Consider the following 72089-nt stretch of genomic DNA (forward strand, 5'->3'; position numbering starts at 1 on the left):
TCCTGTGCAGACAGGTCGAGAGAGTTGGGGTTTTTCAGGCTGGTGAAAAGAAGGTTCTGTCAAGACCCTGTAGCATCTTCCAGTGTCTAAAGGGGGTATAAAGAGAGATGGAGAGGAATTTTTAGCAAGGTCGTGCAGTGCTAGGACAAGGGGGAAAGGCTTCAAACTGAAAGAGAGTTGGTTTATATTGGATATTAGGAAGAAATTCTTTACTCTAAGCATGGTTAGACACTGGAACAGGTTTCCTAGAGAAGCTGTCTCTACGCACCATCCCTGAAAGTGTTCAAGGCCAAGTTGGCTGGGACTTTAAGCAACCTGGTCCAGAGGGTGGCATCCTTACCCTCAGCAGAGGGGTTGGAACAAGTTGATCTTTAAGGTCTCTTCCTACCATTCTACGATTCTCATTCTGTGACTATGATTTTAAAGTCATTGAAAGAAATTTCCCTGACAGCATTAGGTATCCATTGTCCTGCTCTGCTGACCCACTGCAGGAGGGTGTGAGACTCTCTCCCAGAAGAAAAGGGGACATGCTGCCTGCAACCTCCACCCCAGCAGCCACTGCCAGGTTTTGAGATGCTCATTTTAGGTGTGTGGAACAGAGCTAGTCTCCTAACCTCCAAGAAACACTGTACATGTGGTGTGAATATGGCCACGTTACAGTGGGAAAATGTCTCTCCTTAGGATAGTTTGCCAAGATGCTAAAAGGTGTACAAAATTGCCAGAGAGAAATCCATGAGAAATCTCACTTAGAGGTATGCCATGAAAACCTGCACTGAGCAGCCAGCCTATATGCATACCAGAGAATATGCAATTAGGGTGCATTTTGGTTTGATTTGTCTTTTTCTGGATATTCTGTTTGGGGTTTCTTTACATAATCAGAACACCTAAAAAAGGGATTTTATGCTGACAGTCAGGGAAGCCATCATTTACATGATTACTGAAATTACTTATTCAATAGTTACTTATCTCACCAATTCATCACTGTTTAAATTTTAATTCAGTGACAATGTAACCTCTGGAAAACAGTGCTTGCATCTATAATTAATAGATTGTTATGCTCTGTAGTTTAAAATTTGATATACTTCCCTCAAACTCCATGAAGAAATGTTTCATGTGATCTCTTTCTGAATTTACAACAGATGAAAATGGCCTGCTAGGTATCATACAAGGAGGTTCATTTGTAGGGAGATGCAGATCCAGTTTGCTGTTTGCTGTCTAACACAATTTAGTCAGAGCAGCACAGCCCTCCCCTTTTCTCCTGACAGCAATTCTCCCTCCAAAATGAGGTTCTGGCAGTCTGCTTTTGTACAGAGTAGACTCAAATGTAATTATGCTGCTATGACAACTTAGTCTTAGAGCACTCACAGTCCTTTTTCTTCTCATCTTCGTAGTGCTGCTAGAGGTAGAAAGTGATTCTGTTTTTTCTTCTTCCAGTATAAATAGAAATATATGTCAGTGAAGTCCAAGTTGTACTGGCATAAGGTCAGGGTCAGTCCCAGTATATTAACTTGTCTCTTAAAAATAATCCAATGAAAAGAGGGAGAAAATGTAAAGTGCTCAGTCCCCTAGCCCTTTCTTAATGAAGGCCATGTTAACCACCCTGTCCACACATCTGCACGGGGAAGGAAACTTTCTCTATTTGAATATCCATATGGAAAGAGAGCAGCCATGGCCACATCTCTCCCTGCCTCACCTTTCCTCAGGAATAAGCCACATGAATTCTTCAGAGCCCTTGGTTGCAGTGTTCCATCCTTGCAAAAGAGTCTTGTCTCAAAAGCAGTCAAAAGTGCTCCCATGCGGGTCTGGGGCTGGGATGGCTTACAGCCCAAGTCACTGCCATGTGGGGATGTGAGCAAGGAAAGAAAACAAAACCCAAATAACCTCTCTGGACATTGCACAGTGACTCTGAAAGAAGGCAGATGAAGGACCTGGGCTCTTCATGGCAAGAGCCAGTGAGGAGAAACTGGGTGGAAGGACCACACTGGTCACCCAGCTTACCAGAGGGGTTGGCTGTTTTGGTGGGAGAATATCAGAGGAAATTCTTGATAGCTGAGGAGTGTTTTTTAGAGAGTGGGAAAATGCTTTCTGTTCCCTCCTATCTGTCCTTGCAGGGCTCTGAATCTGACATCTCCTGCACTGAAACAGAATCTCTGCTATAACAGGTTCCAGATTTCTCTTAGATCTTCTCGTCCAGCCTTTGAGGTGGGCAGTAGACAGTGTCTTTTGAGAGTCACCTCAAAATTTGGAGCATGGTGCAGGCACACTAAGGCAGAATGCCTCGGGCCTGGCCTGAGGGAAGAACATGTGGTTTCACCATCAAGATGTCTCCCTTAATTACTACCAAAGCCAGAGGTTTTCCAGGTGTTTACCTCAAATGAGTTATGTCCTGCAAGAAATTGTAAGTGTAGCCAACATAACTTAATTCACAGTGACACCCAGGGAGCTGTGGAGAAGTGCCAGAGGTGTGATGGAGAGCATTTTAGTTTCATGTGGCTTCCTGAAGCTCCCTAGAGCATACTGAAAACAGCCCAGACATTTTTTTTCTTTTTATTTAAGGTAAAAAAATATTCCCTTTCCAGCTGTGAAAGCAACTGCTTAGGCCAGAACAGAAGGTGTTTGCGGTAAAAAGACACACAGGCTTAGCCAGACTATTTTGATCTTTTCTTCCCTCCCTGAATTCTCCAGGGAGGAGAGGTGCCAGCATAAGAGGACAGGAGAGAGACCCAGGGATTCTAATTTTTTTACCTTCTGAACCAAGCTCTGGAAGAAGTAGGAACTTCTATCACTTGATGTCCCCTCTGTGACCCATGCTGAGACCTGAGGTCAGAAAAAGACTGTTCCCAGCTGGTGTGGCTGAGAGAGTGACCAGACCCAGTGAAGGGCAGGAGGGAGGTCATGTCACTGCTTCTGAAACAGGCTCTTTTCTAGAAGCAGTGACTCAAACAAGTGTCAGAGTCCCTGAAGTCCCCTTGGCCCTCACTCTCGTGCTTTCTCTCCACCAAGCAGTCACCTTGCAGTAGAAATGGAATTCCCCAGCTTCTCCCTCCCCACAGCACCCACCCAGCAGCTGCCACGTCAGAACTGGGGGTAAACAGTGTGAGCACCTGGGCCTTAGAGGAAGTCACCCCTCCAGCCACTTAGGGTGCCAAATAAAGCCTCAAAAACAAGCTAAGGAATAGCAAGTGTTATTTGGACCTGTGTAAACTGTGTGGATTGTCCCTTTGCACGTGGAAGGCTGTTTCTAACTGTAACCCTCCATAGCTCTGGAGCAGACGTGGGACCTAATTCCATAGATAAGGGAACTTTGACAGCCTCAGTAAGTCTGGACTTCTGTTATGCCCTCCCACCCTGAGTGTTTGGTTCTGGGCGATCCTGGGTGCTGCAGAACCTGGTCCTCCTCCTCTGGCTTCACCCTTCAGCAGTGTCTGTCAGCATGGGCATCACCTACATCCATGGGTGGCCTGGCAACTCAGACATAGAAAAGCTGCTTTCAAAAGGGCATCTGTCAGCCCTTCCTCCTCCTCCCTCCACTGCCTCAGAAACTGAGAGCAGTCACCACTGCAGGTGTTTTCCCTGTCTCATTTTGACATCTTTGTGAAGTGACACTATCAGAGAGATGTCTTTCCTATGAAGGAACATCTTTTCCACTTGCTCCTTGACACTTCAGAGGATGAACTAAGAAGATTCTGGACTCTGTTTTAATCTACTAAGATTTCATTTACAGGCTGGTCACCCTAGAGCTCACTACAGCATATGAGAGATATCTTGTCTGAAACACAGACCTAAATCCATTTGCATTTACAGCACAAACACTGTTTCTGTCTCAAGCCCCATGTTTGCTTTTGCATGTTTTCTGGCCTGTCATAATGTTCCCTGCTAAACACCTTCTGGCCCAGACCTCATGTTTGCTTGGTGGGTGGCTCTTTCTCTGTCTTGCTGTCTAGACTTTGTGTGTTTTTCAGACTAAGAGTTTGTCTGAGACACTCGTGAAAGCCGAGACTGATCCTTGACAAAGTAATGTTGCTTGTGGGAATCATCCATGGCTGAGTGAGGTGAATCTGGGAGGGGAACTTTCTGTGTTTTCATTGACCTACTGGTCAGATGGTTGATTGCTGCAGCCTGTCTGTTGTGGAGGTTCCTGGGGAACGTTTCCTAGGGAAAGTCTTAATGCATCTCCATATGCACAGCAGCTGCTCTTCTCTGGGCAATCAGTGTTCCCAGGCTGATTTTATATCATGTCCATTTTACTCCCAATGTCCCTTCGCTCTGGCACATACTGCTCCCTACACCTCCTTATTGCCAAAGGGACACCACCCCCCCCCCCCCCCACCCCCCCACTTTACCTCTCATCCATTTTGTTCTCAGCTTTGAGGGTAGTTTCCACACAATCCCTGTGCACCTGCACTCTCTGTGGCAGGTCCCTGTCTGTTGTGCTGCAGCTGCAGGCAGAGCTGCACCTCAGCCCCACACACTGGCTGCTTCATCCTGTTCACATGAATGATTCCTCAGAAGTAAAACTCCTGGTTTTGTCTGACATTAGAATACCTGAGCATGTTCGTTACTAAAGTGCACCACATTCACAAGAGAAAGGGGCATATGAAAGCTTTATGTTCTCAGAGTCTTGATTCTTCCACAGTCTTGTACCATCAATCATATCCCTGCAGAGTACAAAACAATGCCCAGTGCTGTCTCTTGTATTTACTTTGTGAAGATGTTAATGACTGTGAGAGCAAAATGAAGTGGTCCTTCCCTGAGGAGATAATACCATTTTGTTCTGAGAGGCAGGTCGTAACAGATGGGATGTACGTGCACTTACTTTCTTGTGCACATTTCTCATTTCTCCTTTCCTGTTTTTTTTCAGAAGCAAAGTTAGAAGTGACTCATACCAATTCATGGTTGACAGCAAGACAAATATTCTCTGTTTTGAGGGGTTCGTAAGAGAAGAAATGGGAATCACACTCTTCCCTCCTTCTCTGCAAAATGAAGTCTCTCACGAAATGGTGACTTTCGTCCAGATGATTCTTATATTTAATCTTAACAATAGAAATTTGTGATCAATGAAGTAAAAGTCAACTGATCCAGCATCATAAAAAGAGCTCAGAGCTCATTGGAATTCTAGTTTAATTTCCTTTGTTGGCTTATATAGTAGTTGGACAAACAATGTTTCCTGGTTCTGATTCCATATTAGATTCTATGGCTCTGTATTTCACAGCTACCATAAAAGCAGGTGCTGCAGTGATGGGAGCCATATAAGAACCTGGATAGATGATAAAAATATTGCTGCTGAGAGCTTCAGGGTGTACTTTGTGTGAGGCGACACTTAATCTAAAGAATAAGGGATTGTTAAATTTTACTATATAGCATATGCAATTCTAGAATTTATTAGACTATTGTTCAATACAGTAACTGATGTGCTGTTTTAAGTATTTTTTTAACCCATGACATAAAAGAAGTTCCCAAACTTCCTGACTCAGTTTTCCTGTTTTCAATATGTGAATACTGTTCATACTAAGTGAAAGTGCAGTAAATTAATCAGCAGAATGGATATAGAGCACACAGGTGGAACATGATTCATGTGTGTCCTTGAAAAGATTTGGGCTTTCCCCAGACTTATAAAGCACTGATTTCTAATAAGGTAAGGGCAGAGAGCAGACACTGCTTGCTCCTCACGTGTTTGAGAGTGTGCAGGAGAGCTGGTCAGGGTTATCTGTACTGTGGCACTATTCAAGCTGCCTGTAAACAATAGTTAACAACACGCTGTTGTGTGGATGTCCAAAGCTGAGACAATTCAGAAACTCAGTCTCAGAGGGCTGAGCACTCATTACTTTCCAATTACAATAATAATTAGTAGAAATTATTGACAACCTTTTTTATATATGTATGTCATCCAACACATTTTTGGATTTTTGCATTTACATTTGATTTCTGTTTTAAACTGACAGGTTTAGCCCATAGCTGCTTTCAGCACACTAGGAGAGGAGAGTGCCATCTCTTTACCTCCCTGCTGTTTGATGGAAAAGCAGTTGTTCTTTACACAAAATCTCTATCAGTGGCAGCTTTTAAAGACTTCCTTGTGTGATGTCTGAATTTTTAAAAGTTTTGAAGCGCCAGGTTTTTCTGCATAAAAGCTGCTTATCCCTCAATAGCAAGAACTTCAAACAGTTTGCTGACAGCACGTAGACAGTCCAACTTAAACAACTTGAGTTGGCTGTAGCTTCTCTTGGCAAGTGGGGGAGATTAAGGGCAAAATCCTACAATGATGAAGATCGTTATGCTGAAGTCCCTCTCTGCACTCGATCTCTCCATGTCTCCAGCCCAACCAGCATTTTGCTGCCTTGCAGTGATTGTGCATCTCTGTTGTGCAGATCCAACTGCAGCAGCAGCAGCCACTGTCTCTCTGTGCCCTCTGCATGCTAGAATTTGCCTGGTGCTTACACCTGGCCGGTGGTCGTCTCACACCACTTTCTGCTAGCTTGCAGAGCTGAAGTGGCTACTTCACCCATTTTGGTGTCTGACACTAATTCATCCCTCCTCCATGCCTCCACAGTGGTATAAGAGCACAGTCCATTTATGCTTTGTTAAATTTGCACAGGAGGCAGAGAGATGCATTTTAATTATTTTAATCTGGGTATGTGCAGCATAGAGGGCCAGTGTGTTGATTTTTCTGTTTATTTTTTCCATCTCTGAATGAATGAAGCTTTTTTACTCAGCAGACGTATGCTCATAAACTCAGGCTCCCAAATATTTGTCTTTTCAGTTGACTCTTCCCTCCAACTTTCACCTACCTGTTTCGTATCTTGAGGATCTACCTTTACTTTAAAGGACACTCATAGAGATAAAAAGTAAAATATGCATTGATACATTAATATCAACCCCTGGTTTTTGGGATCTGAAAGGAGAAAGCCATTATGGGAATAGGGAAGCCAACCCCTGTGACTGCAGTGTGTACAAGATGCCTGAGTATCTTTGAGAATATAGACCTTGATGTCTGTGTGAACTGTGTGCTGTAAAACCGTACCAGGGTCTGCAGCATCTCTGTCTGTCTGTCCATACCCAGTTTCTACTGGAATAAGCAGAGACAACATAGGTGAGTAGTTATGAGAGAGGAATTTTTTACTGGGGGCTTTTTGGATGCTGTTCTAACACAATTCCCAGGAACAGGTGCAGGTAAGACACAGGTGATCCTCCTGTGCCTGACCATTCTGTCAGCATTCCAGCCTGGATGCACACAGAGGCAGTGGGTGTCAAACAAGCATTGCAGCTTCACAGCAAGCTCTTTGTCTCTTTTTTTACATGGTGCAAACATTGGATGTCCAAGGAAACGGAAACTCCTCTCAAAAAAATGGCTTAGTCTCAAAATACTGTTTGTATGGATCCCCATTTTAGAAACCATATTTTCACCTGACTCACAGGGAAGTCTGCTGCATTTTCACTGTAGATGGAATCAAGATAGGCATCTTCACAAACCTCATGAAAGTTTTACCTAGTAGGCAGACCAAGGCTGTCACTGGCCACAGAAAATACTTTTGGAAAGGAGTAAAAACACTGTGAAGTGAGGCATTGGAACAGGTTGTCCGGGGAAGCTGTAGATGCCTCCTCTCTGGAAATGTTCAAGGCCAGGCTGATGAAGCCCTGAACAACCTGATCTAGTGGAAGGTGTTTCTGCCCAAGGTTAGGGAGTTGGAACTAGATGATATTTAAGATCCTTTCCAACCCAAACCATTCTATGATATCTTCTGGTTTTTGTGTTTGTGCTGACACTCCACACTGAAAATAGCTGATGCACTCTGCCTGGCTCTTTGGCCCCTTGCAAAACTCCTGCAGCCTTCCTGCAAGCTGTTGCTTTAAACCTAGAGAAACATGAGCAACTGCAGCCTTTTGGGCTTATTTGGTAACAGCTGTTGCTTGCCACTGTGCTCTCTCTCATCTTGCAAGTATTTCTGTCCTTTTTGCTGCTTTGGGCTCCTTTCCTCTTTCATTTTAATGCCCTGTGTGATTTAAGAGAATTGGTCATGAGAAAAGTTTGGTGGAGGATGCAGAAACTTTCTTTCCAGCACCCATATGTGGCAGTGTGCAGGGAAACCTTCGTGAAGCCCTTCAGCCCTGTCTAAAGGTAAGGATTTGTAAAGCACCAAGTACCACTGTGCTTCTGTGCTTTATCTTCCTTCACCCTGTGTGTGCATTGGGATCACTGGTACAAAGGTGGGCCCATGAGCAAAACTTTCTTCCCTCTGAGCAACCTGCTCTAGTGCAACGTGTCTCTGCCCATGGCAGGGGGATGGAACTAGATAATCTTAAGAGTCCTTTTCTTCCATGATTTCTCCCCTCTTTCCTGGCAGCCCCGTGTGTAGACAACCCCCAGCACAGCCATGCCAATGCCAGCTCAGGGGACATCTCTGTACTGGCAGAAGGTTGTTCAGTAGTTCCTTTCCTTGCCAAGCCCCACAGTGTGCCAGTCACTGGTGGAAGCTAAGATTTGAAATGCTTTTCCTCTCTTTCTGCCAACACAACATATGAGATGGTTGTACTCTTTGTAATATTTTAGTAGTTAACAAACATGTGCGTGCTGTAAGAAAAATCCTACGTGGAACTGAGATGGAGTGTAATGTATGCCTTCCTTTAGAACAACTTTTAAATGATTTTTTTTTTTAATTTTTAAGAAGTCTGTGGAACTGGAGCATAACAGAGGAAGACAGGACAAGCTGAGAAGAACCAACTGAAAGGAAAATCTTCACGTTTGGGGCTATCAGAGCAAAAGGCAAAAAGGTAGGATTGTATCCATGTGGTTGTTCATCTTTCATTCACTTGCATTGATTGTAATGGGACTGCTGGCTCTGTGTCCCTGCCTGTTGGACCCTCACTTTCTAAAGGTGGAAGGGGATATTAAAAGACTCCAGAAGTTCAGGGAGATGGAGACTAAGGCAGACTTTAGCAGGCTTATACTCCAAATGGTTTGGTTCCAGGAAAGCAAGCAAGGGCTTGTAGTAGTCTGCATAGGAGTTGGCCCTCTCCAACCCCGTGTCACTGTCTCTTTGAGACCAGCCCAACTGCACCACCAACTCACATGCAAATACATGAAAAAGAGCAAACCCTGCATTTTTATTCTTTTTTTTCTGAAACAGCTACCTGCTTAGTGTTCAAAACAGTGGCTTTATTTCCATAATGTTAGATGGCAGCATCATAACCTTTAACAGCACATGAATCAAAAGTTGTCAGCTTCTCCTCTTCTGCCATAAGCCTTGTGATTCTTGCCGTGTGCTTTATTTTCTTGTGGTTAGCCCAAGCTTGCTTGCAAATTTTTCCGGTTTAGAAATGTCCATAATTTCCTGTGGTCTTTAACAAGAGAGGAATGCCAGCCAAGGCAGGCAGCCTCTCCACACAGCTCTTTGCTCGTACACACTGAGGTTGCTCTTGGTAAACAAGGTCACTGCCTCTCCCTCTCTTGAAGCAAACTGCAACAAGACTCAGCTTTGTGCCCTTGTCCTGGCAGGAGGGGAGAACTGGGAGGCTGAAGGGGAAAACTGACTTGAAAATGTCAAAAAACAAACCAATCCCAAACAACCAAACAACCAAAAAGAACTCCACAACTTTTTTAGTAGTTGTGGAAAAGTTTCACATACTTATGTGGAAATTTTCCTATTACTATTATTATTTCAGCTTGTAGTTGGCTATGGGAACATTTCCAAAGAAACCGGTACTCTGGGAAACCTTTTGTTTTCCAGAAAGGCTGTTATTCAAAAGCAATTAACATAAAACCATTAAAATTGTCCAACTTCAGAGACAGAAAAATGGAGGAAGGAAATGTGAGTCTGTGTGTGCATGCAGGAGGGAATACCGCAGTCTGGGGTAATGTAAGAGGCAGAAAGAGACAAGACCACTTGGGTCAGCATGGGATGACTGCAATTGCCAAGGAGGGTTGGGTTGGTGAGACCCCACAAGGGTGGGAGGGTGGGATGAAGGAGCTGTGAGGTCAGCGGGAGCCTGCTGTGACCTTGGAGGGCAGCACCAGGCAAGGAGAGCTGTGGGACCTGCGGCAGCAGGACTCCCAGGAGCGAGGGTAGAGGTACCCAAGTGTCTCTTCATTCCTCAGGCCTCATATGAAATGTGCATTCTGTGTTTTGGCAGCTTTGAGTGCCTGTTGTCATGAGGTGCAGCTCTGGTTTTGAGACCAGGCTTGTGCTCCCAAATCCCCTTGCTTCCCACTGATGATGCTTGGTGAAGGCACTGACAGCAGCAGTGCTGAGGGTTTTATTTTACATTTGTACTATGCAAGTTTTCTCCACCATTTCTCCAGTGGGTTTTGAACCAGCTGGCTAATTTCAGCCTCACTTGAGAGGGCAGAGGGTCACTAGATATTAAAATACTGTCTGCTTGTGTGGAAATGGAGTTCAATCAGAGGGAGTTTCTACATGCCCCAAGGCAGATCTCCCTGCCTTTTTCAAAAGAGCACAACTATTTGAAAGTGTGAACTGCACCATATGCAGCCTGAAGTAAGGTGTTTTCTCTTGCAAAGGGGGTGCCATAGCTGTAAATGTACAGATTATCTTTTTAGGCCTTTTGATGTTACTGTCAATTTTTCCTCCTCCTATGTTACCTCATCCCTGACTCTGCTCACATCCACATGTGTCAGTCTCAGCCAGACAGAAATGTGAAAATCTCAGTCCTCCTCACGGGGCACCCAGGGGATTTGGGAGTCAGCCAGAGGTACCATATCAGAGAGGAGACCCGTGGAAATAAGTGGCAGTATTATTGGGAAGATTGAGTTCACTGTGACTGGGAGATAGGAACTGGAGTTGCTGGGGTAGAATGGAGGGATGCAGGAGTAGGTGAAATACCCCAAACTAGCTAGATTCCTGAGACCAATGACATTCAGAAGAGCCTACCTCTGTTCCAGAAGCACATTCAAAACAGAAATCCACAAAGACCTTTGAAAAATAAAAGTCTAAAATGCAAAAGCGTGTTCTAAACTAGACAGTGGTCTCACACTTTGAAAAACCCAGAGAAGTGGGGCAAAAAGCACTGTATAAAAAGGCAAAAAGGCATGTGAAGGACAGGACCTGCAGAGCAAAAACCCACTTCAAAAAAGGCTCAAGGTAGCATGTGGTGCCAGTGGAAGAGGAGGAGGTGTCTGGGACTGTCCTTCTCCTGCCACAGAGGGAGGCTTTGCAGGATTTCAGGGCAGTGCTTCTGTGCTGGTGTTTTCCTGTAAGCTTTGCCCTGCCATTCACATGGCAGAAAAACTTTTAATAGATCATCAGTAGCTGGTACAACAGTGTCCGCCCACTTCCATCCTTCTGTCCGTTTCAAGATCAAATTTTAATTGAAACAAGATGTTGAAGACAGGATAAGTGTCTATAAATAGGTTCTAAACTGTCACCTTAAGAGAAATGTATGTGACTCAGTTCAAACATCAACATGAAGAAAGAAAAATTGTTAAATACATAGTCCCATTAAACACAGGAAGGTCCCCTTGTAGATTGTTTTAATCTTTGGAAGATACTTATTTATGCTGGTTCCACCAAATGATAACGTATTTTCTGCTTTGGTGCTCAGGAAATGGATTTTGATAATAGAATCCATTCATACCACACACTATATTTTTACTGAATTTATGGCACAGATAATATGCATGCTTACTAGTTTCTCCTTCTTTCACAATTTTCAAAGAGTTTAATTTATGTATTCTATTACCTGATATACAGAAGAGATTTTGTTAGAGGTTTTTAACCGAATCCTCATTTGAAATATGTAATTTTTGATGATATAACATTCTAGGTTGACCAAATGATTTATCTGAGAAAGCATTTAGAATATTGTAGAGGTTGTGAAACCCACGTAGGGTGTTTAAACTTCCAATTTCATTTATATAACACAGTATTTAAGTCATCTGAGCCCCCAGAAGATTACCTGTATAAGTAGCAAAGGCAGACAGGATTCAGCTTTTGTTATTCAATCTCTTTTCAACATATGAAATGCTTTTCCAACAGCTGGTTATGTAAAGCAAGGTTTATTGAGGTTATATTTTTCGGTACTTGACTCTCGGCACTGCATATTTCTCATTTGTTATTTGCCTCACTTTTTGAGGGCTTGTATGCATCATCCTTACAGCTGAAGTTCTGTAGCAGCCTGTGTATTTTGAGGAAAATATTTATTCAGGCATAAATATATTTTCACAATTAAAAATACAAAGCTAAGGGTGGCTTATATCTTAGGTACATTTATGCAAGTTTAAATAAATGAAAAACAGACTTTTAAACTTTATCCATGGTCACTGATCTTGATGTAGTGTTACTATAGATAGTCAGCACTCAGAACCAGCTACCATTTAAAGACCAATAACAGCAATACTGTGTTTCTAGAGGTTTTATCAAAATGAACCGCTCCTTAGTTGTTCTGTGAAGCTATGGAAAACTATCCTATACAGCAATGCTGGCTGCTTGGATACATGCTGCAGAAATTTTCAAACCTTTTAATACCAGGCAGTGTTCCAGTTGGAAAAGATATCCTCACTGAAAGAGTGGTTAAGTATTGGAACAGCCTGCCCAGGGAAACGGCAGAGTCCCTGGAGGTATTCAATAAACAAGGAGATGTGGCACTTTGTGATATAGTTTAGGGGGCATGTGGTGTTCAGCTGAAGGTTGGACTTTATGATCCTGGAAATCTTTTCCAACATTAATGATTCTATGATTCTTGAAATTGCTTGAAAGCGAAGTAGTTACTGCTTCGAGGTTAATAAACAATATATTCATCAGTCATAAATGCAGGCTACAGGCCTTAACAATCAAATATAGGTGTCTTTTTGTTTTGTTTTGGGGTTTTTTATGTTTTTTTCCTTGTTTTTTGTTTGCTTTTGCTTTTGCTTTTATTAAGTTGACTAGTAGATTTAGAAATAACACCCAAATGGAAGCTGTGAGTTTTAGTATCCTAGGCAGTCTCTAGAAAAGGTCATAGAGTTTGCATTATAAGGTGAAATATAAAGTTGCCTCCAACCACGGACTGCAGTTTGTTTTGATAAGGTTTTTGGGACAGGCTGACAATTTAGTTCATTGACTTTGCTCTTGCTTGAATTTGGGTGTTAATCTTGTTATCTAATTGGTACATCTTAGGACGTGTTTTAAAACTCACTAGCCTGAATACCAGAGTGCACAAAAGCAGGATAAACAGATGGGTGGTAGAGGAGAAAGAGAGGTCCTCTGCCTACAAGCACATGGTATGTCTCCTCTCCTTCAAGCATTGAACACACATTCTTTAGCAGAAAAACACAGAATGCAGAAATCTCAGGAGATTATAGTCTGCCCGTTTGACTTTCTCACCAGCTTGGAGACTTCACTCTGGACACCACATCAAAGGGCCTCAAATGCTTCCAGCTCATTGCTGTTCTTTGTAGTGGCAAAAAGTCAATGAGAGAACTTTGAGCTAGGTGAGATCTGAAGTTCCCAGTAAGCAAGAAGGCCCTTGGGCTCCTGGACCCTCTTATGCCCTTTACACACCTGAAGTGGTGTACTGAGCCAGCCACACCATGATATAAAGCAGACAACCCCAATCAGAGAACCAGTAAATATATAAAGCAGTTTGAAGTATGTGCCATATGAAAGTAAGTCTCTCTGTGAACCTTCAAGTTGGCATTTATATTTCAAAGCAGTAAATTCACATTTTGCAATAAAAGAATCGAGGTACACATGTACAAGGAAGGACATGGAGTAGATGTCTCAAGTAAAATATCATAGTGGAAGGTGTATCTGCAAGCACAGAAAGAACGTGGGTATTTTCAAGTCTGAACTGCACATGTCCAGCGTTATATTAGGTAATTTCTTTTGCTGAATTTTCTAAAATTTTTCAGAGCCTTTTTAATTTTTCCAGGTAGTTCTGGCTTCTATAACAATTTAGGTAGGGAATAGAAACCATATTGTTTAACACCAGCGACCAGTCACACAGCATGTTTGAATCCTGAACAAAAATGCTGAGAGGTATTGGTACAATTCAGCAACACATAGGCAAAAAAAAAAAAAAAAAAAAAAAAAAAAAAAAAAAAAAGATTTTATTGAACCTCTTTACCACATGGTTATAAAAAAAAGACTGTAAAAAATGTTATCCATTTGTGGTCAGAAGTATCAAGAACAACAAATTACACTTATGGAATACTTCAGTTACTGTCCTTGGCAGTGAATTTGCTTTAACTCCAGGAGAGCATTACAAATAAAATCTTTAGAAGAGATGTGAACCAATTGTGCAATACTGGACTTTTTTGTTCCTCAGGCCATAGTCCTGCTCCCAGCTCCATATTCACTGTGCCTAAAAGAGATGCATTCTATTAAGAAAACAGAAAATTTTAGCAGTTCCTAACTACAGAAAGCAGCATAGCAGCTAAGACATTTGGGATGAAACCACCATGAGACAACTGCAGTTCCAGCAGGATTTGGCTCAAGGATCATGTGAGAAGCCTTTCCCCTGCCAGACCAGTGATGAAAAAGAGACAGGGGGTAAGGGGGACACAAGTTCCAAGTTGTGAATCGCCCCTCATGTTGGCCAAAGATTGCAGACAGAAATAGGAGGGAAGCAACCACTGAGCCTGAGCTCTGCAACCTTACTTCACCCAGTCCCCACTTGGAAGAACTGTGCTTTGTTTCCATTTCTGAAATATGCCTTTTCATACAGCATTTGCCATCATTAATTGGAGCATCTCCCTCCTGCATCCTAATCAAACAGTGCTGGCAAAGAAGAATCAGTATTGCAAGCAATGTCTGACAAGTGCTGGCCAACTCAAGCCATCAATTGCTTGCCTCAGGCCTGGTAGGTAGGGGTTTCCATTTAATTTTATTCAGAATAAAATTATTAACAGCAATGAAGCATGTGCAGACCATCCAGAAAAGGAAAGAGCCCCTGTTGCTGAGAGTGAGCTTAACTCTCAGTTTCTGTTTTTCCCTCAAATATGTTTAAAACACTGACACTTTCTCCCACAGGAAGAAAATACCACCAGGTAAAACATAGCAGCAAACACATTAAAATCAGTGCTACACCAAAAATCAAGAAGCTGTGAAAAACAGCTGAGAAACAGTTCAAAGTCAGAACTGCACACATTCAGATGTGCCCCACTTCTTAGCAAGTATCTCTTTCAGTCAGGGAGTTCCTACTTCAGGGCACAGGGACCCTGTGCCAGACCCTGGCAACAGAAGTCAGGAAGACTTCAGAAGACACAAGTCAACAGAAATGTCCTGCAACAGAAGTCAGCAGGGAGTGGGATTTTTGACCTGCACTGGAAATGCATGTCAGCCACAAAGCAGCTTCCAAGTCTGGGTTGTAATGTCCCCCAGTAGTACAGAAATGAGATTTTGCTAGTGGGGGCAAATAAAGTATGTTACTGGGGGCCTGGGCTGATTTATCAGGAAATGCCAGGGAGCTGCACTTACAGCGTGAACTACACTAGAATTTAATTCCAACAAGAGGTCTGCTTTTCACGGTGTTTTCCTGATCCGAAACAACTGCGGAAAGCAGGAACCTTTCCAAGCAAGCCTGACCCTGTGTCGCAAGAGATGGAGCCACCTGTGTTGTGTGCGTGTCACTGTGCCCGTGTCCAAGCCAAACAGCTGGCTTCCTGGAGTGCCCGCCCGGCGGGGAATGTCGCGGTGTGTCACCGCCCGGAGCCGCGGAGGAGACCGTCCGCTGTTCCCGGCCGCGGGCGCTGCTCCCGGAGCTGCCGAGGGCTCCGTCCTGAGCTCTGCGGTGGGAGAGAGGCACGGAAGCGGGGGAAGGGACGGGTTTTCCCCGGAAACTTATCTGTCCGACAGATACCAAGCCCAGCCACCCGCGTGTTCTGGGAGGTTCAGATAGACGCGTTACAGCACTGAATCAGCGCCTGGGCTCCCCAGCTGCTTGGCTTGGAGTGTGTTTGGCGGACAGTCCTGCGTGAGTCTACTGAAAAGTTCAAAGGGTATTTGCTCAGTTCTTCCCCCTTCCACTGCCCCTGCCAAGGCAGCAAACCTGTGGTTCCTTTCTCAGAAACTAACTCAAGCTTTGCTCCACTAAAATTTGGCCACCATGGGAGGAAAAAAAAGAAAAAAAAAGAAAAAAGAAAAAAGAAAGAAGAAAAAAGAAAAAAAGAAAAAAGAAAAAAGAAAAAAGAAAAAAGAAAAAAAAGAAAAAAAGAAAAAAAAAGAAAAATTAAAAAAAAGAGAAAAGTAAAATATAATGATTAATATATAACAAAATGGCTTTTCTGTAGAAAAAGATATGTTGCAGATTGGATGACAATCATGTTTCTTTCCTTTTTCTGCTTTTCTTCCTCTTAGCCATGCACATACATTTCATTTGTGGTAGGGTTCCCGTCACTGCAGTTTTAGGCAACCTCCGTGACACAGTGCTGTGCTGGGGCTGGGCTAGGACAGCAGGCAGCAGGCTGGCTTTCTGATAGAAGCATTCCCTCTGTATGGAGAGGGAGGAGAGAGGGACAACATGCCTCTCTGCTTTTCTTGTCAGCAGATGGTTTAGATAGTGATAAGGCCCACTGAAGAAGTGTGTGTGTCTTTTAATCTAAGCTCATCAGTGTATCATGTGGAATACTGACTTTAGTGAGCTATGCTGGCTCCGGATGGAAGCGAAAAGATTTTGCAGTGCTTCTTGGCTAGCCTCAGTTCACCCAGGCTGGCTCCCTGCAGAGTAACTTGTTTTAAGGTGGATTTATGACCCAAGATGCCACCCCCTCCTTGCAAAGCTCAGTAGCTGCTTGATTGCTTTTTAACGTGAGAGTTCAGAAAAATGTACTCAAACCATGATGTCTCCAGAGGTTTGTGGTAAGAAAACAATGTTAATTTGCCCAATCTAGAAGCAGAAAGATGAAAAAATAGTAAAGTACACTGTTCTTTGTTCCAAATACCTGAAATTAGTGTCTTTGTTGGAGATAAGTGCCATAAATGGCTTTAACATTTTCATGTTTTTCTCTCATTTTGGAGCAGTGCTGTATTGCTGCCACAGCACTGCTGTACCACACAGCACAATCCACCTATTTTCACTTTTTAATGAGCAGTGCCTCTACTGTAGCTATTGCATTAGCTGTGCATCCATGATTTATTGTAGTTTCCAAACGAGAGTGTGTCATATCAGCTTCTAGAAAAGCTCAAGACAGCTGTCTGTGTCATGGAAAAATAAGACTTGATTAACAGAGGATGTAGGAAGCCAAAGTAAATACTAGAAATGTGTAAAGCAGTTGTGGTGGTGTAGATTAGTACATATGAAGGGAGGTGTAAATCTGAGTGCTTGACATGATTGATTCTTACGTCAAAAGGGAAGTCATTGTGTTATTATGTTTTTAGTTGAAAGTCTCTGCAGACAGTGTTGGAGTTGTTTCAATGTCCCACTCAATTAAAAATCTCAAGTATTGTGAAGAGTTGGGCCTACTTTCCCGTTTTTCCTGAACTTCAAATATGAAAGGACAAGTAACAAGAGAGGAAATGCTAAACTTTGAAAACTGCGTCTGTCAGCAGAAAGCACTGGTGTGTACATGCAGCACTTCTTCGTTGAAACACATAACTCGTGTTTAAAAATATCCCACCATGAGATGTGATGGTAGCTGGGTGACAGGACCATCGAGAAGGCAGGAGGAGAGCTTTGTGAGCCTACGAGTCTTGCAAACCTTTTGAAATACTCTTACTCCCTCACACATTGCAGACAAGCAGGCAAAAACCTGCAAATTAGTTAAATCAGCCACTGAGACACTTCCAATTAGCTTAGTTATAAAAAGAGCATGAATTATAATATTCTACTCTCTCATTTAAAGATAAATGTTTTACAGCACATATCCCATTTTTATGTGTACATATTAAAAATAAAGATTGTGTTTTGTTTGGGGTTTTTAGTTTGCTTGGTTGGGGTTATTTGGTGGGGTTTTTTGTTGTTGTTTTTACAGCAATTTTAAGACTTTTAGACTTGCTAAGAGGTAGGTCCAAGTTGTGGTTGAATCTGCAGACGATAGTCTTGCTGATCTCAGGATTTTCCAAATATTAAAATACATGTCTGGATTTCTCAAAACCCCATAAAACTTAAAAAAAATTAGACCCATTTTACCTTTCCCCAGATAACTGAGATGGCCATAAACTGCTTGAGTGTCCTAGTCCTGGCAAGATTTCTTGTAATAGACAGTCTCTTGATTAGCTCTTAGTGGCTTTTTAGCATCTTCAGGTATTATATTTTAGAAAACAAAACCAAAGTTTATCCCCTAGCTTTTGCTTGACTACAATAAATTATTCATGAGGTGCAACCCTATGTCATGCAGATGCTTTTTCCAGTCGCGTTGTTTATATAACAGGTACCATTAAAAATGTCATGTGGGGGGAGTTCTGTGTGGAGATGTGTATAAAGTCAGAGCAAAGAAAAACAAATCTCTCAGTAAACCCTGTCACTCTAGTGACTGTGATCACTGTGCCATCCCCAGTACTGCTTCCTACAGGAGCCTGAGGCCAAGGTTGGAGGTTGGTACACATGGGCTGCATGGCTCTGGATGTGGGCTGGTCTAGATGAGAATTAGTTTCAGCAGAATCAAATGGAAGTTCTTATCTAGAGATAAGCCTGAAGTGCTCATGCACTGTTAAGTTCCTGGCAAAATCTTTACAATGTATATATTTACACTCAGGATTTGTACATACATTTACACTCGGGTTTGTAGATATAGTTATGGTGTGACAAAAATCCCTATTTAGGCAAGTTGGCAGGAAAAGAACAGATTAATACAAGAACAGTAAAAGAAACAGTAAGTGTCCATGTACCTTCTTGAGTGAAATCTGGAGGGTTTCAGTGTGTCCATGGGTCCTTTTTTAAATTTACTTAAGATGGTTTAAGTTTCTCAAATGGTAACTGCAAGCCTTAGACAGCAGTAATACACTTGCTGAAGTATGTTTGTCCTATATTAGGACAGCTGACTGGCCCCATGGCAAGCCATTTTTTGTTTTCAGGTGAAGCTTCTGGGTTTGGCCCACCCTGGCATTTTGTTTATCCTCTGTAGAAGTCTGTCTGGCAACGTGGGCCATTAGTTTTCCTCTTGTGGTTTCAGCTTTTCTTCTTGCTTTTCACTTGGGAGTTTTCTTCATCTAGTGGTTCTTTTCTCTTTTCAGCAAGCAGTTACTGCAGATCTACAGGTGAATTCTACTCGTTCTGTATAAACCCTTCCTTTTATTAAATTGGTCATGTATTTTTCAGTCATTCTTAAGATGAACATCACAGAGATACTATGGTTTGTGAAGGGTTTTCGTTGCTTGCTTATTGGGTTTGTTGGAACAGGGAGGGGAAATGAGAGGTGGAGGGAATTCCATCTCCCAGGGAAGGTGCTGCTGCTAATTATGCCTTGGAGATTATTACTTCCTGGCTCAGATATAATTCGTACTTGATCAAACTCATATGCACTATTTAGGACAAAAGAAAGCCTCTCTTTCTGTATAACCCAAAAAGCCAGCTGTTACTTCAGACATTCATTTGTAGGGGTTCAGGGAACGGTATCTGTAAATCTTATGAGTCCTAACAGCCCCTGAACTCCTTCCAACAGCTGCCATACCTGCAGCCCTCCTCTTACCAAAACTTTGCCACCTATAGCAATACAGAGGTGCAAAGGAGTACTTTTAAGACACCTCTTATTTCTGTATTCTGGTTGTCTTTTGAGAACACCTTAGAAATGTATGTTGCAGGACAGGATTTTTAATCTTGTCCATGTCTTATCCATGTCAAGTTGGCACAAGCTGGAGATAGAGGCTAGTGCAGCATAGATCATGAAGATTATGGGGACATGGCCTCACAGGCAGAGAAGTTCTGGGAGAATGATAAGAGGACCCCTGTCTGACCTTGATTATTTACTCCTCTAATACTCATGTTTCACCACTTCAGATCCACTGCTGGGAGCAATACCAGGTGCCTTCTGGTGACAAGAAGTGTGTGTTGTGTGAGCTGGTCAGATGATAAAGGCGTTGAGTCAAAATCCACTGAATTGGTGAGACTCATTTCCAAATCTTCAGAGAGCTACTGATCCCAAATAGAATCTGGGCTGGAGTTTAGACAGCTTGCAAACTGCATTCCTCTATCCTTACACAGCTGCTGACTGGATCCTGGGAGGTTACCAAGCTATCTGAAGCTCTCGCCTTTGAGCATGCCCAGAGGCATGTCAACCTCAGCAGAACTGGGCAGCTCAGTGCCAGGTATGTCCCCCAGCAGCAGATGCAGCTCTTCCAGATTGCATCTGCAAAAAGGCTCTTGTAGGCTACCGCCTTTGTTTGAAGTACAGCAGGGATGCTGCTGAAGCTGCTGCAGTTCCTGTTCTCCTTATCCTACCACCCAGGGTAAGGATGCTTCCCTGCACCCAGCCTGGCCCTTTCATATGGGCTGTCTCTTCTTTCAGCTGACAGATTCAAAGAAGCTCTCCCATTCTCTGGGGCATGTCTGAACTTCCAGTATTGTGTATAACTGTTTTGCAGTGGGTGCAATCCCAATTCGTAGAGTTAGAGGGATTAATCAAGAATCTGTTAAGTGTACATTGTGTGAGAAAGGTGGAAGAGCAGGATTCCACCGCTTCTGCCAGAAATCATCCCTGTGGCTTATGCCTACTTTTTAATGAAAGTTATAAACAGGCCTTGGCATGACAGTTAAAAGGCTAAAAGGTGCCTTTTAACTAAAGGCTAAAAGCTCTGGAGAGGTCTGTGTGTCCCAGTGGCATTGTATACAGGAAATGTACAGGAAGAATGGCATTTGCACACTCTGTCCCAGTGTGATGTTTCAGAAGGACATTTCAAGGTCCACAGAGAATTTGGCTTCAAATTCATAAAACCCATGTGGAGAAAGCTGTTCCATGTGTTTCAGGGCTGTGTTTCACAGTGGGGGGGTCAATGTGCTGTTTCCCAAGGGTCCAGGAGGCATGGGTCAAACCCATGGACATGGAACACCTTGTACCTCACTAAAATGGTGGTAGTAATTCTCAGTTTACATAGCTCACATAACATTGGAAGGGAGTTGCTGGTACTTATTTCTTAGCTCTCTGGTTTTGTACAGCCTGGTAGAAGAGATGAAGCATGACAAACAAATTCTTGGTTGTTAGAGGCCAGAAATGTTTGGTTGATTTTGCTTTACCAGCAGTTTCAGTAACATAAGCCACTTTATTTGGAGGAGAATATGGTTTGTGCCTATTAGCTGCTGCCACTTGTGTACATGAGACTGATGTCAGCCATTGACTTCACATCACCAGCTATGACATATATACACCTTCTTGAAAGGCACAGTTTGAAGTGGTCATTTAAGCTCTATTTATATTCCTTATTTCAAACATTAAGGCCATCATAATTCCCTATATATTACTTCAGAGGATTACAGATCACACCACAGAGTGTTTTATAAATGATTTCTCTTCAACATAGCCTTATATTGTCAGGGCAATTGCTTCTACAGTTCCATTTCCAGTCCTTCCACCTTAGGCTAGGTCCAGCTGTCAGGGCAATTGCTTCTACAGTTCCACTCCCAGTCCTTCCACCTTAGTCTAGGTCCAGCTCTTGCTGAAATTCCTGAGATTCTTCTTTATTAAGGTTATTATCAGATCCCACACTGCCTCTGTTTCAAGAACAAGATTTGGGCCCACAGATAATTTATTGAAAGATCCTTAATTCTGTCCCATTTGCATCGTCTTTATCCATTAGTCATGGAACTAATGACCACGCACATAATATGCAGGCAATGTAGATGTTTATGGTGTCCTTTTAAAGGCATTTCCTCCTCCTGGGAGAAGACAATCCAGAGAAGCTGCTGTCCCCCAGGATATAAGTGGGATGACAGCAAAAATTCAAAAACTCCCTATTATCCTTGCTTGCTCAGTGCCCAACTCACGCCAGGTATCAGCCAAGCAGAGCAGGCCTACCTCTCTGCTCTGACAAATTGCTGTACATTTATCAGCTCTATACAGTGGCACTGAATGCACACACACCCCATTTATTTCAGTATGATGAGGCAGGAAACTCTTTCTTCCCATGCACGGGTAGGCAGCTGTCTTGAGAAGCTCCAAAACCTGATGCTGAGAACTTGCTTGTGTATGATCTGCAGTGAAACAGAAGTACCCACACAAGGGGCACCTATTCTCCTTTACCATAAACTGTGCTTTGGATTCAAGACTTGCTAAGAAAAGGGACACTATTCACATGGGCTCTGACATGTAAACAATTCCTTCACTTGAGAGATGAGTAGTTTTTACATCTCACCTTGGGGACATTGGAGAAGGCTTCAGGCAGTCCCTGAGCCAGATGTAATGTTCTGGGGTGCAGTGCTGGGAGCGCCGGAGTCAAGTAGCAGAGGACAGCAGTCAGCATGCAATACCTGAGGGGAGCCCTTGCCCAGAGGACAACACACTGGTAAACAGTCACCACAGCCAGCCCCAGCTTACTGTCTAGTCCACTAGTTCTATGCTTTTAGTGTAGAGATTTATTGATTTTAGACTACAGTGTCAAGAGACAGCAATGATCTATACAAGTGACCTCGTAAGTCATAAACCATGTGCAATTACACAGGCAGTACTAAACTACTACAGTAGTTTAAACAGTGTTTGTTAGTTGTTATTACCTCTCCTGAGAGCTTAGTGCTATTGCTGTCTGTAGGCTGTGATTTACAGTAGTGTATCCACCTGAAAATACTGGGTTTGTTAAGCTTCTCAGGTAATACAAAAATGAGTCAAGCAATACTTTCAGATACCAAATGGACTTAAAATATTTTTCTTGCCTGAAGATGTATTATTTTATTATGTTCCACCATTCACTCTCCAACAGACAAAGTGGTCTTTCACTGGGGAACGCTTACTCAAGAAAGAAAATTATGAAGGAATTTCTGTGACTTGTAATATTAGTTGTATGACCATCATAGTGTGACTGAATGTTCAGTAACAATACAGATACCACTTGACTCATGTTTAGGAGAGCATTAAGTCAGGGTTTTCCTCTTAAAACCTGACATCAGGTCTATGAAACTCTTCATTTTTGAAGTGATTCAGGAAGAAAAACTATGTGCTATTTGAGAATGTAAGCCACATACATTGATAGCGATTATAAGAGACCTTAAAAATCCATTGGTTAGTTTTCTAGTAATAAATTATTGTTGCATGAATTTATTAAAGATTACTTAGCCTTTCAGGAAAATATTGTCATCATGCTTTTTAAACTTTTCTTCTTAATAGGATGGACTTGGAAAAACCTTTTTAAGCTAATACCGGTTAATTTTTAGTTTGATATTTTGTACCAGTAAAAAGATCTCGCTTTTGCTTACTTTCATTTTCCTCTGTCAAAGGAGATTAAGACACATCTCCTTGAGTACAATTTCTACTCCTGCCCTTCACAGAAGCCCATATATAGCAATTCCATAGGGGTCTAGAACACTGTGATGGGAGAAAGCCAAGAAATACAGGACAGTGAAATGGAGGGGCTCCAAAATGAGCTGGCCCAAGGCCTCTCTCAATTGAATTTTGCAGCTTTCTAGGATGTGGGGCCAAGGTCATTCCTACTTCAGATGCAGCAGAGGGAAGGGCTGGGGCAGGAAGTTTCCATGGGCACACACCTGCTGTTTGAAACAGCAGTGAGTAATCACGGGAAGAACCCTGGAGCTCCAGCACCCTGTTTTCCCTTCCTCTAAAGAGTGTGGAGGCAGCAGCTGCAGCTGTTGATTGCTTCATTCCTCTCAGGGCTCCCAGCAGACCCCTTCCCTTGGGAGCAGCTGGCTCTGCAGTCCCTGACCCCACGTGGCCCAGCCCCTGCCCCAGCTCAGCACAGCATCCTGGCAGCACCAGGGCTTAGGCCACACAGTGGTTCCGCTGCCCTGGGGCAACAGCTGCCTGCTTTGTCCTAGCCTTCGGGGGTGAGCAGATCCACCCAAAGCTACTGCAGTCTTAAATAAAGAGAGAAAATCCCACAGCAGGCTGGAGACAACTCCCCATCTCCAGTGTTCACTGGACCAGTGGTGTGTGTTGGGCAGGAAGCTGCACAGGAAAACAGGAGTTTGGCCTCTGGGATAGTGCAAATGAGGCATGGAAAACGTGCTTTCCACCTGCCAAAAAAACTGAGGCTAAAGCTTTGCCAGTTGGACTCCACCTTGAGAGTTGCTGAACAATTAATGTCAGTAGGATTTCTGTGGGCGCTTAGCAACTGCTGTGCTGTAAGCCCTTACAGGGGCATGACAGGGAACATCACAATGCAAATGTGTGTGAGGCTGAAGCCATCCATGGTCTGAGTGAAGAAATGCATTCAGGTGATACTTCCCACACAGTAATGGTTGTACTCTAACAGATTAGTCCTCACCCTGACTGCTGGCTTTCTGCTTTAGAGATAGGCAGTGCTATTAGCCAGAACGCATTCTCCCCAAGTCTGAAATGGTATTCATTGCTGCTTCTCTTTTCAAAAGCTTTTCTCTTTTCATCTTTTCAATTTTAATTCAACTTATGTATGTTTGTCTAGATAATATCCTGTAAATACTTTTCCATATAAAAGTACCTCTCAATTTTCACTTTTTCTAAAGCTGTCAATAAAACATTTTAAAACTGTTCTCTGGCACAGATAAGCTTTTCACTCATCCATATTTTCTCTTAACTGAAGCAAGGGAGGTACTGCTCAGTTCTGTCATGGAAGGCACTGATGAGAGCAGCAGGTTCACGTGCTGTTTTCAAAAGGAACCCAGCAGGACTGAATGCCATCGCACATGTTGGTCACTAGATCTGTTTTGTCCTCAGCTTCCTGCTAAATGAAACCTGGTTTGATTGTTCCACATAGTAAACTGTTGTTGATTGATGTAATGCTGAATGGTGCTGGTGGCTGATTCATCACTCTTGGCTTGACCACTGCACAACCTAATGAGTAAAAGGGAGGTACTACTGACTAGGAACAAAAGGCCAACAAGGAGAGAAACATGGAATGGAAGCAAAGGGAATCTTGTAGCCATTACATGGTTACAGAGCATTGAGAGAAGAGTCACTATTGTTTTCACCAAATTTAAGATGTGTTTTCTTTTCTGATGCTGATTTATTCAGTGAGACATGGATTTTGAAAACAGAATGCATAAGTGCTGCACAGGAGAAATAAGCTGAGAAGCAACATCTTAATATAGAGTGCAGGAGTCCATGGAACACTTCTGACAGTGGAGGAGCCTGGGCTCCTACACAGTCATTCCCAAAGAATGTTAAAAATATTTGTGGGAGAGAACAAGCTTGTGAAATCGATTTTCTGAGCTGCTGTCTGCTTATTTAAAAAAAAAATGATCTTATAGCTGTTCTACGTGTTTCCTTTTCATACCAGTGTTAAGCTTATCTTATAAACACATGTTCAGTATGTAATGTAAGTTAAAAATATCCATTATAAAACTCAATGCAAAGAGAATGTGGCTTGGATGCTTGCTGACATGCAGAGAGATATCCTGTCTTATTCTTTTTTGTACTGTGACACAGTTGTAGCATTATCAGATATCTAGGGCTTTGAAGAATCTATTGAAAGCATGTCAAAAACTTTTAGAATTTGTTTTTGGCAACATTAGATCACAAAAACTGAGGAATGGGTCCCACCAGCTTTCATTAAACAATGTATCTCATCATTGTTTTTCCTGTTCTGGAGTTGAAATTAAACTGACATTAATAGCACTCTGCACATTTAGTCTTTCAATCAGAAAAAAAATGATCTTAATTACCATCATGTCTATAGAAATATGCATTCAAAACCACAGCTTAGACACTGAATAGTCACTGCTGTGTGCTGCTTGTGCAGGCAAAGAGAAGAGCGTGCCTTGCCGGGATCCTGATGTCCATGGTGGAGTTGCTGAGTCAGGAATGCTGTCTCCTGATCAGCACCTCACCTCCCCAAGACTAACAAACTATGGCACAAGTGCTCCACTTGGCAGTTTTGCACATGGGAAAAGAGCATTCCCACAGCGAGTGGTAACTTGTGTAGCAGCCAGTTCTAGTGCCACCACAGCAGGATTGCTGGTGGAGTGTGGGAATGAAGGCTGTGTGACTGCGGGAACAGCTGAGCCTGAACGTGGAGTCCAGATTACAACCCAGCAAGAGTTTAAGGCTGGGACAAAGACTCAGAAGTGGGAAGACAGTAGCTTGTCATAAGAAAGAGGACAGAAAGAAAGAAAGAATGGGCAGAAAACCTTCTGCCCCTTTTCCCCTGGACTTAGTTTCAGGAAGTCATGGTCATTCTTACCCTGGCATGTTGGCATGTACCTGTCGCCATCCCCCCAGCCAAACTCTCAGTCTCCTTCTAGAGTATGACAATGCTCCATTGCTCTCAGGCATTCTTTTGGTGTCTCATGGTGCTAAGTTCAGTGCTCTATTGTAGAAGGTCTTGCCTTGCTGAAGGCCATCTGGGTGTCAGAATGCCAATGGAGAGTGGAACTCTTGCTTTTTAGCATCTTTTTTAGAAGACTGGGGAATTAGTACTTTCTTCATACTAATTAGTACAAGTACTGTAATCACTAGGAAAGGTAAAAGAACAGTGAGGTTGTGAAATGAAGCACTCAAAACCTGAAAAGTGTCATGATTAAGAGCTACATGGTGATTTGATTGAATCCTGTTACACATGTTCACTGAAGAACATGTAACAAGCAATGCATTTTACAAGTAAGTTTGAGTCCAACTTTATTTATGTTGGCAAACATTTGTGTCTTCATTTCCACAGTGCCACAGAAGCCTAAAAACGTCATCAACAGCAGCACTTGCTAGGTATTTCAGCTTTGTTTTACAGATGGGACAAGCTTCATAGCCAAGTGGCAAGCACATCTGGTAAGGCAGGTTTAGACATTTGGATATCTTGTTACCTTTTCCTTAATTCAAATGATTGTTTCTTCTGAGCCACGGTAGTACATAAAATATATAGGGTGGAGATGAAATCCTGTCTTTAGAGAAATTAATATAAATGAGACATTATAGTACAGATATATATCCTTAAGGTCTAAGTTATTCTGTTCACCAAACTAAATTGCTAACAAATTGGCAAACTAAAAAACATCAGCATTTATGAAAATTAAATCCATATGTTCTTCAAATGCCTGTATCATCAACTACTTCCAGATGTAAAAATCCATGGATTGTTTTAAAGAATCTCAGTCCTACAGTCAGTTTCCATCATGATACTCCAAATGAGCACCATTCATAAGCAATATACAAGAATATTTAGTCTGTTCAGGAAACAATACTTGTTGCTTTCCTTAGAGCCAGGTATCCTGTAACCACATCTGAAGGGAGCATCCGAATGTAGGCAAATTCTTCGATAGTACTAAATCTTAGCTTGCTCTGTGGATCTGTGTAATTTGCCTGAAAAAGAAACCATGGTAGAGATACAATTAAAATAAAATTTCTAAATATAATAGTAAAAGAAGTGTCTTAATTACAAGACTACAAAAGAGTGAGTTTCTCTTCCTGGTAACAGCACTGCTGTTCTACCATGTGGCCACAAGTCTGTCTTTTTTTCTTTCTCCTCATGTGAGAACTTATGAGAAGTTAACAGATCCCTATAAAGTCAGATTAGAAATGCATTAAACATAACAGAGGGCTGAAGTAACTTTTCTATAAAACACAGTGCAAAAGAAATTCCTCAACTCTCTAAACTCACCCTAGCAACTCTGTGCCTTCTGCAGTCTCTCTAAAGGCAGCTCTCCAAAGAGTCAGGCTGCTGCCAATAAATTACCCACAAAGAGGCTGAATTATGAGTGCTCTGATAGCTTTGGACTGTCTTTCTCTTGCTGCATACAACTTAGCTTTTAATTTACTTTAAAGTGGTTGTTAAAGCTAGGGAGTCTCAGCTTACGGTTCTGTGACTGAACTGATAAGAGATTCGAACCCAGCGTTGTGGTTTGCTCCAGATGCCTGCTTTCAGGATAGCAGCCTGGCCAGCTCACCCTGGGCTACACTTGTATCCTCTGCTATATTTGGACCCTGAGAGACTGGGAGCAGTGCCAGTTTCCTTCTATCCTCTCCCCTTCCTTGTTGCTACAGAAACCTGGAGCTCGGCTGAGCTCAGGGGTAGGCCAGGGGCTGCACTGGGAGCAGGCAGACATCAGAGCATTGCCTCCCCACACTCAGCCTCCAGGACAATCCCTGCTTCTTCGGCATTGGATTACCAAGTGCCTGACAAGGCTCCAAAAGTGTCCTCTGTCCCTTTCTTTAGCACAACATGGTGGCAGGCTGCAAGGCACTTGAGATCCCTCAAGACATTGCTACTAAAAATAGGAAAGGCCAGGAAGAGCCGGAGTAGTCCCCCATGCCACACATTTACAGTACAGAGCTCTCTACACTTTTATGTTGGAAAGCACCTGTTGACCATGGTAACAATCCAGCCAATCATTTCATCTGATATGACTTAGAAAATTTAGTGATATTTGTAGCTTGGTTTTCTTTACAAATAAACGCTGCCATGTTAATTAAATGTAGTAAGCTAACAGTTCAAGCCATCAATTAAGTTTCAAACAAATGGCAAAGTTAGAACATTAGGAGCAAATTTATCCCTGCAGATAACTCCATGGTTACAGCAGGTATAAATTTACTTTTATTTCACTCTCTACATCTGGCCTCGTGTAAGAAAAAGCTAAGCAATTAGACTGCTTTTCAAATGTGCATGATTCTGTAATAGAGTAAACAAGCAATATCTGCAATTTGTACTGTGCACTGATCTAGGTTAAAAATATTATGGCAGTTCTTCACTGTTCTGGCATTATGTAGTGGGCTATACTGTGTGCAGACACTAATGTATGGTAACCAGCCATTCATGCCATAGCTTCAGCCTGAAAAGAAACTTCACCAATACTCCAGCAATGATCATAGATTAGAATATTAAATTAATATGAATTTGCAAAGAAAAAACTCTGTCGTGTTTAAAAACTAAGTCAAAGGCCATGGACACATGCTCTTAAAATACAATAAACTAGGTATCTCAGTCTGTTTCTATAGTAACAGGGCTGATCCATTTTCAGAAAAGGAAGAGAAGCATAAACATTTGAAGGTTTGGGTTTTTTTTAAATCTGCTTTACAATAAATTACTCTGTTTTGCATGTTAAAATATCTAAATACTCATCTTGCAAGTTTGGAAATAAGAGGTTTATTTTGCAGTGTCACTACAGTAGATATTAGCTTTAGAATTCTAGGCTGCCTTACAAATATAAATTGGCTGCTCTGCTGAGACCATTGGTAAATTTAATTCCATTTGTGCTACACACAGAAAGAGAAGGGGATCAGTAGAATTTAATTGTGGCATCTAATATAAGAGCAAGTATGCTGATTGAGAATGTTTTAATACAGTTCTCTTTTTGTACCTAGTAGACAATTTAATTCTTCCCTAAATGGGTAATGCTAAGGAATTTTTCCCCCCATGGGGAATCCAGCATTCCCACAGAAAATACATTCTTACACAAATGCTTTTATGTTTTACACAGAAAATACAGGGACATTTTTCTAATACTGCATTTCTACAATATTCTATTGTCCCACATATCCTCCTACCGGGAAGTGATCTTGAAAGCATATTTAGTCTTTCTTATGAAACATTTCTAGCCTAACAATTTAAAGGACACACCGTCTCAGCTATTTTAATAGAAAAAATGACTTTTTAAATGTAGTAATTTTATCATAGTCTGGAGAAACCTTGCAGGCCAGGTAAAATAGGAAACTTGAATCACAGTGCAATTAGAGGATAGAAAATTAAGGAAAAAAAGTGTAAAGAGAAGAAAAGAAAACAAAAGCAGCACTGAATGCATTTGTATAGAGAGTATCTATACTAAGCTAGAATAGTTATAGTACATAAATCACTGAGGGAAAAGAGGTGTTGGTAAAGAAAAACTGAGGAACTGAGAGAATTTTCTAAGGTTTAACTGACCCTTAACTGGTAGGGATGTGGTCTCCTCTCCCATCTATACCTGCATCATCCGCTCACTACAGGTGCAAGAACTGATTAGTTTTGAAATACATGCACTGGAAAGCATTATCTGGCTCCTTGGAGATGGAGTAGGAGTCTGCCTGGCTAGAGGGAATTATCTTCCCTGGGTTTGTGAGCAGTCTCTTCCATTTGTTGTCTGCCAGTTCATCTGTGAGGGAGATGTTGCTTTTCCACTCCCTCTTGAACACAAAGGGTTACAAGCCTTTATCTGAGCAACTCACTCCCTTTCCAAACCACATTCAGAGGAACAGGCTGGACACATGCCACCTTTCAGGTGCCTTATTTAAATGTGATACTTAAAAATAAAATCTAAGAAAACATATGCTACCAAATCAAGATCAAATGCTAGGATGTGCAGGATTACAGTTGGTGCTATAGCTATTCTTGGATGCCTTACAGCAAATATTCACTATAAGGAAGCCCTTAGTAAAGTGCTCACCCTTTTTCTGTCCTAATAAGGACTTTTTGCCTAATTCAGTGCACATAATGCAAAGTGGTATGCTAACCTGCATCAGCATAACAAATGTCTAACTTTAAGGACATCTCCAGGAGGTGATATCAAGCCTGTGAAGGTGGGCTAGTGCCCTATGGGTGAGAAACAGATTAAACTGGGGGAAGTGACACAGAAATTCTGTGCAGGGCTCTTTGACATTATTTTTCAAGGTTTTCATTATTGTAGATACTTACTGTAAGCATTACTTAAGCTTTTTTTTACTCAAAAATACAACATTTCCATTCACTTCAGTTGTAAGAAATGCACAGGCTTCTGCAAAATAAATCACTGGTGTTTGGGGGTGAAAAGGTATGCTCTTACTAATACCTGTTCTAAGTAAAGATTATTCATGTAACATAGAAACAGTTTTGACAGGAGATACAAAATTTTTGTTGGGCAGAATTCAATGACTTTACTCCTGTTTTGTGCCAACAGAATCTTTGGGGAATTCAGGCACCAAATTGCAACTACCAAGACTTTCTGGAGCATATACAAAACGTACCTAAGTCAAATGTGGCTCCTTTTTTTTTTCCCTTTCTTTAACAAAAACACGTAAAAGAGCCCATCTGTGACACACAGGCTATACATCTGCCAAACTCCAACTTTCAGCTCTGAAGCATAGGGGTATTTGAAATTCTCAGCAGTCTGTGCCAAGTGTCTGTTTCAGGCTGATTTGTTTGAGGCAAAGTTTGCGAGCAATGATAACAAGGGGATTTTTTTAACCTGGTGGAAAAAGGCCAAACAATAAAATTTTGCCAAATCTCATTATTGAAACTTGCTGAGCCATCTTTTTAAAACTTCCTCTACAAGATAGAATGAAATAAATCCACATCAGGCAAGCAGCATGGAAAGTTTCAGTCAGTGTGGTAATACCTTGGCAAAGTTAACAGTCACAGAGACTGTGGACTACCAGCTTTCCCTGGAGCTATCTTAAGAATTAGAAATTATGGACACCAATGCAGATTCTACATGTGACAAAGACGTGTCAGAGGAGTTACTTGGCAAGACAAGGTATTTAGTCTGTCTTGACATCTATTAACAACCTAAGGATTTTGTGATGTAGTGACAAATGTTTGGGGTTTGGTCCTAAATCACCGGATAATTATTAGGCCCAAGTCTGAATAGAACCTCAGCATATCATCTTTTACAAAACAAGGCACCAGCGCTATTTCATTGTGGAAGGTGAGATGCCAATTTTGAGGGGAAAAAAAGTACTTACTGGAAGTCCTGAGATGTCTGAATATTTCTTAGCAGGTTTAAAGGAAGGAGGAGCATCAATATTAAAATCTAGAGAGAAACAAAAGCATAAACTCAGTGTCATATATATATATATATATATATATATATTCTATATCATAAACCTACTCTCTGAGGTCTCTATTAACTAGCAGCACTAAGGCAAAGAAATTTGAAGGAGAATCACCTCTGAAAACATTTATCCTGTTAGCATTGTAAAGCACAGCCTGATCCTGCTCACTTATTAATAGAGTTCAGCAAGCAGAACTGCCCTCCCCGAAAGGAAAATGCCATTTGAAATGTGTCCATTTCTTCCAAGTCTTAAAGAATTCCCTTGCAGTCAGTCACATGCAAAGAATAGCCATTATCAAATGCACACTGTATGTTAAGACCGTGAAACATTGCTCAAGACTGCAGCTCTGAAATACTATAATCCAGAAAAACAAAGTAATCTTTTAAATCAGTTAAATCTTTAAGCATGTACCACTTTAAGCCCAGTCAATGACCTAGAAAATTGTCTGAATGTTTAAACTGAGGGTTGGAAATTGCTGCTCTTTGCTGCCCTTTAGATAGTAATTATCATTCATAAACATTTTTAAGATACAGTTGGTATGCTTAAGTAGTTAAATCCTCAATTTTGGATGTTTACAAAAATATCTTGTACCTGACTAATTTCTTTCCTCTTTCCTGCTCTCCCTTGCAACTCATTCAGATGCTATGTTCAATTCACATTCCATCCATATCAAATTTCTAACTCATCATCTCATAATTCAAAAGACCCTAATGCCACAGAGAGCTGGCTTTAAATGCGAAACTGAATTTCTTTTCCCTCCTTCTTATAAAAATCCTGTAAAATTCTGCTTGCAAACAGAGCATGGTAGAAATAGCAACATCAGCAGACTGTCAGTTACAATGGCCAGGAACACACTAGTCTGCATTTTTCTGTAACAGTTGCGTCTAAAATACTTCAAAAAACAGCAAGCTATTTTTAGATAAAGCACCAAGTCTGACAAAAAGTATATGCATATGCTCAGTTTTGAAATGCCTCCCCTTGCTTAAATGCAATCTGAGGATTGCATTCTACCAGAAGCTAAGTTCAATAGTATCCTACTTTACAAGCAGACTTGAAGAATATCTAGATTAAGACCACTGCTGTAACTCTGCTCCTGTGGATGTAACCAGCTAGGACTGCTAATCAGCACTGCTAATAGTGTAGTTTCAGCTGTGCTGCACTAAAGAGAGGATGTAGGATTTAAATCTCCCAAGTATCTAGGATAAGGAGCTGGATAGGAAGCTTGGGCTGAGGTCTAAGCTACTGCAGGTATGTGGCTTAGCAGAAAGTATTTGAAAAGTGTTCAAATAGAGCTAATCAAGCAGCAGCCACCCACCAAAAGACCTCTGGACTGTACACAGAGGAGCAGGCACCTAACCAGTGAAAAGGCGATAAAAACCTCATTGGAATAAGGGTTTCTGATTTGGTTTGGATAAATACTTGTGAAACTCTCCCCTCAAATGTATTTGAACTTTGCCATGATACTCCAAATAATTTGCTTCCCCCTACTTTCCACTTAGAGCTGACAAGTGTGATTGGAGTAATCTTAAATGTACTACTGGTCCCTGTTCAAGCAGGATACTGCATGCACCAATGAAATAATTTAGGTTAGTTTTAAAGAAACTTATTTGTGTGGATTCTATTGTTTATAAATACATGCAAAGCGTCTAAGCAGCTTACAGCTAGGATCATTTAGTTGCCATGGCAATGCCCTTTCAGAAGCAAGAATTTGTTTTAGGTTCTTCCACGTTCTGTTCTTCTTGCCAGCTGCTGCTCCACCAATGCCGGAATGCTAGAATTAAAAATATGGTGTTTAGAGAAAAAAATAAATAAAGAATACTATTTCAGAGCATGACACTTCTATTTCATAGCCTTTCTGATATGTCTCATCTTGTCATGAACCATTTGTTATTCTCACTTATTTCATCAGCAGGCTACAATACTGTACACTTTAATCTTGGCTGCAAGCAAAAACAAAGCTTTTTGGACTGTGTCAAAGCTTCTATGTTTCCTATTAACTGAAGGAAATTAAAATCTGCTTTTTACATGGAAATAGAAAATCAACGTGGTTAGGCTTAGTCTGAGATTACAGGATTCTGTATGTACTTCCTATCGTATTAGAACTTATTACTATGAAGTTGTTTCTAAAATTGTGATTATACAGCTAAATTTTCCCCCTCCTTTTTATGGCATATTACAGGTGCAGCTCTTTTACAAATTATCCATGACTGCAGAAAACACAACTGATCTTGCAAAATGTAATGAATACTATGAGAAACTTTCTGGAAATTTTATTTTTCTTTCAAAAGCTAGGAGACAGAATAATAGAAAAAGAATAATAAATAGAATGTTGGCTGCCAAGACAATTTTGCATTTTGAAAGGAACACTAATGGAAGGCTTGCCACAGGTACTTTAATGGTAGTTGCAGTTATCAAATGTGATTGCTACAGAGTAATTTATTTATGTCCCTCCAGAGACAGACGCTGCACAACATACTGTACTACTTCTAAATGATCAAAGGACACAGATTTACAGCTTAACTTCAGAAAAGTAAAATGTCCTTACAATTGAGAAGTTGCTAATTCTGTTAATAATTACTACTTGCCCCATGAGTCTCATTGAAACTCAGTGAAGTTCTGTAAACACACTTCTGCTTTGAATGTTTATAAATTAACCAATTAAATTGATGAGGATGACAGGAGGAAGGATTCAATGAGAAAGCTTTTTTGTGTAGACATATGATATATTCAGGAAAGATGCTCATGAGCTGGTGTTATACTCGGTTTTGGTGATGGATATCTGATTTAAAACATAGAAGCAAATATTTGCTCTTAGGGTAACACCTTAGTCATCCAAAGATCATTGTACAATAGAGACTGCAACAGTGTGAGATGAAACTACATATACTTCCACACTACTAATTCAAATTCATCGCATGAATTTTCCCCCAAATCACAGCATAATGATTTTTTTTCAGTGTTCTCAAAACCAACCTCTGTTTTTATATGAACTTATGCCTCCTAAAAATGGGCCTGAGCATCACCTCACACACTTACAACAAAAAGGCAATGACTGCCAAGCACAAATGAACTAAGCAAAGTTCAGAGAAAGCTGGAGCTAGGACAGGTGGAGCTACTACTCTACAGCAGCAATTGCTCTACACAAGTGTCAGAAAGTCTTTTTTCCCTTCCCCATTGCCAAAAGACGTAAATTCCAATCAGAAAGTTTAGGAAAAGGTCAGTTCTTCCTCCTTCTCTTCTCTTAAGTCTATCCTCTGCAGTGAGCTAATGGTTCAAACTTGGGCATCCATATGAGAAATAGACACCATTTGATTTATTTTCTTCTTTTAAGGCAAATTAGGCTGGCAAGTTGCAAAAATCCATCCAAATTGTTACTACCAGGTCATACTAATGAAATGCTGATTAACACTCAATGCATTTCTTCTCAAATTAGTTACTGTATTGGGGGAGACAATTTCATGGTTTTTATTATAACTGCCTATTATTTCTGCAGCGGTTGCCAAAGACCCTGTGCATTCATTATTATTTCAAGCATGCAGACTTAAGTATTGCCTCTTTGGAAATGGTGACATCTCTCTAAGAACTGAAGGATCAGCTCCGGGCCTCATGGATATTTAAATCCTATGTGGAAACTACATGGGATGCCTCTGGGCACAAAAGGAGCTTTTGCAATAAGCCCCATTTCTCGAAGATGCTGATGCTTGCTGGAGGATTAGTGAGCAAAGTAGACGGTTGTGTGAATGCCCTTCTCATGACTGAAGTTGTCTGCAAAGCAGATGTAGAGCAACTCACATGTCAGAGATTAATTTCATACCCCCTGCCAAACCTGTGCTTAGTGAGCTGTACCTTGCCCGATTACTGGTTATGTGCTCTGGGATATTGTATCTTGTTCATACAGGATGAAATCCGGGATAAAATCCTTCTTTCTAAGTACTGTCTCAGGACCAGCAGTCTGAGAGGTTTGCTTGTCTAGAAAGCATTTGTACAGTGTGCCGATGAGTTTGCCTTGGCACAGCAAGATAAAAAGATATCAAAAACAAACCCAGCATTACTAACTTAAATCTTCTTCACCTTCTCTCCTAGTTTAACCCTCAGAGTGTTAGGAGCCTGCATTTCATCAGCTGTCAATGTTTACATGACTTTGACTGCTGGCAGGCCAGACTTCTAGGGAGCATAGAGCATTTTGCTTCTAAATCTAGCAATGATTGGAAGAAGACACCACAAATCTGTTAAGAGTTGCAGGGACCAAAAGAGGAACAAAATGCTATTTGCTAATGACTGGCTAATTTCTAGCTCAACTGCTGTGCAGCCTGCCTTGACTAGGAACTGGAACATGGGATTCCTACATTCGTAGTATTAATTGTTCCTTTCTACCTGTGGTAGTTTGTGAGATACCATATCATAAAACTTCCACACTTACCTGCACCTAACAGGTTTTCTCACTCTGTTCCAGCATTTAATATAACAGTTCTGCCTCTGGACCAGTGCCATTTTCATGCTATAATACAGTGTGCACTTTAGACTGTGGCGTTACATGGATTGAGGTGAATTTCTTAAAAATTGTTAACCTTTTATTTGGCTATTAAGCTTATTTTCTTAATATTTACACTAGGAACATGGTTAAATAGGATCCTAGTTAGTCTTTTATGGGAAAAGTTTGAAATTTCAAGTTGTTAAAATAATATACTTACGATGAAGTTTGGGTCTTTAAATGGTAATGGCTTGGCAGTAGTTTCCACTGATCCTGTGCTGGAGTCTGTGTTCAGAAATTTATTGTCACTCACAGCCTCTCCACCTGCACTCTGCAGAAAAAATACAGTCTTACTGCTTGTTACTCTGAGCAAGTTTAACTGGAGACTGAGCCATCTGCTGCATTACCTACCTGTTGCCTTTTTAGCTTTCCTATCTCTTTTGAATCTTTAAAGATGTTGTATGCCAAGAGTGGGGAAGCATGAAAAAGAGTATTTCTCAATCAATTTACAACTGACACACAAAAAGGAGGAGATGAATAGAGTGGCCAAAGCCCACTGAGTAAAAACTGAATAGGGTTTTTTGCAGTATTAATGGAAGCCACCTCATTTCACTTTATAAACTGCAAGACAGCATGTGCAACCCAAAACAGAAGAAATGTACACTGGATCTATTTTAGAATGCTCTGTATAAAGTATTAACAGGAATATATAAAATTTATAAAAAGCCTTTTCATCAACTTTCTAAAGAAAAATTTATTAATAATTTTATTTTTCATCCTTGGTGCCAGCTGTGCTTGAGTGAGGACTGAGAAAAAGTATTTTATTATATATTATTTTTATATGCAAGCTTCACAAAATCTACATGGGTGCTAGTTAGTGTTTTCTAGGTTTTCTTTATGGTTTATTTATTTAGCAGGAAAAGCAGCCAGAAAATGTGTGTGACTGGAAAGCTAAAAAAGCTGTGTGACAGTCTAAGCAATTTCTGATAATTCTGCACAGCTGAGTTGTTGGGTTTTTTTACTTTAATTTGTTAGTGACCTGTAAGTCTCCACATTACCAGAAGTAGTCCATGCTACATACATAAACATTTCTTTGAAATCTTCATCAACCCTGAAGTCAGTGCAAATTTTGCCACTGAGTTTGGTAGTCTAGTCAATAGGAATTCATACCTTGATTTTTTTTTTTTTTTTTTTTTACTTGGAGTAAAAGCTTGGCTAAAAGCTAAGTATTTCCTGAGCAGATGGTTAAAATGTTCTTTTATGTTATGTTTAGAGAGATAATACCTAGTGGAAAAAAGTGTTTTCCTGTAAAAACCTTTTGTGTTGATACAATACTCATTTAAGTATGAGAAAAGAACTGTTATTATTTGTGGCTTATTGGAGTATCTCTACAAACTGGACTATATAAGGCCATGATTCAGCATATCCTTCTCCATGTGACTACAAGGGAAGTGTTTTTACTCTTAATACATGCAAAAGTAATTACAGGATTAGGGACTAGGCAAAGTAGAACTCTTCTTAGGGGAAACACTTCAGTCATTCTACAGTGCCTGTTTTCAACACAGCAAAGAAAGGTCTTAAATATTGGAAGTATAAAGTAAAAAAGCAATGTTTCTAATGCCTTACTAAAATAAAAATATGAATAGAAATAATCTGTTTTCAAAACAACACAGTCCCCTGTAAGTTCATATTACAGGGGATAAGGCAATAATAACAGCAGAAGCAACACTGAAGCCTGTAGCTCAAACTTCATTCTTTCATTGAAGACAGAAAACATTAAAAGGCAGTGACTGTCAGAGAAACGGCACAAATGCAGATGGATGTTTAGAAACATGTACATTATGTGGCAGTGAGCAGAGAAAATATCTTCATCAATCCTGAGTAAAGTGGCTTTATACACTGAGTTCCTAGGTTTCAAAGTATATTCTTGTACATGCATGCTTCCAGCACTTCAGATTTCAGCAGCAAACATTAGTCAGCTTTGAGAAATACAAGGCTTTTGATCCAAGATTATTTTTCATGAATTCATTATCTCTGATACTGCTCATTATCAGTGTAAATTCTCTTAAGTGGAAGAATCAGCACTCAGATTTATGCTTCAAAGCATTCTTGCCTTTTCTTTGGTACCATCTGGTTGGTTTTAAATCCAGTTCTACAGATAATTACTATATCACTTTTGCCTGTTCAGTGATCTCCTAAGTATTCTGGTTTCTATGAAACAGGCTTTGAGTAGTATTTCAACAATATCTCAAAACAGTAACTAGTACTTTGAGACTCAGCAAACAAAAATAGTTAAACAGTAAAGGGCAAGAAACTTCCTCATACATATAGTTTGTAATTTCTGCAGCTGGATAAACCTACAAACTACCCTCACTGTCTCCGGTGTTTTTTTTCTGTGTGGATTCAGTGCTAATCTTGCTGGTGCAGTGGGAAGGAAAGTAAGGAATTGTTCCTGGCAGGACAATTCCTGAATGTAAATACTACATGTAATTTCTTTTCCATACTGACTCCTAAGGGATTTCAGGTATTAGAGCTGCTAAGTATTGGGCTAGTTCTCATTCCAGAGCAGATGTTGATTTTGTTGGTGCTGGTATCCTTTGCATGGTGGCACAGGCAGCAGGATCTAGAGCAGCAACTGCTGCTTTTTGGGTTTGTTGCCCATCAAGGCATCAGGTTCATGGGATCACCCAAGTCATCCTCCACTGCCAGTGAGACATAATGCCAGCAGTAGCCTCTGGATCTGTCACGGACAATTTGAGAGCAGAGGTTTCCTGTCCAAGGCAAAGGGTGCAGGGCTGTAAAGCGGTTTTCATACCACTGAGGCATGCAGCTGATACCACGATTTCAGAGCCCTGTGACAGACTGGGAAGCAAATAAGACTGAGTATTGGGATTCCAGTTAAACGCTGGGAACTGAGATAAAGACATACTGTAGAGGTATGCCAGTTCCCTCACTCAGCACTGCTTGTACAAAACCTCTGATTTTTAGCAATGGGACCATGGCAGAGAGACACTCAGCTAATGTGCTTTTCTTTCTGGAAAAACATTAAAGAGTTGAGCAGAAGCATTCCTTCCCGAATAATGTGCTGTTGCACAGAGGCGTGAACTCTGGCAGTCGAGAGCCTTGAAAAGCTCTTCCATTGCAGCCTGCAGAAATCTCAGCTGATATCCTCTGCAGCTTTACAGCCACAAACTGCAAGTGCCTCCAGAATCTACAAATCTCTCTGGCCTATGTTTTAAACGTCAGGATTTAAAGCATAGGGAGTGTCATATAATTTTTCAGGTTTGTTTTCTGGAAGTTTTTTAAAGGCAGGGGATATGGATCTACCTTTGTTCTGCAAAACACATGTTTCCTGAAAGTGAGTAATACAGTGATAAAACAAACCATTATTTACAGGCTGAAAAGAGATTCCTCAGTGAACAATTACTGCACAGTAAAGGTAATATTTAACTTTTAACATCAGTTGAACAAATCTTTCCCAAATGTGCTTGTTTTCTTGGTCGTTTAGATTGGAAGACAGTTCATTCTTCAGTGTCATGTGTTGGCACAAACAAACAGGAATTCAAATGCCCTTTGTAATCCTGTGAAGTGACGGTGGTGTCGTGAGCACAGTGAGGAAGTGTCTGTCACCAGGGAACATGCTCTGCTCAATGTGTGCTGTAACCCTCCGTCACGTGTGGGGCAGCTTCCCCTTCCTGCCCAATCCACAGCCCATCCCCACCACATTTTCCCTACTGAGCTGCTCTCTTACCTAGCTCCCTTACCCAGAGACTCCTGGGATAATCCCAAGTGCTTTGCTGTGGGGCTAAAAAGAAGGTGCAACCATGCTCAAAAGCTTCTCTAAAGTTTTTTTTTAAACTGATCTTGTAAACAATCTTTATGGGGAATTCAATATACACTTCAAGGAGAGAGCAGCTTTTAAAGTGCACTTTATAACTAAATTGTGTCTTTTAAATGGTAGTTTATGTAACTAGGGCTACAGGGAATTTGTGCTACATTAGTCACTAAGCAGTAGGTTTTTCTCCATAGTCTGTTGAAGATTATAGCAACAAAGATTTTGGAGTGGCTTTACGTTTACAGGGTACACCTGCATGGAAAAATGAAGATGTGACGTCAGTACGGCTGAACATGCTTATGCTAGTTTTACCTCAAATATGGACAAAAAGACTGCAGTAAACACTGCAGCTAAGCCAAGTAACTGTCAGTAATCATACTCTCCCAGCATCTCTTTCTGTGACTATTAATCCCCATTGAAGTCCATGTTGCCACTTCTTCTCATGTTACCCCTCTCTGTTCTCCTCCTCCTCCCAAGTATCCCCAAGGCATTGAGCAACCTTGACTGGAATGGCACGTATTAAAAGTCGTAGGCAGCAGGTCAAATACTTCTTACAGGAGTACTTCTGCAATTTTATTCCCTCTGTAAACTCATGTTTATGTGCTTCAGCTGAATTTTAACTACAACGACAGTATGGCAAGTTGGCAACCTCTATCCCTCCTGGGATAGATGAGAGAAATAGTGAGGGGATGAGCCTCTACTTGGGCAGTTCTTTTTACGAGACCATCTATTCCGAGCATCCCTGCTGGGTGTGATACTGCCCTCCCTGTTATGTCCTAGGACTGGGTGACAGTCGCACAATGGAGGAAGACAGCGGAGAACTTGGTAGCGAAAATTAGAGAAACTGAAAACCTGCAGCAAACACTGGGGAGTCCTAATAAGTTTGTTTCAGGAGCAGCCAGGTCTGGGGAAGAGACCAGACCTAAGCTTTGCTACCTTTACACTGGTTTCTTTTAAGTAAAGCCAAACCCCAGGAATGAGCCTAGTTTGGATCCTGCTGTATATACTGTCTGTACTGGGAGAAAACACACTGGAGGCTGCCTATTCACATACTACTTTCAGTACTAGGTTTTGGTAGACCTATTAATTTTTTGTATATATTTTGCTCCAAATTCCCTACCACAGATGTTTTCACTTGATTTCCAAAGATTGCACCATCTGTCTGGTTTTATTTAGAGAGGACAAGCAAAACTCATAGACCATGGAAGTTAATTTCTTTGTTTTGGCTACTTCTAGATGGAATCAGCATTGTGGGGTTTGGGATGTGTGTCTGCAATGGGACTAAATACCAGGTGAAATTAGCTTATTATGAAAGTGTTTGTTTCACTCATAATTTCTTTTATTTTATTTTTTAATTCTCCCAGTAAGGATTAAAACTGCACAACATCAGTATGTATCAGAACAGCTGATATACACTGATATAAAATTTCTTACCTATTTACTTTTGGATTATATTCTGTAATATTTTTTATTATTTTAGACTAATAGGATTTTACTATGTATAAAAAACCCATGAAAATATGAAACATATATTCAAAGATGTAAATACATGCATTTTTGGCAACCTGTCACCGCATACATGCATGTCATACCTTAGGAAAAAAAAATGGATTTGCACATCACTGGAGGTATACTAGGACCATCAGTGGCCAGTTTCACTAGATGTTAACAGTTTACATGCTAAACAAAATTTAAAACCAGAAGGTAACTGAACAGTGTGCTGGTAAATTAAAACTTTAATGCACAAATAAATTCTGTGAGAACTGGAAAGGGAGTTTCTAATTTAAGGATGCAAAAACAATACTGAAAACATTGATTCTCCCTATTTTCTGCAAGTCATTAATTTGTTAGTTTTGACAAAATACTGAGTACAGGAATTGTAGATGAAGGTGCTTGCACCTGTTGGGTTTTGGTTTGGTTTTGTTTCTGCATTCAGTATTTCTGAAATGCTGGCTTTGTCTTATAGCGATGATGAGGGTGTTGTATGTCTCTATTGAAAAAGAAGTAATTAGAGGGGTCTGGCCCCAAGCACCCAGTTTACTAAGGAACCCACTTGTCTTCAACCTTTCTATGTGAAATTCAATAAATAGTCTAATTTACTTTTACTTTCTTTTGGCAGCTGATTTTCATAATCACAATACTACTACAATGTTGCTTTAACTCAGCTTCAATAATGGTGCATGTCTCATTATTCCTGTAGTGGGTTACTTTTAAAGCAGCAATATCCAGCTTGTAGCAACTTACTTGGCTTTTGGTTGTGTGTAAGTTCTGTGATATCCTGACAGAGCTGTGGCATGCAGCCAGGGAAGAAAATGGTAATTTATAAAATCGACGGATAATACCTGTATTTTCACTAGCAGACAATTACAGTGAGTGAGAATGCCATGTGGAAACAGAGCACGAATGTCACTAGATGACAGCAGTGATTATATGAGAAGACTTTTTAAAATTGGGAGTAGATCCTGAATGTCAGCTATTTAACGGAGTGCCAGCTAATACTGCTCATACTGGAACATATATTAAGCTGTTTGATTAATATATTAGCTCTCACTATAACAAGGCTGGCCTGGGCTCTTGCACATTCTGAATATTTAAATCATTTAACTTTGCATGATGACATGACAGGGGCCATTAAATCTTGAACACGTACCCTCTGGCAGACAAAAACGCAGCTCTTTACATTGCTGGGAATAATTCACTGAGAACGGTGTCAGAATTAGATGTGTTTAAGCTCAAGTTAAAATGATGGTTAAAAAATTTCCCATTGCCAAGATTATAACCATGGTACATTTCTGAAAGCAAACTTACTGAAGACTCAGTAAAAATGCTGGACTGAAGAAGCAGCACTATCTAGGAGAAGATTAACTCTATCCATGTCTGTGACTTGCTGGAAAGGGTTTGCTGGAAAGACTTTTTCAGTAAGACATAAGATGTATAAACATGTCTTCCTCATCTGGTTGCATTTTACTAGTTCTTGGATTCAGCAGGAAAACTTGCTCCTTCTTCCTTTCCACTCACTAAAATAAAGCCCAGGGCAATTTCCTCAGCCTTTTCTCTCTCAGCATTTGGGGGTACATGGTAGTATTTTAGGAATGTTTTCCCTTCACAGAAGGTCCTACCTTATTTTGGTATAAGACAAAAAATTGCGTTCAAATGCCAAGAAGGAAAAAAACAAATCCCTAATCTTGCACATTCACAGCAAATTTTGTTCCAAAGGGCACTGAAAAACTGAATTTACTTTAAAAACCCAAAATCCTGAGTAGTATCCAGTCATTAAGTACAGTGCAGATCATTGTCCCTGAGTTCAAGCAAGTACTAGGGTTGGCAACTCATTTGCATTTACAGTTTAAATTGGAAGTAAAACCATCTAAGTCAGTGGGTTTTATCACTGCCAACTCATCTTAAAAGACAAGGGTCCTGGTATAGGTTTCTGCTTCCACTGACATCACAAGTAAACATGCTAAAGGCCTGACAACAAAAATACTTTTTCTTAAATTACCACATTGTCCTCAGACGCTACTGCTGTTTTTACTTACAAAGAAAGCTAAAAGAGGGTGTTAAAAACAAACATAGCAACACAAAGCTTGAAATTAGATTGTTGACTATTATAATAATAGTTTACAGTTCCAAGTATATGTATCACTAAATGCACTTCTTCTAACCATATCCCAGAGTATTTCTGAGTCACATGTCAAACTACTTACCTGGACAAGATTTACAAAACCTGCCTTTCCTAAAGCAGTGGCTCTTTCCCTCTGACTTGCTGAGTATTTCCACTGAACATCAAGAGTTAATCAACTGTGCAAATCAACTCCAAACATATGACTAAAATTTAGATATAATCTCTGCTGTTGGGTATATAACAGTATGGGGGAAGGTGTTTGAAGCAGGACATGGAAAATGCTCCACTTGCAATTTAAATAAATAAAGATAATACATAAAGACACATAAGCTGCCCAGATAGCAATCTTGATATTATGCTTTCGAACTTCTGCTGCTCTGAGGCGAGTTAAACATCTCACATTCCAACTGCCTCAGAAAGACTGAATAAAATTTTACTCATGCACTAAAAGATTGGACTGTCACAAAGTGATGGATGGCTTTTGTATGCTCTCTGTAGGGCATTTCAATACCATAGACTCCAAGTGCTCTTGATTAAAAGGCGACATTCTCATTTAGGGTCCTGTCAGTGCCTGAGCTTCAAACCATTATCATTCACCTGCACTGGTGGTTTCAGTGACAAAATACTTACCAAAATGTATAAAATACTAATTACTTTAGTCATTTTGATAGAGGTATAAAACACCCTAATGCAAAGCTCTATTATGATGTGTGAGGGTTAGAATTCAAAATTAAAACTGCAACCAAAGGGAGAATAAGATTTTAATTACATTCCCCACTTCTCAAGCATTTCTTAAAAACCTGGGGGAAAAAGACAGCAATTTCATGACAAAAGATCTCCTTTCATAATGTTACTGCTCACTTAAAAAAATAATAAACAACAAACCAAGAAAAACTCAAGTTCACTTTCTTCTTTTCAAAATTATTAAATAGTCAAACACAGAAAAAGATGAACAAGCCTTAGTGAAATGCTTGGATTTATTCTCAAGAGATTTCAAATGCCAAACATGCTTTCCCATTTAAAGACTTTTAAGTACTGTGATAGGCAAAGTTTTATAACTTACAGATATTTAAAGGAAAAAAAAAATATTATTTCCTGTGGGGAAAAGCCTCAAATAAAATGTAATTGGGACACAACTGTGAATAGCTTCACACTATTCCAGAAAAGCTCGGTTTAATTTGCATTTGCCACAAAGCTCCCTTTGGTTTAAATAATTGCAAGGGACCTCTCACTTTTAGATTTCATTTGGTGGATTGGGACTACTCCTTGTTTATAAAGTTTGACAGTTTTTTTATTAAGAAAACTGTTACTTGGACCAATTAATAAGCATAAGCTGAATGGCACTGCTGAAATGGCCCTAGAGCTAAAACTTTCAGTATATTTAGAATCCAAAGGCACATGTTGGGTCATACTTTCATCAAGGGTAAAAGTAAGCTCAGCTAACAGAATTTTTTGATCCCTCTAAATAAAAACAGTCTCCTAAATTGATGGGCTTTAAGACTGAAAATGGATGGAAGCATACTAGCAAGAAAGACTACAGTAAATCACAATTGAATTTTTATAAAAAAACTGCCAGTATGTTCCTTTCTCTAGCAGAAAAAATCAGTCAAGGACTTTGGCTAAACTGCATCTTAAACTTTAAAATACATCATTTGATACAGAACAGTTAAGGTCAAAGTACTTCTGGAGAGAAGAGTGGAGGATTACAATATGCTCATGTGCTGTTACCATTTTAATGCTGCACTCCGGGAGCACACCAGGATCCCTGTGCCTGGTAACAGCCTTCAGCCAAGGTAGGAGAAGGATCCAAGTCCATTCATCTACACGTGACTGAATCAAGGACAAGGAAAGCAAAAAGTTATCGGCTCCTATGATTGATGGGAGAATAATTTCATTCTGAAAAAAAACCCAAAAAACCCCCCTCAGTTTCCTGAATGTAGTTTATTCTGAAGAATATTATCCATTCTGATGGGAAAGAACACCTGAGTAACAAAGAAAAACAAAACTACATTTCTTCAAGGATAGGCAAGTAAATAGTTTCAACTGAAAACTCTTTCAAAGCTCCTACACTATCTATTTTGCTTAGGAAAAAACACACCTGAATTAGAAGAGCTAAATTTTATCTTCAAAATGTTATGGACTACCAGGTAAACCAATACAGAAAAAAACCCTTTACTTTTGCAGTTTCCCTATTTTTTGCACATTTTAGCACTTGATTCTGTCTTTCTTGTCACTTTAAATACATAAAAATTCTAGTTTTATTTCATTTCTGCTAACCACACTACTTCTGCCATGGTGCATTGCAGTCTAAAGTTACTTAGAAGGTTTTTCCATTTGTGCACAGGTACTTAAGACTGCCATACTGAAACACCGTGTCAGAAAGACAAAGGTTAGGTTCACCAATCTATGAAACATTGCAATGCTACAGAAACTGAGAATAAAAACATTCTTTCTACAAACCTTCAGAAATTTATCAAAGGCATAATGTATCAGAGAACAGTAATTTTATCAAATGCTCCAAAGGTTTTTAAAGAAGACAAGAAAAGAAATTATACCTTAGATTTTAAAATTCTTCAAGCTAAATCTGTCATCTTCATTGTTTGTCTCATATTATGGGACAAAAAAAAAAAAAAACAACAAACAAACAACAAAAAAAAAAAACTGGCTGCACATGCCCTGAATAGTGCATTCACTTTGCTTTATCTAGTAAACTCACTACCAACCACTCCAACTTTGAATAGCACACCAGTCTCCTGTACTCAGCAAAACTGTAGGTGCATTATCCTATGGATACCTACATTTAACTGGATATGGGAAAAAAAAAAAAAAACACCAACAAAACAAAACCCTGACAACTGAGCCAAAATAAACATATGGCAAATTCTAATTTAGATGAAAATAAGGTAATATAAGTATCTCTTGTAGGCTATTTTGAGGCAGCTTGGGAGGAAAAGGGAAGACAGAGTTGTGTGGTAGAGCTAATTTGAAGGCAAATTTCTGACATATTTCTGCAGAAACATTTGTACAAGTAGGTGGTTGTTTACTCAGCCATGCAAGTTCTGTGGCACTTCACCCTGACACCATATATTGAAATTGAGGAACTGCAGCAGATCTGAAAAGTGCCAGACAGTTTGGTGTTTTCAAATAAACTTCTATTCTAACTGCCTTTTCTGCTTGAAATAGAACAGAACTATTAAAAGACTTGACTTGCCACTACATTAGAATTAATGAAGTTCTGGTATCACATCCACAATTGTAGGTGAGAGGGAAACATAGTATTAACATTTTGTGGTGGATTTAACATGATCCTATTTTAAGACATTTCCCACAATGAATTATTCAGCAAATAAAAAAAAAATACCTTTTGGACAGATAAAAAAAAAAGGACAAGGATAAAAAGGGCAAGTCTGCATCTGTAAAAAAAGGCAAATCTGACTGCAAGAAATAAATTTAACAAAAATTCAGGTGAAAATGGAATTTCTGACTTGAGAAAATTCAGGGTCATCAATGTAAGACTCAAACTAGCACTTCTAGTTCTAGACTATGTAAATAAAGATAATCAACTTAAAGAATAAAGCCTTTCCAGATTACTACTTTGGTTTGAGGAGCCTGAACACACTGTGCATATATTAGGGAAAAATGGCTTTCTTCTATTCCAGTCTGTTAACTTTAACAGTCAATCTTCCTGTCAGACCATTGTCCTGTCCTTTTAAGGGAAGAGCAGTTCTACTAAAACATAACCATTGTGACAGTATAGGGAAACTCAGTACTGCCTAAATGTAGTCATTGACTTTTGTGGTAATTTTCATATTTGAACCTGCCTATAACAGGAGTGTCGGACTGTTTGTTTAGGGAGAGGACACACCCATCTTAGACACATAATCAGACATTTGGAAGTTGACACAGTAACACTGAATCACTGAGGCTGGAAGGGGTCTCAGGAGGTCACCAGCTCACCTCCTGCTCAAAGCAGGGTCAAAACTGACCTTGGAGTAGATTCTTGGGGCTTTGCCCCAGCAGGCCCCGAACACTTCCAAGCACAGAGACTGCACAACTCTCCATCTCCCTGGCTAGAAATCAATATCTTATAAAATAGAAAATACTGATTTTAGTAACAAAAAGCTCTTTCGGTCATGAGCAGTCATATAACTCACTTTAATTACTGCCCTAATTTCTGCATGTTCCAATTCAACAGTATTTTACTGTAGTCCTGATGATTTCAGGTCAGAAATGTAACAAAGTTTTTAGACAGAGGAGTCATCTTTTATTAAACGTACCTGTTTATTTGGAAAATTAAGACAAGCTTCTGGATGAACTGCATACCAATACACCACAGACTCAACAGAAAGACTTTTTATGGTACATAACTTTCACAGTTTCCTAGAGGGTTTTAACTCCCTCCGCCTTTATCCTAAGTGATGAGTGTTTTCACAATACTTTCTCCCTTGCCTGATGAACATCCCCTATACTCCTGAGAGGCCAATAACCTTTTCTTCAAATATGGTCTCCTTGATTCATATCTAACCAAATCCTACGCAATAGTTCTGTATTTATCTTGGGAAATTGCTGTTTCACTTTCAAATATGAAAAAAGACTTAAATGCCTGAAATTTGAGTTTTCCAGTTGTACTGCTTAAGTGACACGAGCCATACCTGTAAACCTTGTCTAATTTATGCAGAAACTATCATAGGTGTCTCAGCCTTTCCTGCCTTTCTTCTTATTCTTTCATTAACTCAGAAAAGTAAAAATCTGAGGAAGTAATAAATAAAGCTGTCATGATAACCACACCATGTCCTTATGAACACCAGGATAAGTAAAGCTACAAGCATGTCAACATTTCAAGGGCAGAAACTCAAAAACCTAAGTTGCTTAAAACTGTAGAAGGTTTCACCTCTAGGCCTGTGGATGTTTGCAAAATGAGCTATCTTTTTTAATTACATCAGATTTTATGTAGTACACATATTAGGTAGGTTGTACACAGAAGCATGGCATGTTGTGTGTTTATTGAAAATTAAAGACGTGATTCACAACAATTCATTTTTCCCTGTTTAATAAATGATAAAAAGACAAATATGATACTACGAGTCTCTTTTCATGTGGTAAATTCCAGCAATGGCTTACAATGCTTTATAAAAGGAATTTCTCTTATTTCTCAAAAATGCTCCTTGTGCACAGGAGGGTCTTTTAAACTGCAAAGACACTTTTTCCTCCCGAGTCAGCCAGTACTTACATCCTGGGACAATTGTAAGACATGTAGTCACAGCTATTTACCCCTCCTAAAATGATGGCCTCTGCTATATAAGTATGTATTACTCACAAAAGAGTTTCCTTCTATCCATTTCAAATTTGTTCCTTGAATTAACACTATTGCATTTTTACTGCAAGGTAAACATATCTTATTAGATGACATGACTATTTCACTTTTTGTCTAGAGTTTAGAAAGGAAATTATTTCTGATCCCTCTTTGCAGAACTGTGCATTTTGTATTAAAATAATCATAAGTCAAAACATGTAATAGAAATAAAGATCGAAAATACATAAGCAGACCATTCTGATAACCAGGTTTATGACCAAACTATGGATTGGGATATCTCTTTGGAACAGAGAGAAAACCTCCATCCTTGGCTGTAGAGGAGAACACCTTTCCGCATTCCCACATCAGACCTGCTTTTAGCCCAGTCATTAGGGTGTGCTTGGGAAAAAAGAGGGTTTGAACCCCTTCAGGCAGTGGCAGGAACAGTTAACTTCAGTTAACTTCAGATTAAGCAGTTGTAAGGACAGATGATATAAAAAGCAAGTATCAGCGCATAAGGACTTCTACTTTTGAAAGAAAGGATTTAATACCTGCTTTCAAAAAGGCCAATGTTCATGGCTCTGAATCCCAAGCAGAACGAGTTGCCTAAATCTTCAGGGAGAAGTATAATTAGGACTCGTACACATTTCTTGATAGCTTATTTTGGTGGCATCTCACCATCAGTAGAATCAGCTGAGGGACTTAGAGGCTGACAGACAAGCAATATGACAGCTGAAGCTGTTGCTTTCCAGACCTTCCTGCAGGCAGGGACACCGGATTCAGCATTTCATTTAGTCTGTTACAGTCAACTAATGAAATCTGGAATTAAGAGTATGTAAACATATGAAGTAGATGGCTTGTAATGGAAAAGTGCTTTTCCTTGCCACTTGGTCATGCCTCTCCTTTGTGCTACACCCCACAGCTGTTAGACTTCCCTGTGAATCAGACCAGTACACCAGTGCAGCAGAAGGCAGTGCAGCTTCCAGGAGAGGGGGAATGTTTGGCAAGTCCTGACTGCTGACCTCTGTCAGTGGGAACAGGTCTGGGGAGCCAAAGCTGGCATGATGCAGGCAGCAGGAGCATGCAGCTGAGACTTGTGAAGGTGGAAAAGAGGGAGCTAGGAGGAGACTGGGACTCCAATAATGAGAAACTAATCCACTTGCCTAATTGAGCCTCTTAAAGTAGCAGGTGTGCTTTGCAGTGAGGCAAGACACGCTGTTTATGGATATGAATTCTTGTGTCAGGGCCAGGCAAACCCCACAACACAGTGTGTCACAGCTTTTATGGCTTCCTGCAGGTTTAAATAAACAGCCAATCTCTCCATTCTGTTTTCTTGGAATGTTTGAAAAATGTATTAACACTCCCTGGCTAATGAATGAATATTTATATTAGCCTTTCTAATCCAAAATGAACACATTGAATAAATGGATATAATATATAATTGATGTAACTATCAATGTCTTGCTACAGCGAGAATTGAAGTTACTACCAATCACAATTATTGCACTTCAGAAAAATGTGAAAAACAGTCTAACACCTCTTCAAATCTGCAATATCTAGACAGTTAGGTTATTGCAAATTTTCTTTCGTTAATCTGAATCTTTTACAGCACTAACTGGATTTTGAGATTGCTTTTTAGGGGAACTACCTCTCAGAGAAAATTTCATGCTAAAGTACATGTAGAGGTGTTTTAGATTGCTCTTTCTCCTTCAAAAAATAACCTATCCTATTTTTTCTCCTTATAGAAATGGTAAACCATCGTTATTAAGTCTCCTAAATTTTCTGCATGTTTATTATGAATCCTGAAACTAGGTGTGATCATAGTAAGACTCCATTTTCTGTTAGCTAAAGGAGAGATTAAAATTGTCTCCTGGGACAAATGAAGAAGGGTAAAAAACCCATGACACCAGCATACTGATGCCCATAGTGAAAGACAACACACATATGCTTTTGCCTTTCTACACATAACACATTTGTGTTTACTCTAAAACTAAAATTCACATTTGGTTGGGGGAGGTAGGTAATTCTCTGAGATTGGCATAGTCTGGTTTAGAAATTCACATACTTTTATGATTACAGATCATCTGAAGCCTTCAAAATCTGATAAATGTCAAGCAAAGTTAATTCTTAGCTCTGTTTTGACAGTTTCCATTTTAACCTAGATTGCTCTATAAAAGCAATTCCCTTTTAAAAATAAAGCTAAGCTTAAAACACACATAAATTTTGCCAGATTTCTGTAGAAAATCTGCTTTTTGTCTTTTAATTACCGTTTTCCCCCATCAGGGACTGGAGAGATTTTGGTTCTTTAACAGATTTAACTTCAAATGAGCAAGCGACAAAAACTGGTGCTTCAGGATAATCCCATTTCTCCTTAGTGGACTGCCTGAAAACAAGATGTATTTTGCAAAGAGTATTCCAGCTATTCATTATCAGCTTTGTTGCAGAAAGTATCTTTGCAGTAGGGAGTCTGAAAGGATTAGATACAAGCCATGACCCTCTGAGAGCTGCAGGTCTGGGGGATTTTCAGTGCTCTGTGGTCTGGTGACATGCACTGAGATGCCAGAGGACATTAATATGTGTGGGGTAGCTCTGCCAGCTGAAATGCTACCTGCTAAAACTCGTTAAGACACGGCAATTTGTTTTGAACTGGCTGCTAGTTCTCTTAAGAGCCAAAACTCTTGGGTAGGGCTTGATATAATTGAGCAAGTGGCTGAACTTGAAGAGCTCACCTTGGCAGTTTTTATCAGTAACTAGCAATCACCTGCAATGTATCATGGTTTCTATATTTTATCCAATGGAAGTGTCATTTAAATCCATTTAATTAGGTTTGAATCAACATCCTGTGGGAACACACAGTATCTTTTAAAGATATCATTCCAGGCAAGCAGTAGTTGCAGACTGGAACTGCTTCACTGGGTAAATTCATGTATTTTTGGTTCCTGTTACAATCTTACAGGATGAGAAAGGTTTTAAAACAAAGTGTAGTCTAAAGCATAATGATGTGATACCTTTTTAATAAAGCAGCAAATAGATATGTTCTTGTATCTCCCTACTAGTATGCTGTGTCAGGTTCCTTCTGTCTTTCAGGGCAGGTGGATTGGTAAGAAAAGCTACTTGTTTATTAAATTTCCAACTACAAAGCAGACTCATGCTTTTCTGTAGCAGAAAGTCTAATATGGAATAATAATAAAATAATTAGAAAAAAGTTTAGTATCACACCGATTGCAGTAAACAAGGTCTGAGGTGGTAAGTAGGTAGCTTTCAATTTTCATTCAGAAAGTTGTCATACTGTGCCACACTGGAGGTCCTCTAAGAGGTTGTCCCAGAACACAGTGACAGCAGCAGCTCAGCTCAGTAGCAGTAGTGGTATTTGCTGATTCCTTAGCTAAACCCATTCCCACCCTAATCTCAATTTTCAGGAACTAACAGCCAGATCAAATGGGCTCTTTAAAATAAAAGTTATTTTTAAACTGATTTGATGGTTTCCTGCTAAGAGTGCTAGGCTTGGTAAAATAGCGTAACAGGAGAATTTATTAAGTTTACTGATGTTTAGGGTCAAATTCTGTGCTGTTTCTATACTAGGATAAGCTCCCTGCCCTTAGTGGGCAGCTTTTGACTACATAACAGTAACCATGTTAAAATGTATATATTTAAGTCCACTTGTTGAGCTTACAGCTGTCTATCAGAACTGTGAAATCTGATGATCTTCAGTTTATGAGATGAAACCATCATAATATAGATACATCCAAAATAAAAATGGAGTTTTAATTGTACCAGAGTTACTCCATTTATTTTTGTGCGGTGCATTAAAGGAGTTTATTTAACAGGATAGTAACTAAACCATTTTGATTTTATTTTCTAATGTTGTATAGTTTTTGCTTTTAATCATAGAATGAGAAATACAGAAAGCATTAAGTAGACATACCAGTACTACTGCTGCAATAATAATAATTATAGATAAAATCAATATTAATACTTCACTAGTTTAAGGCTGAAGTTATTTCACAAATAATGTAAGCAAATTTGGGTTTACCATATTATTTAGCATATTTTCAAACATTAATTTTTCCTATGATAAAATCAGAAACTTTTTTTCCTAATCATTATCCTATTTTACTGCAAATTCTATCTTTAAAGATTGTTAGCTGTCACGGAAAAACATTTTCCTTCATTACTTACATCTTGATCTAGAATATACTCCTTTAAAAGCTTCTGCTGCAGTATAATTTATAAAGATAATGGTGTGAACATTAAGGTAGAGCAATTGGTGGCATTTTAAGATCAGTATCAAAGATTCTATCCCAGGTTATGTGACAGTAATTAACGAGACAGGAGACCTGGAAACAAGTCTGCACAAGAGCCAGGGATGGAGCTGAATGGGCAGAGATCTCCAAGGGAATGGTGCTGTGTAAATCACTACGCAGCACTGGTTTGGACACGCTAATGTTACCATCTAATATACATAATAATCCTCAACATGGCTGCAGCAAAGACTGAGGTATTTTGCAGGGGCACAACAGCATGGGAGGAATAATTGTGTAATGCTGATGAAAGTGAAGTAACCAATTTGCAATTGTGCTTTCCTGTAAACTCACTTTCAATATTACGTTTGGTAAATAGGCGTTATGTCCAAAAAGCATGTGTCTCCTTCTCTAGACATGACTGACAAGCCCTGTGAGCAATGTGCTTCCAAAACAAATATGACTCAATACCTTTGGGTCGGTAACTCACACAAATCACACAGAATGTTCTGAGTTGGAAGAGACTGACAAGGATCATCAATTCCAACTCTCAAGTGAATGGCCCATATGGGAACTGAACCCATGACCTTGGTATTATTAGCACAACGCTCTAAAAAAAAAAGTTGAAGAATGCTTTTTGGTAATGTTCCTAAGGTGTATCTTAAAAAAAGCAGCAATTCACATGTTGGAGAAACAAAATCAAAATGGGGTTTATAAAAATCTGTATGCTGTGTGATAATTGTGCCTTCTTGTAGGATATACACATTTACTCAAACTAGTTGATTACATTGCTATGCTTAAGCAAATTTGTTATATAAAAAATTGAACACAACTCTTGAAATTTACAGTTTTACCAGACCAGTGTGTCTTTCAGGGTGAGCATTGTGACAGCTGCTTGTGACATAGAGCACATGAGAGAAAAATTCAAGTATGTGATTTGCAGAACTAACAACAATCCCTTTTTGTTTCAATTCACAAAGATGGAATCAGAGACGTGGGGATGTTCACAGCTGGCACATTGTGAAGTGTATTTTCACGTAGACTAGCACAAGGTTCTAAGCAGAAGTTACTACTTAATACAACAGGGGTCCCCAGATCTAAGTTTACTCCTGCAGGTAGTTTTAAACCTCCTAGTAGGCATTCTTTTATCTGCAGTTTGCTAGTTAACCAAGGAAATAACATCACTTTACTTAAAATACAAACCATTTAATGCTGAGCTGTGGCATGATACGTTTTGGTGAGCTATGGCATAATCAACATTTTTAACTCAAAACATGCAGAGCCCCCATTTCATTTTTGTTTGAACTGGCTTGCTTCAGAGCTAGCCAGCAACATTGAATGAGATTGCCTGAATGAGCTGTTTCTTGTCCCATTCCTGAGGTTAAACATTTTCTAAAGCATTTTTTTTCTTTTCCTTGTGGGATTGATCTGCACTGCTGAAGTCAATGAATGCATAGATGACTTGGATGCAGCGTTGAGAAATTACTTCTTTCTCCACTGAAATGACATGTGAGAAGAATTACAAAAACTGTTTATCACACACTATTGAAACCCACTTTGAGTAAGAAATCATGGATTGTCTCATAACACTGGAAGCCGTCCACAAGCTTACGTATGGTGTGAACTTTGGAAAACAATTTTAGAGGCTGAAGGGTGTGGGGAAGTCTTTTAAGCATAAATTATTTTATCTACATTTAAGTTATATATCAATATATAATGTTTTATATCTGCATACACACACATGCACACACGCATGCAAAGAGCAGATTACTCCACACTGGGAAATCCAGACCACAATCTCTATCACACCTTGAAGAAGTTGTCAAACATGATCATGTCAGGCAGTAATTTTTCATAGTTGTGGTGCAGTTTGTTAGTGACATTAAGCACTGTGGTATGTACTCCCTGTCCTAGGATAAGCCCACCAGAAAAGAAACCATGTAACTGCCACGGGGTGAAAACAGGAGCATCATTCAAACGAGGAAGAGTTTGTGTCTGTGCTCTCGTGTGTGTACATGATGGCTTTTATTTGCCTGGAGAGAAGATTGGTAAAAAATGCATAAGCGCTCCCCTGATCTGGTGGCTCATGTGAAAACAAGCAACCTAACTGGCAGCAGGGCAGACTTTGTAGCTATGCTACTGTTATAACTCATGAAATATTACTGAGAAGAATAATTTCTAGGGGGAAGAAAGGAGTCCACCATTTTTTCCAACCCTCTTTTGACCACTGCAGCTACCAAAATCTTTCTGGAAGAAATAATCCAAGACATAAAAGCATCTGAAGTCTATACAGATGTCACGTACATGCTGACTCTGAACATCTTCTAGAACTTAATTTTGGAGCATGAGATGCCACCTCATCATCAAGAGGTAGAAGAAAAACAGAAGGGTTTGAGTGATTGCTTATTTCTATAATGGTGTGATCTACACCTTGCCATCATCAAGAGGCAGATAACATCAGCTGGGGATTGGTGCTGGTGTCACACAATGAACCAAAAATGAGGCTGCTGAGATTGAGGGTTGGAGTTTAGGACAAACCGACATTAATAGCCCTTCTTCCTCCCTGATCGACCCTGTTCCCCAAAACTCAGGCTCTGAGGTTACATCTTCATTTCACATGTAAATCTTCTAACCACTTACTCCAACTGAGAGAAGGCCATGTGCGCTCCACACAGATCTAGCAGCTGCTGAATTGTGCTCTGTCCAGCACTAGTCCCTCCTCCGCGACAGCTCAGCCTCCTCACACTAAAATCAGCATCACGCAGGGTCAGAGGTTTGTGAATCTGGGGGTACGCACGGAGCTCAGGCGCACACCCCCGCGTACAGAGCTGCTACCGGAGGCGAGCGCAGGGAACAGTGAGCTGCGGGGCGGCTTGGTCAGGAAGTGTCACCACACGCTTGTGTCACCACGCACGGCATCTCGGCGGTCACAAACGCAGCTTCCACGGCATCCCGGTTTAGCTTTGCCTCATCCGGCCTCACACCCGGCCGGGGAAGTGGAGAGAATGGCACCGTCGCCCAGCTGTGCACGTGGAGGGGAGAGGGCAAAACCCGCACGCTGCAGCGGGATGAAGGAAGGCCCGATAGTCGGCGTCCCGACCTCTGAGCGGCCCCGCTGGCCCGAGGGGCACCGCAGCGGGCTCGGCAGCTTCTAGCGCGGCCACGGGCGGGACGGGAGAGGAGGAGGCAGGGGCCCGGGGTAGGAGGGCGGGAGGTGGCGGCATGTCCCGGGACACTCGCGGGTACCGGGAGCGGGGACAGTCGGGCGGGCGGGGGCTGCGGGACACGCTCCCAGCCCGGCGGGAATGGGCGGGGAAAGGCCGCTCGCTACTGCGCATGCGCCTTGGGCGCCCCCCTCTCACCATTACCTGCGAGCCGCCAGGCGCCGTCGCCTTCTTTTTCTTGGCGGCGCCGCCGCCGGTGCCCGGGCTCGCCGGGCGCTTCTTGCTGCGGGACGCGGCGCCGGCGGGAGACGAGGCGGCGGCAGGGGCTAGGCTCGCCATGCCACCCCGCTCCGCGCTTGGGCCGGGAGCGCTCCCCCTCCCCGCCGCTGTGGCCGTGCTGCGGCCGCGCATGCGCAGTGGCGGCGACGGGGCTCCGCCACCCCCGGCCGGGCCTGGTGGCGGAGGCCGAGGGTGAGCGGAGTCGGCCGGCGCTTGTGTCGCTTCCAGCTCGGAGCGGCCGCGCCTGGGGCGAGGCTCGTGGGAAGCAGCTCTGCCGCCTCCTCGTTACCCTGCGGTGTCACGGACTCCTACTCAGGGACCTGGCTGCGGTGGCAGCCTCGGGCCCGGGGTAGCCCGTGTGCATGGGAGGTAGCAAAGTGTGTCTAGGTGTGGGGTTTCCTGCCGTAGAGGGTGAGCGGGATTGGAAAAGGCGCTGGGTCTGAGTCATGTATAGCACAGAGGCCTTTGCAGTTTGGGAGGTGAACTCCCAAAAGCTGCGGGAGCGGCTGAGCACCGACTTGTTTGGGACGTGGGGCCCTGTCCCCGCGCGGTGCCAGCGCTGGAGCTCTGTGTGCTCCATGCAAACACTGTAAACTTCGGGCAGGTCTTAAACCTGAATAAGGAGAGAGAAATTTTATGTGGAAAGCCCTCACACGCTGAGAATGGTGTGCAAGTCTCAGATGTGTCCGGGTTTTTCCAGTTGCCTCGATAAAATCCGCAGAGGGATTTATCTGCTCCCTCCAGCTCTCAGACGATGAGCTCTGGCAAGCAGAACCAACGCTCTGTGATCGGCCACGCTGAGCTGCAACAACTCCCTGAAAAGCGGCTGTAGTGAGATGGGGTCTGTCTCTTCCACCGTGACTGTAGAGAGAGGACCGCAGGAAGTGACCTGAAGATGAGACAGGGGAGATTAAGATTAGCTATTGGAGGAAAAAAAATCACAGTTTGGGTGGTCAGTTGTTGGAATAGGCTTTCCAGGGAGCTGGTGGAGTCATCATCCCTGGAAGTGTTTAAGATATGCTTGGATCTGGCGCTGGGTGATGTGGTGTAGTGGTTACGGAGATGGTGCCTGATTGACAGTTGGACTTGATGATATTAAAGATCTCCTCCAACCTTGACAATTCTATGATTCTAACTGTGTAACCTCTTACAATGCAAGTTATTACAGTTAACATTAAAAATTTCAGACTATAACTACAGCTGGCTGATACTGATTGCTTGTCTGGGTAATTCATACTGCCAAGAATTTGGTTGCTTCTACAGTGTTTTGGTGCGGCTAGTGGCCTGGTCCAGTGATTATTCCTCTTCTTGGAATCTGGAATAATTTTGCACTTGAGAAACTTACCAGAATAGATTTGAGGGGATTTGGACTGTGCTCTAAAAATTTTTTGCAGTCCCCTGCTGTTTTCACAGTCTGTGCTGTTTCACACCGTGCCCCAGAGAACTGGTTGGTGATGAGGTGATGTTCCACAGTTCTTAAACTGCTTAATGACTGAGAAAATTTCTGAGCTTTGTGCTTGCATGCACCTGTGTTCAACATGCTGGTCAACTTACTGCCATGTTTGTTTGAGCTACTTCTATGCAGTGCCAGTCTTCTAGGTTTCCAGCTGCAGCTGCATGAGATCCTGTCCCAGCACATGCCTTGTGGAGAGGCAGAGCTCCAAGAAGTTGATATTCAGGCATAAAAATTAGGTCACGTTTATAGACGGTGCCGTAATGAGGACTGAACTTGGGCACAGTAGGGGTGCCAGGCAGTGCTGTGTAAAACAAAAACTTTGAAGGTGGCCTGAAAGAGTTGAAGACAAAAGCCTGGACTTCCAGGCTGTGTTCCAGGCACCTGTGTATGTAGCAGAAAAGCAGGACAAGATTTGCTTTCCAGGGGCATAAGCAGGGCCTTGTACAAACATCCAAGTCCCATATTCTCCTTCCCAACTGTAGTTGCTGTCTTTCTGTCTGAGCACACAGGCTGCCAGCAGCACCACAAAGCCAGCTGGTAAACTGGATTGCATTTGCCCTTCGTGAGTGTTTCAGGCTTGTGTGCGCTCTGCAATTTTGTGTTTCTTCTTGCTTCAGTTGACAGCATGCTCAAAGTGGTGACCTGAGTGTGGAATTAGCAGGGGCACTGGGACTCACAGGGGAGTTTTGTCCCTTGATAAAGCCAGATCTGCTTTGCTGTGTGCTCAAAACGTTGATCTTGTCTTAGTCAGCCTTTTCTTGTTCCCAGGGCTGGGTCCCATCCCTTTCCCACGCACATGCTGTGTGCTCAGCTCCCAGGCATGCCCAATTAAATAGGAAGCATACCTTATCACAGGGATGTTTTTACTGAGAGGAGCATCTTTAATGCAAGTGAATCATGCAGAGACTTAACGTGCTGCATCAGTGAAAGTTTTTAAATAGTGCTTAGTCAGGCATTTTCTTATCTGTACCCATTTTTATCAATTGGTTTACTAAAAAAATCACAAGGCCTATGTGTATTGCAGCAATATTAAGTACAGCAAAATTTTACACAGTACCAAATGCTTTATAGAATCATAGAATGGGTCAGGCTGAAGGGACCACAGTGGGTCATCTGGTCCAACCTCCCTGCTCAAGCAGGATCATCGCAGAAACATGGCACAGGATTGTGTCCAGACACTTCTTGAGTATTTCCAGTGAGGGAGACCCCACACCCTCTCTGGGCACTGTGTTCCAGTGCTCAGTCACTTGCGCAGTAAAGAAATTCTTCCTCATATTCCGGTAGAACTACCTGGGCGTCAGTTTCTCACTGTTATCTCTTGTCCTATTGCTCAGCACCACTGAGCTGAGCCTGGAGCCATCTTCTTGGTGCCCTCACTTCAGATACTGACATTTATGAGGTCCCCTCTCAGCTGTCTCTTCTCAAGGAAGGACAGGCTAAGTTCCCTCAACCTTTCCTCATAAGAGAGATGTTGACCTGCTCCAGGAGCTCCGTGTTTCTGTTCTATGAGGAGCCAAGAACTGGACACAGCACTCCAGAGGTAGCCTCAGTAGGGCTGAGCAGAAAGGCAGGATCACCTCCCTCAACCTGCTAGCAATGCTCTTCCTAATGTGCACCTCAGGATCTTATTGGCCTTCTTGGCCATGGCTCATGGAAAGCTCACTCATGAATGGCTTGTTGTCCACTAGGACCTCCAGGTCCTTCTCCACAGAGCTGCTTTCCAGCAGGTCACCCCCAGCCTGTGCTGGTGCCTGGGTTCATTCCTCCCCAGCTGCAGGACTCTGCGTTTGCCTTTGTTGAATTTCAGAAGGGACCTCTCTGCCCATCTCTCCACCCTGTCCAGGTCCCTCTGAAGGGCTGCACAGCCCTCTGTGGTACCAACCACTCCTCCCAGCTTTGTGTCATCAGGGAACTTGCTGAGAGGGCCTCTGCCCCTTCATCTGAGTCATTGATGAACAAGTTAAACAATGCCGGGCCCAGTACTGAACCTTGGGACACACCACAAGTGGCAGGCTTCAACTGGACCCTGTGCCACTGATTATGACCCGCTGGGATCTGCCATTCAGCCAGTTCTCAATCCACCTCACTTCCAATCCTGGAACACCCATAACTCATAGAGAAATAGGCACAATGGCAATGTAAACAGTGACGGTGTCTGTGGGGGATGAGTAATAGAATCAGGGATGAGAGAAGGGAGTTGCATGGTACATTCTCCCCATTCCTTTGAGTGGCTGTTTACAACCAGCCCTGCTGAAAATGAAGAGGTATTTTTCTGCTGAATAAGTGTCATATGTATCTTGCTGGGTTTGTGTTACACAAATAAGCAGTCACTTTGTGATACAGACAAGCGCTGATTTGGACAAGTCCAAATTGCAATTCCTAACCTGACTTGGTGCAACAAGACTCTTCCTGCTGTTAATTTTGAACCTGGCTTGAGTTGAATACCTTTGCCTTACTGGTACTGCAGGGTGTATTTTTTATATGCTGCCATGCTAATAAGAAAATTAAATGCAGCTCAGCAACAACTTTGCATGTTTTTTGAAATGAACAGTCACTAACCTGCCTGGCTGTAATAGTCTTAGGGAGCTGGAAAGGCCCCTGCTACTTTTTTTAGTAATATTTGGGGCAAAATACAGGAATCTCCTGAATTAGGGTTGAAGATCTCATGCCCCTCTCCTGGATTTGTGAGGTGGGGTTGTTTTTTTGTTTATTTCATTAGTTTTTGTTTGTTTGTTATGTTTGTTTGGGTTTTTTGTTGTTGGTTTGAGTTTTTGGGGTTTTTTACCCTTTGGCTGGATGAAAATTGACCATGATAGTTTTCTCATCATGCACAGGGGATTAGTACAGTGCGAAGTTTTTTGAGGCATGTGAAGGGTGGTGAGTGCCTCATGATTTAAGATTCCATCTTTTGTTCATGGAGGAAGAAAGTGCTGGGAGAAAAAAAAAAAAGTTTGGAAAGTCAGCAGAAATATCTTTAGTGTGAGTTAGGATAAGCAGAGTGGAGAGAGCAAGGTCCCCAGGAGCCATGTGAGTCAGAGCTGCTCCCTGCCCCAGCCCCAAGCAAGGGGAGAGCTGTGCCAGCTCTCTTCCTACCAGTGAGTTGGCCCAGTGGAGTGGCTGCTTGTGGTGGGAGGCCTTCTGAGTGACACATTTAGGCTGCCTGGGAGGAAATGTGCTGGATGCTTGGTATTCTTCTGCTCCATCAAAAGGAAAAGGCTAGTATCTGTAACTGTATATTTATTTTATTTCAAGCTTTGAACTTAAATCTCTCTCAGTACCCGTCTTACATGCTTCCTGGCTGTTTAGCTTTCAGTATTTCTGTTATTTTTACTTCTGTACTACAGAAAAGTGGGTGGATTAAAAATGAAATTGTGGCTTTACTCATTGGCTATATTGCAGTTTGTGAGACTATCAGGTAGCTAAAATGATGCAAGAGAATATGTATTATCCCACTGTATATCACTGAATTAGAATGAAGAGTGTAGAATTCTTACATAACCTCTCCCTGGTTTTTTGGGGGGTGTTTTTTGTACGTACAAAGTGGGGATAACCTGTTACTGGACGATAGGTTGAAATGAAGATAGGAAGCTGTGGCAGTTAAGAAATAGCTCCTAGTGATGGTTACATAGTGATTTGTACTATTACAATTTCCTGGCAACAGTATCCAACATGCTGAGACAAGTTTTCTGTTAATTTAGCCATATTTAGCAGCGTTGCACAGGTGCAATTTGTTCTACAATTTGTAAGGTCTTAACTCTTCAAAAAGACTCAAGTTGTATTAAAAACAAAAACAACTGTTTTTTGCAGGGTTTTTTTCCCCCATTTTGCCTGTGCATATGTCTACTGGGTGTCATTTGAATTTTCCTAGAGGCTCTGGAAAAAGGAAGGATTGAAGTTCTTGTATTCACTGCTCTGTCAGGTAAAAAGCAATGGATTCCTGCAGGGTAGCTTGTGGGGTCTTGGTGGTGTTTTGTACCTTATTTTTTTAAAGTACTTGGAGGTTTTGATGACTTTTCAGAGCCTGCAGTGTGAACTCTTGTGATTTGCATTTGTTCCCTGCAATTTGCAGCTGCAGGCACTGCACTAGCTTTGTTTAAATATAATGCCAAATGCCTTTAAAATAGGTATTTGAACTGTGGATTAAGGAGACTACTTTAGTAATATTAAAGGCCTTTTTACTGCACACATCAAATATCTAACATACAATGCAATGTTCCTGAAGCCGTTTCTATATTCCTAGTAACACAAAAAGAGAAGCAGGGTCTTTAGAGATGCCTTTTGTCATTTTCCTAGTAGCCTCTCCTTCTCAAAGTCTATTTTAAAATGTGACAATTCTGACACATCAGCAATGAGTAGTAAGAGTCAAAGTGCTGTTCTATTTGCAATTCAGTTGTACTTTACTTGAATTTTTGCTACTAACTTGAGTAAAGTTATGTTGGTAGCACACTGGCTACTTATCAGTGTTACTTGAAGTGTGGACTACTGACCAAAAATTGTATTCATGCTGGCAGGTTTTACCAACATACTGTGAAGCAACCCAAAAGATTTTGTTAAATACAGATTTCTCTATGGTAAAATAGAGTTTTGTGCTGGGGAAAAAGAAAATTACATGTAGTATTTGACTTTGATTTTAAACAAGGTTCTGTTTGCATACAGTATAAAAATAGAAACTGGCCATTGTGCAAGTTAATGAAATCCTGTATTCTGTATTTCCCACATAATTAATTATTATGCAATATTTTGTATATTTAGGTACTGTCTCAGAAGATTTATGAATTAGTTTATCATATTAAATTTAATCTTATCTTTTCAAAAGTGAAAATGGGTTAAGAATTTCCCTATTTAGTTTGCATTCAGACTCTGATGAATGTTTTCTGCAGTTATTCATGTGAACAAGTTCTTGATTTCCGAAATGCTCAGCTGAGAAGGATAAAAATGTCATGGTACTCATTTGCATAATCTTTAATGTAGTAACCACCTTGAAAATGCTGTGGGTTTGTAGACTGAAAAATATGTGGATTAGCTGAATAAGTAATCTGATTTATGAACATAAAGTCGTGGTGGGATGGCTATTAGTTTGCAAGCAATCTGGAGACTGAACATGGCTATATAATTAATTTATTAATAATTCTAAAGAATAAATTCACAGAAATAAAAATGTCCCATTGAATTCATTACCAGAACAGGGTTGAAATCACTGAATAAATTGCTCAGAGGGATTAGCTCATGTGTCTCTGCTTGTTACAACAAGTCTTCTGGTGCTATAGCACTCTTAATTCTATAGTAATGTTGCATTTGCCTGTGCATTAAGCCTGTAGTATTTTTATTGCAATTGAGATACAAATTTGAGCAAGTCAATAATGCCAACAGTGTCTCTAACTGTTAGTGGGCAATATGTGAGTGTTACTTGCTGTTCTCACTATTAATTCTTAATGCAAGAAAAAATCTCAAAAGGTGAAGGTGCAGGATTCAACCAAGGTCTGACATCTGCTTGATGACATCTTGCTTTGGTGGTTGTTTGTCAATCTCACTTGTTTTTTCTCTGAATGCTAGCTAGGACTTCGAGTGCTAGATGGACTACTCTGGTGTGTGCTGAACTAGTCAGACTGCATACAATGTCTGCTCTGAGTTGCTACTGTGCAAACCAGATGATTGGATGGACAAAAAAGCCCTAATTTAATGTGCAGATGCTCAAGAGGAGCCCAGTTGGAGCATAAGATTAGAACTTAGGGAAAATGTTCCTGGGCTTTTTTGGTAGTTTAAAAAAAAATAAAATTATATATATATATATATATATATATATATATATATATATATATATATATATATATATATATATATATATATATATATATATGTAAATCAACACAGACAAGCACAAATTTGCACTCAAGTTTCTATAGCCAGTGTTTTTAAAAGTCTTACCTGTTGATCTTGGGAAATCCTTACAGTTCATGTGCAGTGACCAAAAGAAGCAAATTGAAACTGCTTAGTGTTGGTGCAAAGCTAAAATTCCTAAAAAGATTGTCTCTTCTTTAGTAGAAACTGCTCTGTGTGAAAGAAAAAAAGAAAAGAAAAAAAAAAAAGATTAAAACTATATAAATCATGGACTGGGGTAAAAATGAGTGGATTACAATTGCAGTAGAAGGCATTGCAGAGCCTGGGTGATTTATGAGCTGGCAATGAATCAGCGGGATTGCAGTGCCCTGGAACACACACGTCACACAAGCAGGAAGCCTGCAAGGCACACACAGTATTCCCTTCGCTTGTCAAAGCTTTGGTTAGGCTCAATTTGGATGCTATGTCTAGCTTTGGGCATTACACCTCTGGGCTGTCTCCAAATCTTTCCTGTCTTGAAGAGAAGAGAATCCTCTGAGGTCTAGGGAGTGCAGTCTGTGAAGAGTGATTGAGAATTTGGGTTATCTATGTGGCATAAGGAGAAGGAGACTGGAGGAGATTCCTGCTGAAAAGGAAGAGCCGTTCTTTCTGCCTGTTGTAGATGAACTCAATTTATTATGTGCTATAGGCTATTCTTTATATACTAAACAGACTTCACACATTTTTGTGTTTGTGGGTTTTATTTGGGTTTGGTGTTCTGTTTTTTTGTTTGTTTGGGGGGTGGTGTACTTTTATGTTTTCTTCCTACTTGAAGAAGCTGGTTTGTTACTTTCTGTGATGTCCTCAAGTGGGAATATGTAGAGAAATTTTGGTATTTGCAAGCAACAATGCTTGGTGTTTTTTTTTCTTTCAGTGATTTCTCAACAATTTGAGAGGGCTTGGGTTCTCTTTCTAGGTTTTGGTAGATAAGTCCACGGATATGAAAGGTCACTGCAAAAGGGGAGGGACCATCTCTCTCTGTGTCTGTAACAATGAAGAAATAAAGGGATTAACTTTGCAGCAAGGAAGATTCAGGTTGTATTACAAAGAGCTTTTTTTCAGAGAAGGCCTGCTTCACACTAGAATAGCTGGCTTTTGAAGGTTTTGAAAAACAGGTTAGACATCTGCCACAAAAGATCACGCACAACTGATTCTACCCAGAGACAGGAGAGTAGATTAGATGACCTCTCAAGAATTTTTGCAGTTCTGTTTTCTGTGATTCTGTCAGTTCCGTGGTTATTCGTTAAGGACATGTGCTTTCACACAGAGCAGTGAGAATGTGAGGCTGGCTGGATGGGGTCAGACTGTTTAACCCAGTGCACCATCCCAGTGGGAGCTGAAAGCAGATGTGCAGGGAATACTGTACAAACAGGACGACTACAGAGGATGATACTTTTTCTGTAGATGGTTTCTGTGGTTTTAGTAGTTTTTGTTAGATTCCAGTTCCCTGAATTTATCTGGTGCCCCTTGAACAAGTCTGAGCTTCTGGTGCTCATGGTACTCCACAACCAGAAGTTCTTGCAGTTCCATCACCTGTGTGAAAACCTGTCTTGGTTTTGAACCTGACCATCTTTTAGCTTGATTTGGAGTTTCTTGGCTCTTTTTCTTTTAGACAGACATTGCAGCACTCTGTTGCAGATAAAGACTTTATCAACCTTTACCTTAATCATTCTTAAACAATTCTGTGTCTTAATTCAAAAGTTCTAGCTTACATAGCTATTTATTATATGGTAAATGTTGCTTGGATTTTCCTTGTTGCTCTCTTTGGAACATTTTGACCTCTACATCCTTTCAAATGGAGGGCAAAAAAGTCATATAGAAGTTAAGATGCAGTCACTGTATAGGTAGCAAAGAGATGTTTTTTGTTTTAGTCTCAATTCCTTTTCAAATAGGTGATTTTTTTTTCTTTTTGTGATGCTTTTGTTGAGCACTACACTTATGTTTCCATAATCTGCTGTCCTAACCTCAAGGCCCTTCTTCCTGAGTAATACTGGTCAGCTCATTGTATATTTGAAATTTGGAAAGCTTTATTCTCCTATGTGTCTTTAAGCATTTGTCTTTAGCTACTTTCCTGTGCTGGATTATTGCTGAATTTCTAAGTCATATAAGGTCTGTATGTGGCTCTTCATAATAAGCCCTCACCTTCACCACCCTAAATAATGAAGTGGCTTCAGCAACTTTTGCAACCTTGCTACATCTCCTTTTCTGGCTTTCTTATAAATACAGTGAGCAGCATGAGTCCCAGGATAGATTTCTGTGAGGACTGTTTACTTCCCTAACTCTTGTAGGTGATTTTATTCTATTTTTGAATAATTCTTCATCTGTGCAAGAGCCTTCATTACTTTTTGGTAGATCCTTAGCTTCCTTAAGCCTTCTGGAAATCCTGATAGATTGTATCATCTGTATTTCCACTACCCGTGTGCACTTGGGAATAAAATTAAGACAGTAGTAGCAAACAATGTGATTATCTTAGATGTGAGAAACTGTTCTCTTCACCAAATACAAATTTGTTGGTTTAGTCACACTGTCACGTTCCAAGTTGTTCTGACACATGGCCTTTCTGTGCTTTTTAATGCTCATAATACAACGGTTTAATCATTTCTGTCTTGATTTTTTTTGATATTGGCATTATAAATGGATGCATTTTACTGCTTGAAGAAAGATTTTGATGAAGAGCATTGTTAACTGAGTGCTGTTGACTATGTTATGTTGTACAATAAAAAATTTGCAAAACAATTTGAATCTTTTCAGTACTAATCATGCCTATTGAAACAAACTCCTTTTTTTTCCTCAGTACTGTTTGGTGTTGTTTTATTGCTGAGATTATTGACAAAAATAGATGTATTGTCTTTTATATTTTCTAATTTGTAGTTGACTATTGCTCAGCAAACTGAGGGAGGAATAAGAAAAAGTAGCCTCAAATCAGAGTTATGCTCTACTGGCCACGCCCATTGCTCTGGATTTGGTAAAAAGGCTGAGTTTACTCCCCTCTATTAGGTGGATATATACAGCCCCTTGCCAACAAGAAATATTGCTGATTATGTCATTATAAGAGCAAGCTAAGATCTGTGCCCCTTTAATGGAAAAGAGCCCATCATTAAAAATGTAATGCATATTTTCAGGTAATTAAAAATGATGCATCTCAGTACTTTTCAAGGTTTTTCCCTTCCCCCAGTTCCTTCCTTCCTCCAGCACACTTCTGGCATGGGAATGTGTTGTTTCCTGTAGCAAATATTGAGGGCTGATATGAACGGAAGATATTGTCTTGATAACCTTTCATCTTTTATGGTTGAAAATGTTGTCTGCATGGTTTTTTATTTAAAAAAAACCCAAACAAATGAACAAAAAACCACCAACAAAAAACCCAAACCCTAGAAATATTTAAGTTCCTCTCTTGAAGTGTTTCAAGGAATTTGTATTCTCCAGCAAAGAATCTGAGAATGCATACAATTATACTTAATAATTTCACAACTGTCAGATTAGATTGATTTTAGTCACTTTTCTGCAGATTAGATTCAACTCAGGTGCTCATACTGAAAGGAGGTGCATTAATCTGCAGTGACGTTCAGTCTCTCCTAATTAGTAAGTTCTAAGAGATGTTAGATAATGTGAGCTTGGTGATGTGAAGCATTTTTCTTCTGCCAGGGATTTAGTAAATTTGAGGAGGTTTAGGCCTTCAAAGGCAATTATCAGCAACTTCAAAAAAAAAAAAGAAAGAAAAGAAAAATTAATAGAGGAGTATTTCTGATGTTTACAATCTGGAGACAAATTATGGTGGTTAAACTGAGACTTTGAGGGACATTTAAAAAAAAACTGACAAAACATTTCAGTAATGTAAGTATGTAGCACAGACATCTTTGTGCAATCAAAAGGTGTCTTAAACCTTTGGTTGGTGTATTAACTTTTATAATGTGCTTAAGTTTGCATAGTGGTTTCCCTAATGCTACATAACCTTGTTTTCTAGCATGTATGTGTTTCTGTGTAGTGTTGAAGGTCACACATTAATTTCTTCAAACTGCATGTGGTCAGATCATAATTTTAATTGTTTGGAAGGCAATGGTACATTAGCATTACAGAAGCGAACAGCAAAGGGTGAAGTACTGAAAAATGAAGTGCGAATAAATGACATTGCCATGTGTGTGTGTCTTCTGATTTGGCAGAATTAATGCTGGCAAGGCTGTGCTGTAGCTCAGAGTATATATGTGTTGCTTAATTATCTCAGTTACTGAATATGCTTATTGCATAATCTGGGGTAGGAGTAATTGAGTCCATTACTGTACATAAACAATTGCCAATTTATAGTACTTCAGAAAAAAATTCTTGACTGTAAACAGATGTTACAGAATCTAAAATATTGATGCTATCTTGCTTTTGCCATGGTGAAATCCTAAGTGCTTTTCTAAGTGTGTGCTCTGCCAACGCTTGTTGAAAATTGGTGGTATCTTCTTTATGTTCCTTGCAGCAAAGTGTTAAAGTGTCTACTCCAACTAATTGTTTTTTTCCTTTCCACTCTTGCCTTATTTTTTGAATGAGCTAATAGGTTTGGGGTTTTTTTTTCTTTTTTGTTTAATGTTAGTGTTAGCTAATGCCAATAAGCCATTTCTTTATACTAACATAAGAAGACTGGCTTTTGCTTAAATGAGAGCAATGGGATGTGATTTTAAGTGATAAAGCGAAGATGATTTTATCGGCATGTAGGCAGTTTTCAATCTCCTGTTTAAAAAGATACAAATTCATTGTATTTCAGGAATGTTTGCATAAATCCCAAATTTTTGTTCAAACAAACAAAATACCCAACCTGGTAAGAGCTTAGTGTGAATACCAGAAACTAGTTTAAACAGCCTGACAAATGTAAGGGTTTTCCTGCAGATCATAATCCCATGTAATTTTAAGGTTTAAATTCTTAAATTTTGCCAGAATGTTTACCTGCCTAGTCCCAAAGCAGTGGTCAATATCCACTTTCCCACTTTCATATGATTCTGATTGTTTAAAATTGTACCTGAGGTTGAAAAAAGGGGATTTTGCTGCATCTGAAACAATACATAGAAGAAACAAGCTTGGTTTGGTTAGGTTGGGGTTTTGTGTTGTTTGAAGTTTGGTTTTTTCTTTAGTGGGTTTTTTGTTTGTTTGGTTGGTTTTTGTTTTGTTTTGGGGTTTTTGTTTGGTTTTTTGTTGTTGTTTTTTAATTGGTGATCATGAAATACCTAAAGTATGTAACTCCTGCATCAGCAGGGACACCATAGTCTTGTCTGTGTCATTTCTGTTTGGATGGAGCAAGGCCTAGTCTGATTCCTCTTTGAAGCAGAGGAAAACTCTCCATTGACCACAGCAAGAGCTAGAATTCCTGCAGAAAGAAGAGTTACTTTATGTACTTAAGGAGATGATATTTCTCTAAAACTGGAAGTTGGAGCTCTGATGTCTTAGGAGAATGAAGTTGAAACCTGTATGAAAGACTTTGTTTCTAACTGCCCCCTTGCTTTCTCAGCTTATGAATTCTTATTACATTGTATGATATACAGCAGCAGTAGATTGGATTTGAATAAATATATATGTAGAGAGAGACTTCAATGTTATGTGATTGGAAGTAACATACTCAGACACAATTATATATTTTAAAAAAGATAAAAACATCTATATATACACATATGTAGAGGTGTGAGTGAGTGTGCATAAGAAGACAACAGAGGGCTCTCCTATTATCATTAAAGCTTTGCTATAGAGTACAGTGAGTACATGCCTCCTGTTATGCATAATTATTCTCCCAGTCTCAAGGGGAATTTTTGTATCTTACGTCTGCAATATGAAACTGATCTCACAAATACTCAGCCCAGAAGTGTTCATTTAGTCTTGGAAGTAGTCCCACTGAATTTAATGAGTCCTTAGATAGTAAATTCTTTGGGGCTCTTACTTTCCTTTGTGCTTTTTTCAACAGTAAGAACAATCTTCATTAGGTTTTACATTAGCTTCTACTGTTACTTACAGCAAAATGCTTTTAGGTTTTGGCTTGAAAATGTTAATTGAAACACACAGGCACAAAAACTCTGAGGCAAAACACGACAATTAAATTAGAATTATTCCAAAATTACATTTAAGGAATTTGAGTTGGCTTTCTGAAATTTCAAATGCTGTGTTTTTGAGTGCTGCTCCAGGAGTCGTCTAATTTTACTGTCTTTTTGGCTTTGGAGAGAGGAAAGATTGTAGACCTTGGACAGTAAGATTCCAACCTACTGATGAACATTGATAGTCAAGGTAACTTTGGCTTCTGTACAGCTGGGAGTAAGTGTAGAAGATCCCAGATTTTGTTAACCCTGATGCTGGCAGCCAAGGATATCTGCTTTTACCCATCAGAGTCCCTTGAACCTCCGTTCCAGCTAACAGCATTCTTCCAAGGGAGTGTGTTGGCCCTGGTTGAGCTGCCTTTTCTTCCTGCTTCCCGAATCACATGCATAAAGTAAGTTTTCTGCAGGCTGGGTTGGCTCAGTAGAATTGTTGTGGTCTGACCATATATTTATTAATTAGCTGTATGTAAAGCACAAGCTCATTCTAGATAATTGACACCTCATTTTTTTTTTCCTTCCCAGATGGTTTCAATCTTTGCTTTCAGAGCAGGGGGTAATTTAACCTCGCCAACAGAGAACTTCTAAAACTTTGCAAGTTTATAAACTCTGTAGTTAGAGCAGCATTTCTATTGTAGCAGTGTAAAACTATGTCCCACACTGACCAGAGCTTGGTTATGAGGCTGCAGTGCATCACCATACTCCTTTAGGAGCATGCTTTGAAAGAATTCGTGGGATATTGTGCATGATTTCCTAGGTATTTTTATCTTGAGGGTTACTCTGCTAACATCTGTTATCTTCTCTTTTGAGGAAAAAGAGTGGGGTAGGAAATGGGAGGAAGAGGGAGCAGTAATAAATACAAATGTAGGCAATAAAGCCATTATGTTATGAGAAAATTAGGTGAGATTAGTTGGTTTATATATTGGTTTTTACCTTAAATTCGTATTTGAAAGGCATATTATATACTGCATTGGTTTTCATGTTAAAAAATGGTATTCTGGCTCTGCAGTGCTGTCAAGAAGTACAATATGTCCCACCTCATTAAGTACTATATTTTTTTCCTCACCACCTGTCTAGAACAGCAGGAAAACTTGTTTTCAAATAGAAAAATAATCAGTTATGTCCATTTTCATTCTTTACCTCTGTATCTGTGTATGTCCAAAAAATTGTTTGAATTTGAATAGGGAAGTATATCTAGAACAACAATCCTAATAAAGCCACTATTCAGAAGATCAGAGCTTGTTTTTTGGTAGCAAGGTGATCAACTGTGAGAGCCCAAACAAAAAAAAAATATAGAGTCACAGGTTGGTTTGGAAGGGACCTTAAAGATCAGCCAGTTCCAACCCCTGCCAAAGGCAGACACATCTTCCACTAGAGTAGGTTGCTTTTACTGGGCACATGAGGGAAGGCAAATCTGTCCATTTAATAAAAATAGAAACTCTGGTTGACTGACAGTGTAGGTGAAAGTTAGAAAGGGAGGTATTTCCTGCTCTGTTTGAATATGTGACCAGTTCGTCACTGTTTTGATCTTAGAAGCAGCACAGCACTTGTGCCTAAAAAGTGTGTTCTACATGGAAGCAAATAACTGTGCCATGTACAAGAGAGTGCCCTGGAGTTTTTTTGTTTCATTACAGACAGTACTGTTCAGATTAGGGGCCTGATCCACCATAACAAAAGGGTAATACTGGCCACTTGCTCACCTGATAGTCAGCAGCTAGCTGCAGGTGCTGGCTTTCCTACTGGAACTAAGAGAGAAAAGCTCCAAAAGCCATGAAGGCAATAGCAAAGAATATCAAAACACTGCCTATGTTTTCAGATAATTGGTTTCATCACCATTCAGCTTTTGGGAATTCCTGTGTTCTTCAGGTTAAAGTGATTTTCCTCATGGGACTCCTATCTGTGCTATCTCCTTATTCTCTGCAGCAGCCACTCACAGGTCCTGCAAAAAATCAATTTTAAGCCTTTTTATCAATTGTCTGTCTGGAGAATACTTCCAAAGACTGAATGAGGTGCTCTGATTAAACCTTTTGCTTTCAGAGGCCTCAGATCATCCTGATAATGTTCAGCTAGTTGAAGTAGTGATACTG

The 72089-nt window shown here is 40.5% G+C and overlaps 1 protein-coding gene across 1 annotated transcript; it reads right to left on the reverse strand.

The window, feature by feature from the left end:
• Window positions 1-26600: 26600 nt before the first annotated feature.
• Window positions 26601-56727, reverse strand: INO80C (INO80 complex subunit C). The gene is made up of 5 exons (XM_066185355.1): window positions 56539-56727; window positions 36400-36510; window positions 33368-33479; window positions 31619-31686; window positions 26601-27292 (listed from the first exon to the last, which is right to left on the reverse strand). Exons 1-5 carry the CDS (start codon window positions 56671-56673, stop codon window positions 27161-27163), a joined length of 558 nt encoding a protein of 185 aa, XP_066041452.1. The 5' UTR covers window positions 56674-56727; the 3' UTR covers window positions 26601-27160.
• Between the last annotated feature and the right edge of the window lie 15362 nt (window positions 56728-72089).

The sequence above is a fragment of the Chamaea fasciata genome, unplaced genomic scaffold, assembly GCF_029207755.1.
Source record: "Chamaea fasciata isolate MVZ Bird 193981 ecotype frontalis unplaced genomic scaffold, bChaFas1.0.hap1 SCAF_1, whole genome shotgun sequence".
NCBI lineage: Eukaryota > Metazoa > Chordata > Aves > Passeriformes > Sylviidae > Chamaea > Chamaea fasciata.

What these genes read in the sequence shown, in the direction of transcription:
- INO80C (XM_066185355.1), bottom strand. Translation starts at nt 56,673, where the DNA reads ATGGCGAGCCTAGCCCCTGCCGCCGCCTCGTCTCCCGCCGGCGCCGCG. An exon ending in CGGCGCCTGGCGGCTCGCAG is followed by an intron (nt 36,511 to 56,538) that starts GTAATGGTGAGA and finishes TTTTTTCTGCAG; the next exon opens with AGTGCAGGTGGAGAGGCTGT. An exon ending in CAGACATCTCAGGACTTCCA is followed by an intron (nt 27,293 to 31,618) that starts GTAAGTACTTTT and finishes TTTCTTTTTCAG; the next exon opens with GCAAATTACACAGATCCACA.